The 61,248-nt window shown below is 46.7% G+C and overlaps 1 long non-coding RNA gene across 1 annotated transcript; it reads right to left on the bottom strand.

The window, feature by feature from the left end:
• Positions 1-21,259: 21,259 nt before the first annotated feature.
• Positions 21,260-60,871, bottom strand: LOC146347513 (uncharacterized). Its single transcript, XR_014790317.1, has 3 exons — positions 60,418-60,871; positions 24,171-24,235; positions 21,260-22,177 (listed from the first exon to the last, which is right to left on the bottom strand). It is a non-coding gene; the product is annotated as an uncharacterized LOC146347513 (long non-coding RNA).
• Between the last annotated feature and the right edge of the window lie 377 nt (positions 60,872-61,248).

Below are 61,248 nucleotides of genomic sequence, written 5' to 3'. Positions count from 1 at the left end.
GAGCATGGTTGTCCTCCGCACCAGTTTCCAATCTTCCTTTTTTAGGTAAAGCCTTATGGTGAGCGGTGGCAGTGCAACTTCAGACTTCCTTGGATCCATTCCAGTCTGGGCTCTGGCCTGGTTTGGGAACAGAAACAGCTTTGGTTGCCTTGGTGGATGACCCTCACCAGGAGCTGGATAGTGGACCGCATCTCTGTTGGCCCTCTCAGTGGCATTTGATGCCATTAATCATGGTATCCTTCTGGGCCACTGAACAGATACGGGACTTGGGGGCACTGTTTTGGAGTGGTTCCAGTCCTGTTTGGCTGAATGGTCTCAGAAGGTGGTGCTGGGGGGATATTGTTTGGCCTCAAGGCCATTAGCTTATGGGGCTCCTCAGGACTCAGTATTGTCCCCTATGCTTTTTAACATTACATGAACCTGCTGGGGGAGGTCATCCAGAGTTCTGGGATGAGGTCTCATCACTACACTGATGATACCCAACTCTATCTCTCTTTTTCAAGTGAAGCCAAGGAGACTCTAGACGTCCTAAACTGTTGTCTGGATGCAGTGAGGACTGGATGAGGGTGAACAAATTGAGGCTCAATCCAGACAAGACTGAGGTTCTGCTGATCAGTAGACAAGACAGCCTGGGATTGGCGGTATAACCTGTTCTGGATGGGACTGCACTCTCTCTGAACGGCCAGACTCATAACTTGGAGGTACTCTTGGACCCAGCGTTGCTCCTGGAGGTCCAGGTGGCAGCTGTGGGCCAGAAGCACCTTCATCCAAGCTCGGCTGGTGTGCCAGCTGCGCCCCTTCAGAAAGAAGGAGATCTGGCTACAGTGATCCATGCCTTAGGGTGGGGAATGCTGGGAGTTGTAGGCCTTTTCTCTGTCTAAACATGCATAGGATTGTGCCCTTAATGACCTCTCAGTTAGACGACTGTAATGCACTCTATGTGGGCCTGCCCTTGAAAGGTGTTTTGAAACAACAAAATGCAGCCAGCAGACTGTTGCCTGGTTTGTGCTTTAGAGACTGCATTTCGCTGGTCTGGAACCAAATGCTCTGGCTTCCAATTTGTTTCTGAGCTCAACTCAAGGTGCTGGTCTGGGCCTATAAATCCCTAAGGGTGCAATCCTATGCATGTTTAGACAGAAAACAGTCCTACAACTCCCAGCATGCCCCAACCAGCCATGCTAGGTGGGTCATGCTGGGAGTTGTAGGACTTTTTTCTGTCTAAACATGCATAGGCCTGCACCCTAAGCAGCTTGGGGAGAGGCTATGTGAAGGACTGCCTCCTCCCCTGTGAGCCTGCCCATAATGTGAGTTCTTCATCAGAAGTCCTGTTGTATGTCCCACCACCAAAAGAAGTATGTGAGACAGGGATTTTTCTGCAGCAGCTCCTTAAGAGTGACACTTCCTCCCAAGTGAGGCCAAGCTGCCTCCATCACTTTTAAAATTTAGACACGCAGTAAAAAATGCATTCAATATGCCAACAAATCTGGAACACTCAACAGTGGCCACAAGACTGGAAAAGGTCAGTTTACATTCCAATTCCAAAGAAGGGCAACGCCAAAGAGTGTTCAAACTACCGCACAATTGCGCTCATTTCACATGCCAGCAAGGTGATGCTCAAAATCCTACAAGCTAGGCTTCAGCAGTATGCGAACCGAGAACTACCGGAAGTACAAGCTGGGTTTCGAAGAGGCAGAGGAACTAGAGATCAAATCGCCAACATTCACTGCATCATGGAGAAAGCAAGAGAATTCCAGAAAAACGTCTATTTCTGCTTCATTGACTACGCTAAAGCCTTTGATTGTGTGGATCACAACAAACTGTGGCAAATTCTTAAAGTGATGGGAGTACCAGACCACCTTACCTGTCTCCTGAGAAACCTGTACGAGGGTCAAGAAGCAACAGTAAGAACTGGACATGGAACAACCGATTGGTTCAAAATTGGGAAAGGAGTACGACAAGGCTGCATATTGTCACCCTGCTTATTTAACTTATATGTAGAGTACATCATGAGAAATGCCGGGTTGGATGAATCAGAGGTCGGAATTAAGATTGCCGGGAGAATTATCAACAACCTCCGATATGCAGACGATACCACCCTAATGGCAGAAAGCAAAGAGGATCTCAAGAGCCTCTTGTTGAGGGTGAAAGAGGAGAGTGCAAAAGCTGTTTTGAAACTCAACATTAAAAAAACTAAGATCATGTCATCTGGCCCTATCACTTCCTGGCATATAGAAGGGGAAGAAATGGAAGCAGTGACAGATTTTACTTTCTTGGGCTCCAAGATCACCGCAGATGGTGACTGTAGCCATGAAATTAAAAGACGCTTGCTCCTTGGGAGGAAAGCTATGGCAAACCTAGACAGCATAGTAAGAAGCAGAGACATCACCTTGCCGACAAAGGTCCGTCTAATCAAAGCTATGGTTTTCCCAGTAGTAATGTATGGCTGTGAGAGCTGGACTATAAGGAAGGCTGAGCGCCGAAGAATTGATGCTTTCGAACTGTGGTGCTGGAGAAGACTCTTACGAGTCCCCTGGACTGCAAGGAGGTCAAATCAGTCCATCCTAAAGGAAATCAACCCTGAGTGCTCATTGGAAGGACTGATACTGAAGCTGAAGCTCCAATATTTTGGCCACCTAATGCGAAGAGAAAACTCCCTGGAAAAGACCCTGATGCTGGGAAAGACTGAAGGCAAAAGGAGAAGGGGACGGCAGAGGATGAGATGGCTAGATAGCATCACGGATGCAATGAATATGAACTTGAGCACGCTCCGGGAAAGAGCGCAGGACAGGAAGGCCTGGCGTGCTATGGTCCATGGGGTCACGAAGAGTCGGACACGACTGAACAACAACAACAAAAAATGTATTGTTCACCAGGCTTTTGGCTCTTAAAATTGTATTTGGCCTGTTTCTAAGGAATGTTCTGTTTTTGCTTTTGTGTTGTGGTTTTATTGTACATTGCTTTGAGAGACCTGATGGACAGAAAAGAGATATTAGAATTATTTATATAAATAAATAAGATGTCCACCACTGATAGCAGCTAGCCTGGCCAGTGTGGCTCAAAGCAAGTCCAGTCATCCTCCCAATATACAAGCATCCTGCCTGTCATAACAATGGACGTCTTGTTAATACATATAACCAATTATTAATACATTTATCCTGCTTCGTGTGGATTTTTTAAGGGAATGTGTGCAAATGGATGTGGAAAATAGCACGATCAGAAAGGTCATATATGGCCAAAGCGAAGATATGCTCACGGGAACTGCCTGTTCTTTGGAGCATCAGTTACTGCCGTGTGCCAATGCAGGATAAAGCTTCTAATTTGGTAGCGGGCATTATGTGCACTTATTTTTGTTTGCCTGGAACATTTCTATCCCATTTCCTAGCCCCCCAAAATGGTTCCCAGAGCAGCTCACAGTAATTAAAAGAAAACAACATTTTAAAAAATCACAACTATGTAAGAATCCATTAAAGAGCAGAACTGATTAAAAAAAAAACCAAAACCAAAAAACAATCAGTGCCGTACCAGGATTAAAATACCAACTAAGAACTGAATGATGTAGGCAAATAAAAAGGTGCTCCTTCCATCTTGTTCAAAAAAGAAATGAAAGTCAGTGCCAGGTCAGTCTCTCTCAGGAGGGAATTCCAGAGATGGGGTGACTCCCCTTAAAAGGTCCAATTTCAGGTCACCATCTACCTCTCCTGGGGGACCTGAAGAAGGGCCTTGGAGGAAGGTCTTTTAATATCCAGGAATGGCCTATTCCACCCTGCCCCCAGGTGTTGAGGCTGGGCAGGGATCTGGTGAGTCAGTAGCTGAAGGAACAACAGAGGAACAAGCCAAGCCAGAGTCCACAAATGATCCTATCAGACCCAAAGCAGCAAACAGCTAAGCCAGGCAGAACAGATAAAAGGGGCTATGCAAAGAGAGTAGTCAAATCCAGGCCAAGGTCCAAGCAGAAGGCAGGATAACCGGTTAGAGCTAGAGTCAAATACAGATATTGTTTCCAGCATCCCCTGTAAGCTCCTACTGGGCTTTTTGTCCTGGAGCTACCAGTGTCCCACCCAAGCCCCAGCTGCGGTCGTTCACTTTGATTGCAGGGAGTCCTTCTCATGAGGAGGGCCCCTCTGCTCCTGAGTAGACCTCTGCTGCAGCCTGGGGCTTCGTCAAGGTTCTCGGAGTTGGGCCTGCCTCCTCTGGAGCCATCACTCCCTGGGACTTGTGGGGCGCTCAGCCTCCTCCTCTGGGGCAGACTCCCCCTCTTCCGGAGGGGCTGGGACCTCAGTGGGCTCCTCCATGGGCTCAGGCCCCTCCTGCAGCACAGGCCCTGGCAAGGCCTGGGCATCCTCCTCCGTTGAGGCCTCTAAACCTTCCTCCTTGGAGGAGTCTTCCAATGACAGCATGGGAAGAGGCAGCTCTTAAGGTATGCTGATCCCAACTCATTTAGGGTTTTTAAAAGGTGAAGGCCAAAACTTTTAATTGTGCTCAGAAATGGACCAGGAGCAAGTGCAGTCGTTTTAGGTGTTTCCACATGCCCAGTCTGAGTAAATCGTTCCGCTCTGGGGTCTCTAACGTGGTGCCTGCAGACACCTTTCTTGGTGCTCGCCAGGCTCTCTGCCCCTCCGGATTTTTATTTTTTTAAGGTATTTCAATTTGTAAAACCTTTTTTTGAACTGAGATGGGCTGGCATGCTACACGCTGAAGGGCTGGCCTCCAGCACTATCTTTATTGCCAAGAATGCCCCTGGGCCCCACCTCTGGATTTTACTCAGTTTCTTGATGAAGTTACTTGTCTCTGAGTCTGAACCTCATAAGTTTGCCTTGCATGAAACGAGTGTTGGAGCAGAAAACTACGGATTCAAATTAATGGTTTGGTGTTCTGGACCTCAGAGCCCAACTCTGTGCTGTACTTAGGTTCTTGGCCAAGTCATTTTTCTTTTAATCTTACTAGACTGCCTTCTGGGAAATGGGTGTTTTGTGACTGGCCACACCCAGCATGGCAGCCATTGCTGAAGGGGCAGCCCTCCCATGGCAGCGGTTTTGTGAGAGGGCCCATGATGCTTTCTCAAAAATCTGAGCCCACCAACCCAAAAGGATTGAGGACCCCTTGTTAATTCCTGAACTGTGCACCAAGTAAAGCTTCCAGACAGTCTTCTAAAGCAGCCCCACATGCAATATATTACAGAAATGTAACCAGATGCTACCGAAGTGCAGCCAGGCTCTCTTATTTGCAAATACGTTCCTGGAGCAGGCACCTGTGACTGGCACAGCAACCCATTCTATGTGGGGTCGTGATAGTGAACGGCGAAAGCAAGGAAATGCAGAATGGTCTCATTCCTTCCTTTAGGGGTCAGCACGGCAGATGTAATAATGCAGTGCAACATCTGGTTATAAAAGAATAGAGACTCATATAGCCAGTTCCATAAATTCGTTAACAGGACACTACATTTCAAGTTTACGAATTATCCAACAAAAATATTGATTTAAAATATAGAGTCTTGTTCCTTACACAAAACAGTGATTTCACCGGTTTTAGTTCAACTGAATATGCCTACAGCATGTTCACATTTCAGTGTTTTCTGTGACTGTGAGGCATGGGCCCTCTCTTTTAATTCTGTTGGTGATTCCATTACCTGAGTTCAAGAATAGCTAATTTTCAGTTACATTGCTGATTTTGCTTTCTTAACATTATACCTTAAGGTTGCACACTGGCTTGGGACTAAGTCCAACGATACTCAGTGGGTGTTACTCCAGAGTGAGCAAGCATAGGATTTTTGCCCAAGTATCCAAACCAAATGTTTGGGAGGGGGCACACTGAATAGCGTTTTAGGGCAGAATTTCTGTAGATTTTTATCATGTTGTATTTGTGGGGGTTTACTTTTGTGAACTGCTTTGGCTATTGGGCTGTATAGAAATGTAGTAAATAAAATTTTAAAAAAATTAAATAGATTTTGTAGCACTTGAAATAATAGATTCTGATGCACAAGACAAGAATTATTAGTTGAACGAGCTGATGTCATCATACTTGGTACAATCTGGAGTGCCCAAGGCAGTGCTGGTGAGCTTGTCTTGAGGAACAGATGCCCCTGTTCCCCTACTGGCATGGGTAGATACTGCCGGAGGGAGTGCCTATAAATTCTTATAAAATACTTTTCAGGGGGGAAACGCACACCAATACATACAGTGGGCTGAATAAAAGTCAGTCCACTGGTATATAAAGGGTAGTGACAAAACATTCTCACAAGCATTTTTCATAGTATATGTCTTATTCCAAAACCCAATGAATAGAGGCTAACTCTCTGTGAAAATGTTTTTAGACAAAAGTTCTCCGTGAACATAATGCATTCATCATTGTCTTGTTTTAAGTAGGGGTGTACTGAAGATTTGCCTGTTTCATTGTTCAGGGCAAAAGTAGTGCTTTAAGGGACACCCAGCACCCCCAGAAATGTTCCCTTAAAAAATCTACTTTTTTGTGGCTCTTTGCACCCATTTCCCTCTCTCTGCTTCTGCAGAGGTAGGAAACACTTCTCTGACATAGTAGTTCCCGCTGCCCCTTAAGGAGCTAGTAACTGGGCTCCTTTTAAGGAACTCAAGCCAGGTCTGGGATAATTATCACCCATTTTCAAAGCTCCCATTCTTGAGCAAGGTTCTGGAGCAGGCGATGGTCTCTCAAATCCACATAGGCTTGGAGAATACTGATTACCTGGAACCATTCTAATCCAGTTCCAGGTCTGGTCTGGGAACAAAACAGCCTCCCTCATGCTGGTGGATGACCCGCACCAGAGAATATACAGTTGGACCCCATCAATTTTAGCCTTTAAAGGACTTTGAAGACTCACTTGATTTGTCAGTCTTGTAATTGAGATTATCTTATTGACTTATTCTATAATCATGCTGGCTTGAACTGTTAAACGGTTTTATGTTGTCTTTTTTAAAATGTTGACATCTGTAATTTAGATTTTAAGTAACTTGTATAATATTGTGGAAACTGTTTTATGATTTTATAGTGTAAGCTGTCTAAAAAGGATGCCTAAAAATAAATAAAATAAATTGAAAGTCCACCCTGACAATTGGAGCTTTTTTCATATGGGTAGCATATTTCATAGGCAGACACTACAAATAAATTATTCTTCCTGCTAGAGGACTGTACCACGTCACTATCACATGTATGAATTGGTCCTAAGAATCACTCTCAGATTACTAGGAAGAGAAGCATACTAAAAGAGTGGGGTGTTTTTCCCCACTTTCAGACTAATCGGTACGTAAGAAATTCTTGTGTTGCTAGATCAGACCATCTGATTCAGCATTTGGTTTCTAACAATAGTCAGCCTCATATCTAAAAAGATTAATAATGTTTGATATAACAGAATTGAATGTCCAAGTAAGGCCTCCGCTATTTTCTTTACACAGTCCCCTGGATGACCTCAAAACAGCCTATGGCACACAGGACCACCTATATGCTCATGACACCTATCTTTATCTTTCTGACTCTGGCCACTCACTCTCATTCCAGTCCCACATCTCTGCCTGTCTGCAAGTTCTGGCTGGAGGTGTCTTCACCACCTCAAACTCAACATGTCCAAGACTGAACTGGCCCTCTTTCCTCTCAACTCTTCCTCTCCTTTATGTCGCTCTGACTCTGTTGACAACATCACTATCCAAGTTGTTGACCAGGCATGAAGCTTTGTCTTTCTCTTTGAGCCCTCTCTCTCACTGCTTGCACTCTATATGCAAGTTCTCACCAAGCCATGTTGCTTTGTGTTGTACAGCACTGCAACTTCCGCCCATTACTCTCCATTCCCCTCGGCTAAAACACTGGCTTATGCTCTGATCCTCTCTTGTCTCCACTACAGCAGCCTTCATCTCTCAGTCCTCTCACATCTAGAACGTCAGTGACCAAACGACTCTCATCATTCAGCACATTGGCTTTCCAGCCTCAGATCCCTATGCTGGTTTCCCATCTCTTTCTGTGTCCAGCATAAATTTCCATGGGCATAAATTCCCACACTATCTTACTTAGAAATCATTTCCCCACCCATGACCCTCTCACAAGCTGAATATGAGCCAACAATGTGATGTGGCTGCAAAAAAGGCAAATGCTATTTTGGGCTGCATTCATAGAAGCATCGCTTCCAAATCCCGGGAAGTACTAGTTCCCCTCTACTCAGCACTGGTTAGGCCTCATCTGGAGTACTGTGTCCAGTTCTGGGCACCACACTTTAAGAAGGATGCAGACAAACTGGAGAGGGTTCAGAGGAGGGCAACAGAGATGATCAGGGGACTGGAAACAAAGCCCTATGAAGAGAGACTGAAAGAACTGGGCATGTTTAGCCTTGAGAAGAGAAGACTGAGGGGAGATATGATAGCACTCTTCAAGTACTTGAAAGGTTGTCACAGAGAGGAAGGCCAGGATCTCTTCTTGATCATCCCAGAGTGCAGGACACGGAATAATGGGCTCAAGTTACAGGAAGCCAGATTCTGGCTGAACATCAGGAAAAACTTCCTGAGTGTCAGAGCAATACGACAATGGAACCAATTACCTGGGGAGGTGGTGGGCTCTCCCACACTGGAGGCCTTCAAGACGAGGCTGGACAGCCATTTGTCAGGGATGCTCTGACTTGGATTCCTGCATTGAGTGGGGGGTTGGACTCGATGGCCTTGTGGGCCCCTTCCAACCCTACTATTCTATGATTCTATGATTCTTCATCTCTACCCACACCTGACCATCTCCTGCTCTCTTAAATGACTCCACCCATTTTCCCTTGCAGCCTCTAGGCCAGAAACTCCTGCCACCCTCCTGCCAAATCCTTGGTCAAATCCTTCCTCCAAGCTCCTATTTCCATGAAACGTTTCCAGATGAGAGGTAATCAGAGCATGGATAACTGTAGCTGGGCTATCTCTGTCCAGATAAGGGCATAGTTGGTATATCAGCCTAAGCTGATAAAAAGTGCTTCATACCACTGGGTTCACCTGTGCCTCAAGTGACAGTTCTGGATCCAAGAGCACCCCCAAACTACGAACGTGATCCTTTGTGGGAGTGCAACCCCCTCTGGAACAGGTTGAACATCACCTAGCGAGGCAGATGAGCCACCCACTAACAGTACCTCTGTCTTGTCTAAATTGAGTCTCAGTTTATTGGCCCTCATCCAGTCCATTACCATGCCCAGGCACTGATTCAGAACAGCCACTGCCTCACCTGGGTTTGATGAGAAAGAGAGGTAGAGCTGGGTGTCATCCGCATATTGACAACACCTCAGCCCACACCTCCAGATAACCTCCCCCAGTGGTTTCATGTTGATGTTGAACAGCAGAGGGGATAAACTAGGGCCCTGTGGAACCCCATGGCATAATTGCCAAGGCACAGAGCAATAATCCCCCAGCACCACCTTCTGGAATCGGCCATCTAAGTAGGAGCGGAACCATGCAATGCAGTGTCTCCAACTCCCAACCCAGACAACCTATCCAGAAGGAAATCATGGTCAATGGTATCGAAAGCTGCTGAGAGGTCCAGGAGAATCAACAGGGTTATGCTCCCCCTGTCCCTCTCCCGGCAAAGGGCATCCCACAGGGCAACCAAAGCAGTTTCCGTTCCAGAACCAGACCTGAAGCCGAATTGAAATGGATCTAGATAATCCATTTCAGTCAAGAGTGCCTGGAGTTGTCCTGCAACCACTTGCTCAAACACCTTGCCCAGGAAGGGGATGTTGGCCACCAGCCTATAGTTGTTAACATCCTCTGGGTCCAGGTTAGGCTTTTTCAGGAGTGGCCTGATTACTGCCTCTTTTAAAGAAGCTGGCACCACTCCCTCTCTTAAGGAGGAAATTACAACCTCCTGGACCCAGCCAGACATCCCCTCCTTGTTTGATGTAATAAGCCATGAAGGGCAAGAGTTGAGCACACAGGTGGTTGACCAGACTTGGCCAAGCAACTTGTCCGCATCCTTGGGCCTCAATAACTGAAACTCATCCAATAAAACTGGACCAGAGGGTGCTCTGAACACCTGTACCAATGGAACTGCATTAATCATGGTGTCCAATTCATGATGAATCTGAGCGACTTTATCTTCAAAGTGCTGTGCAAACTTGTCACAGCGTGCTACCAAGGGTTCCACAGTCTCTCTCCCTGGCCCAGAATGTAGCAGGCTGTGAACCACTCGGAAAAGCTCTGCTGGACGGCACTGAGAAGATGCAATGCTGATGGAAAAGAACTGTCTCTTCGCCACCCTCACTGCCAGAGTAGGCTTGATAGTGGGCTCTTACCTGTGTTCGGTCAGACTCAGCACGAGTTTTCCTCCACTTGCGTTCTAGCCGTCTCCCCTCCTGCTTCATTGCCCTCAGCTCAGGTGTACACCAAGGAACTGGCTGGGCTCTGCTCAGAGGGAGAGGGCACTTGGGCGCAATCGTATCAACCGCCCGAGTCATCTCTGCATTCCACAGAGCGACCTGGGCTTCGACAGGAGCACCAGCCATGCCAGCAGGAAAATCCCCCAGAGCCCTCTGGAATCCATCAGAATCCATTAGCCTCCGGGGGCAGACCACTTTAATAAGTCCCCCACCCTTGCAAAGGGGAGCAGCTGCCAAGACTCTAAACCTCAGTAGGAAGTGATCCAACCATGACAAGGGGACAGATGTTAATTCCCCCACATTCAGATCACCATCCTCCTGCCCAGTTGAGAAAACCAGATCAAGCATGTGTCCTTTTACATGTGTTGGGCTGATGACATGTTGGGACAGCCCCATGGTTGTCATGGTGGCCATGAAGTCCTGAGCCGCCCTGGATACAGCGGCCTCGGCATGGAAGTTGAGATCCCCCAGGACCATCATCCTGGGGGTCCTCAACACCAAGTCCGAGACCACCTCCGTCAGCTCAGGCAGGGAGTCTGATGGGCAGCGGGGTGGGCGGTACACCAACAGAATCCCTAATCTGTCCCGGGTACCCAACACAAGGTACAGACACTCAAGATCTGCACTCGAATGAGCAGGAAGCCTGGAGAGGGAGATTGAATTCCTATAGACCACGGCAACCCCCCCCCCCCGACCCTCAAGTCGGTGTTGGTGCTGCACCGAGTACCCAGGAGGGCACAGCTGGGAGAGAGTGACCCCTCCCAGTTCCCCCACCCAGGTCTCAGTAATACATGCCAGGTCAGCCCCCTCATCCACAATCAAATCATGGATGAGGGAGATTTTATTTTGGACTGACCTGGCATTTAGCAGCACCACCACCAGACCTGAGGGCAAGCTGGTAAGGCCACCAGGAACCGTCTGGTTGGGGGAAGAACCAGAAGAGGGGTCAGCTGTAAGGTATCTAGCCCCTCTTCTTCTCATCTGGCCTGTTAATCCCCCAGTGCCAGACCTCCCCCTACCCATGACCACAGTTATGGTGGCACACACACCCCGACCCCCTGAGTTACAATGTATTTCCCAGGCACATATTAAACATGTTAAAATATAAAACAATATAAAGAGAGAGCAACAGCTAAGAAGGAGCAGATAAGATCTGCATTTGCCCCTTTCTTCTTTTCTTTGAAGCTGTTGCCCTCTGCTGCTGCTATTTGCTGCTGTTTGCCAGTTGCAGGTCTCCCTGGAGAGGTGGTGGGCAGGTCTTGCATGTGCTCCCTTTTGTGTCTCCAAGTGCGATGTTAAGTGCACACTTAGCATTGCACTTTGCGCGACAGCAAGGTGCACACAGAGGCGCTGCCTCTGGAAGCCCCCGCTCTTGAATACCTGTGGGGTAGAAGAGTGGCTGGTCAGCTGATGGCAGTAGCCAGTGGGAGAGACCTCAGCATGCTGGCTTTGATAACAGGCCCTACCCCAAACACAAGCCAACTTAATATATTCTGTCAGGACAACTGGTTGTATACAATCGAGATCTAAGCTTTCCGTCCTGTTTAATGTTATGCACACTGTATACTGATAGAATTAAAACTGCCATGTGTGGCATGGAAGATATTCAGGCAGGCCTTTGACTGAGGTGCGCGCGGGGGGGGGGGGGGCATTTCTGTTAGAGAGGAAGAACATAACAACCAATTTCCTACTTCCTTTGCTTGCAGTTACCGTGCTAGCTCCCCCATGTTTTCTCTTGTTTGTCATCAGACCCAGAGTTGTTCCAAGAGCCACTCATGCTCTCTGATGAGTTGGCCATTTATGATTGTGTCTCAGTAGGATCTTGGAAGGGCAGCCTGGCCCCACACAGCTGTAAACTGCTATCCCTGGGAAGATGCCTTATGCACACAGCTCCCAGGGCCTGAAACCTCCTGTCCATCTGCTAAGCTCCCAGGCAGCATACGAAGGGGCTGATGAAATCAGCAACACAAAAACAGGTAAACTGAATTCAGACTTCTACGAGTAACCTCACCAACGGAGAGACACAAAGTGGTCTGCATCTGGCAAGCAGTTCAAAAATACATGTTGATCTTCCATTCTCTCCCTCCCTCCCTCCTGCTCCCTGGAACATTTCATGATGCTTTTCAGACCTAGTTGTTACCCACCAGTTGCTTGCAGAATTTGCCAATAAGCTCTCCCAGGATGTCTTTCCTGCTTATTAGCATCCACCAAGGGCTTGAACTAATATGTTTGCAGGCTGTCTTGATTTCTGTGCTACTGACCCTCCTGGGGCACTGTGCCTTCCAATTTTACTGTCCTTTGCAAACATACATTCCAAACAGCTACCTTCTTTCTCAGAAGTTCCATAAAGTTAAGTTGCAGTACCAAATAACAAAGCTGTACTATTAGCTGCCTTGAACTGCCTAACCCAGACTGAAAGAGGAGGCATAATTAGAGGCACAATCCTATATATGTTTAGACAGAAAAAGTCCAGTAACTCCCAGCATGGCTGGCACGGGGGGTGGGGGGAATCTTCACAACAATGAATGAGAAATGCATTGGAGTATTATCCAGATTTTCACGGAATCGGCTTTGGTCTGTCAGGGACAAACGAAGCCAGAAAATCCGAGTGTAGCGTACATGTAAAATCCAGTTTTTACAGGTCACACAGCATTTGAAAGGACCATACTTCCGAGTTGGGTGGCGGGGAGTAGAACTGAACATTATCAAGCGGGCAGGGGCTGCTCAACCAATGAGAGAGGTTTGTTTCCTGGCCCATATCCAGGCTCCCCCTTACTACTACATCATTATGAATGGAGAGTAACTAATTCACAGTTCTCTAGAACTGTGTACAATTATCCAGTACAGCATCTGAAGGCTCCCTATGAGAGCATCCTACCCCACCCCACCCCACCCAATTTCACCCCATTCCAGCAAACTGTCGCAGAGTTATAGCTTCCACCACTACCACCCTTTCTTCTTCTCTGGGAACTTTCTCCCTGCTCTCAATGACAGGCTCTCATGATCCTGGGACCTCGCCAGATCGCCACTCCGATAAAGCTCTTATGTATCAGAGAAGTGACTTTCTCTGCATCAGGGAAGCGATTTAACACAATATCAGGGAAGAGAAGTAACTCAAACATCAAAGAAGTGCATAATGATGGAGGCTAATTAATCCCACTAGTGAAATGGGAGTGCAGGGCAATTCTGAAGGCTCAAAAGAGTGCTCTAGGGCTTTGATATGCTGGAAAGGCAGGCAAGTTACTTTAGTTACCTAGGTTACTGAGGGCATAGCCTGGTGAAAGAACCATTCCTAGGAATGCCCCAATCATACCAAATTTAAAGCAGAGGGATGGGCACACAGCAGCTGAACCACAGGGGAGGCGAATTAAATCAAAACGATGGAGTAAAAGTACTCTGCAACATGCGGCTTCCCCACAGGTAAACTCTGGGGTGGCTGCAGAGTGGCCATGACATTATGTGTCCCTAACAACTTTACACCACAGCAGCATTGGAGAAAACCTCCCATGTAGATGGTCCCTGGGGAATGCTGGGAGTTGTAGGACTCTTTTCTGTCTGAATGTGCATAGGATTGCACCTTAACTGACTGATGCCAAATCCAGTATCCAAGGGATGCTCTGTCAGGCAGTCCAAAGCATTATATCTGAGACAAATGTTTTCTGTTCCCAAGTTTTACATCTGGGTAAAACCTAACATCCAATAACTGCCATAACACTGTGAATTTTATTTTATATTTATTTTATATTTATTTTATAAATGTAATATCTTGCCCTTCACTAGCAAAAAAATCTCAGACACCCTATGTCCCTACAATGCTCAACTTTTAATTTGCCAAAGAAAAACAACAACAAGCAAACTATCTGCAATTCAGAATTAACCAGCCTCTCAATGTAATTACCTTAGTTCTTTCGACTGACAGTCTTAAAGATACCCAGAACATTTCTACACGATGACCCTACACTGGCTCAGCCATGCCTTCTTCTGGACAGATGTCCAACACCCCCAGAAATTACAGTTCTCAGGGATTCTTAGGGGGAAGCAATGACAACTGAAGTAGTATAATGAAAACCAGCTCAGGTTTGCAGTACAGATGTGCTTCCAGATGTGAGCTAAACAGGAATCACAAACCTATTCTTCATAGAACATGCTCAACTTTTTCTAGGAGAAGTGGAAAAGTTGGCATTAAGAAAAGGCTGGTTTCATATTGGAACCTATTCAGGGAAATTGAAGAACTAATTTTTCAGATCAGGATATATTAAGGAGGATTCTAGTGCTGGCAAATCTTGGCTGTTAGTCAAGTACCAGCAAATGTAAGAGCTTGCAGAATCCTGAAGAATCAGAGCTTTTCTAAACAAGGCTGTTAATCCACTGCATCTACTTTTGGTTTTGTCACAGAATTGAGCTCCAAGAACTCCACGAAGAGTGTTTCCTTTCCTGCTTTTATGCTACATAACTTCTAGGTAGCACTGTGGTATAATGGAATAGTGCAAATACACAAGAGGAAATCACATTTCTTTCATCATCAGTAATAATACTCCATTTCCCCTGCTCTGAAAAATCTCGCAGAAAGTGCTGTTTACAAACAGAAGCAAAACTAGAGGGTCACCTCATCATCTGAAGAACCCAGAAATGACCATGAGTAGGGAATGACGAGCTCACAACAAATGCCTCATGTAGAAAAGCTCTCAGTTACCATGGCTGGGAAAGAAAAATAGTGTACAGACTCTCCATAAGAATTGCCTGGAAGTTGTGACATATGGATGAATGCCCTTGGTGTAGATGGCGAAGACACCCCAAAGACTTGTATTGGGCCAATATTATTATGCAGTCCTTCTTGCTGAAATATGAACTCATTGAGCCAATGAAAATACTCATGGCACGTGTGTGTGTGTGTGCGCACGCACGCGTGAGTGCGTGTGCACACGCTTACATTTGGACTTGCATATGACGCTGCCTCTTATTTGGCCAGACCATTGGCCCATTGAGCTCACTACTGCATTTGGACTGGCATTTGGCTCTGTAAGATCTCAGAAGGATAGCTATTCCATCCCTGCTGGCCAAGATAATTTTATCTGGAGATGGGTGGAACTGAACTGGGTCCCTCTGCATGCAAAGCAGTTTCTCTCCCAATGAGCTGTGGGCTTCATTGCAGCTCATTTGAGAAGTCATAAAAACTAAGGCGTCAAGCCGATGGTGTCTGTGCATTCATCCATCATAGCAACAGAGGGTAAAATGGTTAAATGTTCAGGTTCTTCTGCCTGGCCAAACCACTATAACCTCCATAGCAGTTTGGTTCACGTCTGAAGACCCTACCCAAGCAGGGATGTGTTGCCACGTTGGAGCATCTACAGCACCAACTTAGCCCCCCAGTATTCCCTGCAGTTGCCCACAATAACTGTAATGTTTCTGACGTCTGGTCCTGGTGGAAATGGCAACGTGGTTTATGCAAGTAACTGAGCAATTTTGAGACGCAAATGATGATAGGTGTGACAGAATGTGATGCAGTAATGCCTTGATGCCATTTGTGCATATCTCACACAGGTGAAGAGCCAGTCACTTCCCTACGCTACTATCTAAGAGCTGGTCTATAAACTCACCAGAGCAGGTGTCAAAGTTTGCATGGCGTTTGACCTCAGTGAACACCAAGGGTGCTTCGAGACAGAGGGCTCCTAGCACTACCAGTCAAACGACATTGTACACCTATTCCATCTTTCTCTCCTTGACCATTTTTTTTTCTGTTAAGAGAAAAGACAGCAGAAACAATGGGAAAAGGTGTGTGTGGGGGGGTATGAGCTGAAGACTAGACTCCCCCTAACATTCTGTCAATGAGACATGGAGTGATGGAAAATTTATTTGTTCCATTTATATCCTACCTTTTTTCCTCTTTAAGGAACCCAAGCCAGTGTACACAGACCTCCTCCCCCTCATTTTATCTTCACAACAACAACCCTGTGAGGTAGTTTGGACTGAGGGTCTGTGCCTGGCCCCAAGTCACCCAGCAAGGTTCCGCGCCTGAGTGGGGACTAGAACCCAGATCTCCCGGCTCCCAGTCCAACGCTCCTGCCACTGCACCACGCTGGCTCTCAAGCCTTTTCTAGAAGCACCCCACGCTCATAGACCTGCTCATCAACCTGGTGTCAGGGCCAGCTTCAGCACTGCAGTGGGCCTTGTAGGTGGGCCACTGTAGCCAGGATTTCATTAGAAGTAGCCTGGCAGGGCTTGGGCCTATTCAGCCTCTGGAATGTCAGCATCTGTGTGAGCTCATCTCTGCCAGTGTTCTCAGCGCAGAGCCAGGGGGAGTCACCCGACTCCCTGTCGACCTGCTGGTCTGGCCTTGGCAGGCAGGGAGGCTGGGAGCTGTCCGTGAGAACCTGACAGAGGTGGGGTGGGGTTTGCAGAAGGGTTGCCCAGGTTGACGTGTCACTGCTGGAGGGCTGAGCAGTGATGCCCTGTTCAGACAGGGGCCTTGCTGAAAGGCTAAAGGCCCTTGTCTGTTGAGGGATCTGACAGGGGTGTCCTACAGTCACACCTTCCCTTTTAAGCTGATGCAAAGGCAAAGAGCCTTTGCTAGGAACGTCTCATCTTCATTGCCCGAAGCCTTTTTGTTTGGTTCCACCATCGTTTGAGCTTTTGGAGGCACTCTGCACATGGACTCTCCCTTAACTGGAACTTCGGGTTGCTAAAGACTTGCCATGTGAGGCTTTTCATAGACTTGAACTCTCATTTGTTTTGGATTGTGTGTCTTTGCTTGTTGTCAGCTCAGCATACCAGCAGGCTGGGTTTGATCTACGACTTTTGGACTTTCCTCTGCCTAGACTCATGCAGTGAGGAGTTACCATTGCGAAAGTGGTGGCATGGAATTCCTCACGTGTGTGAGTTTACCCTTCCTTTGGTCTTGATAGTCCTCAACCATGTAGCCTGGAGTTATCAACAAAAGATTCAAAACTGGACTAACTCTCTGTGGGTGTGGTTTTGTTTAGGCCCTTCAAGAATTTACGCCTTGATTGCCTGAGGGATCATTCCAGGAATCATTCCCACTCCTTGTCCAGGGTTTGGAACCTCGTGTGTGGATTGCCTGGGTTAGATATGCCAGGAATCCCAAGTTGGGGTTGGACTCGATGGCCTTGTAGGCCCCTTCCAACCCTACTATTATATGATTCCCTTCCCTTGTGTTCGGAGCCGTGGAAATGGCAACGGGGAAACCACATTGATGAGGATCTCAGTCACGGTAGTAGTGTTTAGCTTTGGACTGTTCTGGAATTACATAGAGCCTATAGCTACTGACCATCAGCTCCGTGATTTCTGAAGAGTGTAACCATTAAGCTTTTGCCATAGAATTTCCTTCAATAAAGAAATCTCACTGATTTAGGTGTCTGGTGTCAGAATGCCTGTGTGTGTGTGCTGGGGGGATCAGGAAACCTGACGGCCACCAAGAAATTGACCATGATACAGAAACACAAACCTACAAAATAAGCCCTGGAACAAACTGCAATGCCAGCTGTCTCTCTCTCTCTCTCTCTCTCTCTCTCTCTCCCTCTCTCTCTCTCTCTCACACACACGCACACACACACACACACACTCACCCATGTTTACTTGGAAAATACTATTATGGATCTGAATGACATCAGTCATACTATTAAGAGCCCATTCACTTATACACTTTTCAATGCAATATGCATATTCAGACATTACATTACAAATGGTAATGTTCCATGTGTAGTAAGAGATAATTTCAGCCTCTTGTGATATTCTGTAGCTGACCAAAATGGTGAAGACAGAAAGTTGTTCTGAAGCGTGATGGATGTTATCTGAATGCACATTTCCTGTATTCTGAGATTTGTTTTCAGAGCAGAAAATGTGCATTTAAACCACTTCCACCACACTTGGAATATAAGTCTGTTGTCACCTGAAGTCTAATGAGAACTTAATTAGCAAACTTGATACTGCTAAAATCAGGACTTCTTAATGTATCACATTTTTAGGTGTGCACCTATAAAGTCTGAATGAAGTAAAGGAGATTGCAAAGACATTAGGTTTGGGTGGGAGCTGGGATTGGTTGAGACTCCCTGGCCCCATCTACATGGCACCGCTTTGACCCCCCCCCACCTTATTGCAACTGCGCAGCAATGTGGCTTCGAGTCACCATGCCCTGCGATACACTCGCGATGTACTACGTGCTTCCCTAAGAGACTCGCCGTGCCCTCTTTTTTTGCCATTATACTGAAATGCGCAGCTGTGCAGTCCCATGAGTGTGGGGGTGTGACACTTCAGTGGCTGTTTTATATTTCAGGGGCTCTGCTGTGTCTTTCTGATCCTTTTTAGGTAAAAGGTGGGTGTTTTGTGCTCCTTCATTTCCTCACCATCGGTTTGTCAGTTCCCTAGACTGAGACTCTCGCGATGGTTCGCACTCACAAGCGTGAGCAGTACGTGCCTAGCCATCACTTCGAAATGGTGCCCGGAGCGATGTTGTTCCTCCCCCAAGACTCCCCCACCCCTGGCCCTTGGACACTGAGTCCAAAAGCAACCATTGCGAAAATATGAAGCTGCAAAAATGTGCGAAAGTGTGATTAAATGGATGAAAACACCCCTCTGTGCCTCTGTAACTGTGCAGCTGTGAAGGGATGGGGGAGTAAAGGGGCATCACAGGGTGACGCAGGCACTATGCACGCCTACAACATGCCCACTGTAAGGTGCGAAGTCAGTTCAGGGAAGGAACAGGTGGCAACCGTGGGGGAACCCGCAGCAACCCCCCAAAATCACAGTAAAATGATTCTTTGGAACTCCGCTTTTTCTGGGCAAAAACCACAGATAGCTGCGAAGTTGCAACTACGTCATCTATCATGATAGACCTCGACTCGCACCCACCCTGGAGTAAAAGCCCGGTGTAGATGGGGCCCCTGTTGAATGTATACTCAGTGGCAGATGTAGGTTGAGTAATGTGTGATCCACAGAATTAATAAGGACAGGGACAGGAGTAGATTGTTAACTACAGAAAATAACTGACTTCCTTACTATGCAGATTTATGAATAATGGGCGCTAGAGGGGTGGGTATGCTCTTTCCACTGGCAGTCCTCCGTGTGCGAAAGACTTCCTTTGAGTTAACTTAGACTTGCATCTGTGCTCTGCATAGGGCTGGGGCATGCCTACAGCTCTCTCCTCCATGCATTTTCTTCTTTTTCTTTGGACTCCACTGTGTAAAACTATTTTTCCCCTCCTGTGTCCATGTATTACCATCGAACACTATTCCAGACCACTTTCTGCATCTGCAGAAGTGAGCTCTCCCGCACAAAACCTCAGTGCCAGAGTAGATGTCTTAGTCATTAAGGTGTTGCAAGATTTTGAAATTTTGTTCATTTGGGCTGTGGGGCTGTTGTTGATGTTTGCGACAACAGAAGAACATGGCTGCCCCTTTTCTCTGATCCAGTTTAATTCAGCCCTGGAAGCTGGAAGATGCTTCCCTCTTCAGGTTTTCCATGCCTCGTGCAGATGGTAGTCTTGTGCAGAGCCACTGACCCTGCTCCTGAATGACAGGCTCCTTGATGAGCAGCAGGCATTTCCAGAGAGCACTATTGATTTCTTACAGCCTCTGCTGCTAATTTTCACTGGGATGGCAGGTGGGTGCTTCTTTCTCTGTGCTAACCCTTTGATTCTCTTGGTAGCATTTTCTTCAAACAATCCTTCTGTTGCCAGGAGAGTTTGTGCATTGGCAGAGATGTTTTTAATGGAGATTTCATACACAAGAGGGACACAAGAGATGTTTTGTACTTGGTTTCACATGTACACAACGAGGAGACAAGAAACAAGGAGTTTGATATGGCCTCCACCCCGATTTTTCCCCTCCGTTGCAAGCACCAAATAAGGCTTGTGGGAAGGGGGTCTGGCAACTGCATGAGGCAGGCCATTTCAATAATTGGGAAGCCATTTGACACAAGCTAAATATCCCTGAATGGTGAGAACAGCCCTAAGGAATAGGAGGGCCAACCAAAATATCACAAAGTTGTGAGCAAGCTTTTGAGTTCTCCGGAATTCTTTTCCAGCCTGGCTGTAAAACAAAAGGGTGTGTGAGAAAATGTAGGGCCTGATGTTAAAGCTCCAAAGTCTAGTGTTCATAATCGTCATAAGATGGAGTGCAGAAGGAGCTGTATTGACTTCACAGTATTAGGATGAAACTGAAGCTCTCTTCAGGCATTCTAGCCCTCATGCAATGAGAAGAAAGTGGGTGTGTGGGGGGGGATGCTTACTGGCCCTGCCCCCTTTGGGGCACCCTCATCTCTCAGACCTGCCACCCTCCATGCGATGGAAGACAGAGATCTAAAGTAGGGGCCTGCTCTACATGCAGCTTAGAACTCTGTGCAACCACAGGCCTGTTTCACACAACACGACTGTCCACAGTGGCTTAATTTTCCCACAGGGACTGTTGCATTGTGCTAGACTTCTCATTTTGTACGAACCCAGGTGAGAGGGGTTGTTTGAGGGTTAATCAACCCTCAAATAACCCATGGCTCGTTTGGGGGTTATTTGAAGGTTGTCTAACCCTCAGACAACCCCTGCCTCCTGGATTCGCACAACACTAGAAGCCCCGGCAAGCCGGACGCTGAAAAATGGCACCCATGGGCATCCAGCATGATGTGACAGTCATGGGTAAATTAAGCCACCTTGGGCTTCGTGTCATGTGAACCAGGTCATAGTTTCCTGCATTGCGATGGGAAATGGTGGTTTATTACAAACCATGATGGGAAACTTTCCTCCCCTCATGTGCTAAGAAGGGAAGAGTGTTGTGATTCCAGGGCTTGCTAGAGTTCTCCCTGACAATGCTAAGCTATGGTTTAGCACAGCGGTCTCCAGCCCTTTGGGCCACATTTGGCAATTTGAGAAACTGTCTTGGGCATCACCACAAAATGACTGCCATGGGAGGCATGGCTAGTCCCAAAGGACAATTAATCTGTCACAAAGATAATACAAAAAAGAGGTGGAGTCTGAGCCCCAACACACAAAACAAACTCTTTTGAGTCCACCTGTTTCACAGAAGATAAACTCTTTTTCAATTTATCACCCATACTCCCTGTCTCTCTCAATGAAATCAGGGAAGCATCCAAAAGAGGAAGCATTATTATAACGGGTGATTTCAAATACATTTAATCCCAAATGATGCTGACTAGGACCTCGTGTGACACAAAAGTATTATTAAATCAAATGGAAATAGTGACCACAGTGCTATCAGATTTAACAGATAAGTGGAAAACTGCCAAGGAAGTCAATCACAGTGATATTTGACTTCAAAAGAAGAAACTTTTCTAAAATGAGGGAACTGGTAAAAAGGAAGTTGAAAGGGGGAGTCAAGTGGGTTACATCTCTTTAAAATGCTTGGAGGTTACCCAAAACCACAATAATAGCTCAGCTAGAATGTATACCACAGGTTAGGAAAGGTAGCACCAAGTCCAAGAGGTCACAGGCATGGTTAACAAGCAATGTAAAGGAAGCTATTAGAGAAAAAGAAGTCTTCCTTGAGAAAAAGGAAGTGTTGTCCAAATGAGGAGAACAAAAAGGAACACAAACTTGAACAAAGGAAATCCAAGCAGATAATAGGCAATGTAAAACATTCTGAGAAGCATATCACTAACAACATCAAGGCCAGCAATACATAAATTCTTTAAATTTATCAGAAGCAGAAAACCAGCTAGGAAGGCAGTTGGAGCGCTGGATGACAACAAAGTTAAAGGCGACTGCAGAAAAGCTGAATGAATAGTTTTCATCTGTCTTCACTGCAGAAGTTGTAGGATAGATAGCTATGACTGAACTGATGTTTTCAGGAAGGAAGTTTGAGGAACTGAGACAAATAGCTGTGAGAAAAGATTAAGTTATTGACTTGATTGACAAATTGGAAGCTAATAAATCATCAGGCCTATAAGGTATCCAACCTCAAATATGAAATTGCTGATCTTCTAACAAAATATGTAACATGTAATGCCAATTTTTAAAAGGGATCCGGGGGGAACCAGGAAATTACATGCTGATTAGTAGGGATGTCAGGGAATTTCGCCACGAATCTCGGGGAGGCCGATTGCCAGCGCATTCGGCCCCCCGAAATTGGTGGCGAAACGGTCTGCCCCCCCCCCCGGGACGGGACTTACCTTGGGCAAATCTCCCTGGTGGTGGCGGCTCCGGCAGCGGTGCAGCGGCAGTTCGGCGGCGGTGCAGCAGCCGGTCTTCCGACCGGCTGCCGCCGCCACCATTTCCAAGTTTAAAAAAAACAAAAAACAAACGTGATAGGCTACATAAAGATTTACGTATCCTATCACGGCTAGATTTTAAAAAAATACCATGATAGGCTACGTAAATGTTTACGTAGCCTATCACGGCTGAGTTAAAAAAACACAAAAAAACGTGTGTACGCAAATGGCAGCGCCCATGGGCTATTTGCGTTCCCCTTATTTTCTCCATAGTCTACATAAATGTTTATGTAGACTAGACATGCCAAAATAAGGAACGCAAATGGCGGCGCCCATGGGCACTGCCATTTGCGTACGCGCTTTTTTTTTTTTTTAAACTCAGCCATGATAGGCTACGTAAACATTTACGTAGCCTATCACGGCTGACTGCAGAGACGCAAATGGCGGCTACGGCCACCGCCATTTGCAGTCCTGGCCGGCCAGGATTCGCAGCGGGAGGGACGGGGCGCCTCCTCCCCGGCCAGAATTTTGGGGGGAGGGATGGGGAGCCTCCCCCCCCAGCCAGAATTTTGGGGGGGAGGGATGGGGCATCTCCTCCCCGGCCAGAATTTCGGGGGGAGGGATGAAGCACCTTCCCCCCACCGCAAATCAAATTTCTCAAAAGGTAAGTGACTTTCGTACATCCCTACGATTAGCTTAGAGAGCAATCCTATGGTACCCGTAGAGCATTCCGAGGACCATAGGATTTTTCAGAGTCCTGCTTCCAAAGTTGTAGATACTCCTATGACTTTGGCAGGGGGACTCCAAAATCTGATCCCGATCCCTCCCCTTCCCCCTCCTCCTCCCCTGCTCTCTCACAGCCACCATAGAAAGAACCATGGCGTCTGCTTTCTGAGCTTGTAAAAGCAGCCTTGGAGGAGCTTGTAGAGGTCTGAAAGGGGTGTCTGGTGGGCAGGGAGAGGAGAGGCCAGGTTATGAAGAATTCTATGGCCTCTGCAGCCACAGCCCTGCCCCCACCAGTGCACCTCCTCTAGACAGGCTCAGGGGGCGATCTAGAGAAAAAAGGAACCACAGGAGGATGGAGATGCAAAAATTGCCTCCGTCGCTCCTCCCGCCCTGCCAACAGCAGCCCAGCAGGGCATTAGATCCTCAGAACCATCCAAGTGCAGGGGCTTCTGTCTAATGGAGGCACAACCCTTAATGTCTGTTCTGGGTAAATTGAGGGAAAATATAATTAAATATAAAATTAGTAAGCACATAGAAGGACAAGCCCTGCTGAAAAAGAATCAACACAGCTTCTGCAAGGCTAAGTCCTGTCTCACCAACCATTTAGAGTTCTTTGGGACTGTCAGTAGACATGTAGATAGGGGTGATCCAGATTATTTATTTATTTATTTATTTATTTATTTATTTCAAGTATATCCCACATTTTTTTCTCTTGCAAGGAACCCAGGGCAGCTTACATTATCCTCCTCCTCTCCATTTTATCCTCACAACAACAACCCTGTAAGGTAGGTTGAGCTGAGAGTCTGTGACTGGCCCACAGTCACCCAGTGAGCTTCCGTGGCCGAGTGGGGACTAGAACCCGGATCTCCAGGCTCCCAGTCCAACACTCTCACCACTACATTTGGACTTCCAAAAAGCTTTTGACAAAGTCTCTCACCAAAGACTCCTGAACAAACGTAGCAGGCATGGAATAATAGGACAGGTCCTCTGCTGGATCAGTAACTAGTTGAAGAACAGAAAGCAAAGAGTACAAATAAATGGTAAATTATCCCAATGAAAGGATGTAAACAGTGGGGTCCCACAGGGACCAGTGCTTTTCAGCTTGTTCATAAATGATTGGGAATTACAAGTGAGCAGTGAGGTGACCAGGGTGGTGTCTCCACAATCGATTTGCTGCGAGCTGGCTCCATTTCAAGGTCGTTCAGGGCACATAACATTGTGGCCAACCTGCAGCCACCCTGGAGCTTTTCATGGAAAAACCAGATTTCCTGAAACTACTTTAAGTCTGATTTTTTTCCTTAAGTCAGGTTCTCCACGGTATAGTTGTTGTGTGCCCCAACCCCCACATTGACCTCGGGTATGCTCACCCTGCCCAAGGGTGTTTCTTGTCCCTGTGTTTCCAGTCCTGTGTTTTCCAGCACAAACCAATTAGTGTCTCCTCAGAAGTAACTCCCATTATGATCAATGAGGTTTGTCCCTTGAATGCACACTTCAGAATTTACAGAGATCCTCCTCAGTAGAAATAGCACATTTTAAAGCACCAATTCCCTAATGGCTACAAAGCACTATCTCGAAGCTGCGATTCTCTGTTGTTTGGTTTATTGCTGTTTGGAAGTAACTAATTTGCACCTTCAATTGTGCACAGCATCGGGTTAGAAAGGGGGCTGCTTTCCCTTATGTTTCCCATCCTTGTCTTTCCCACCACAAACATAAGTGTATCTACTAGGGATGGTGGAGAATTCTGCCACGGATTTCAGTGAGGCCGAATGCACCGGCATTTGGCCCCCTGAAACCCGTGGCGGAACAGCCTCCCCCCCGCCCCCCCTGCGGAATCCCCCCCCCGGGACGAAGCTTACCTGGGGCGGATGTTCCGCTGGCGGCGGCAGCTGGTCTCTCAGCCAGTTGCTGCGGACTCAAATGGCAGCCGCCATAGCGGCCGCCATTTGCATCCAGCCAGGCTGCCGTGATAGGCTACATAAGTATTTACATAGCCTCGCACGGCAAGCTAAAAAAACAAACAAACAGCGTACGCAAATGGCGGCGGCTTTGGCGGCCACCATTTGCATCCCTTTTTTTTCTCGCCGTTTTAGCCTACATAAATATTTATGTAAGCTACTATGGCGAAAAAAAGGGGAATGCAAATAGCGTAGTGGGCACTATTTGCATTCCCCTTTTTTTCGCCGTAATAGCTTACGTAAATATTTACGTAGGCTAAAACAGCGAAAAAAAGGGAACGTAAATGGCGGCCGCCATAGCCGCTGCCATTTGCGTATGCAGATTGTTTTTTTTCTGGAAGGCTGCCCAGCGGCTGGATGTCTGGCTGTGGACAGCCCCAGCCGGTGGCTCTGCGGAATCTCCACGGAGCGGAACCGGCTGGATTAGGATTTGGGGGGGAGGTGCAGAGCACCTCCCTCCACCGTGAATCACCCCATTGAAGTGACTTTCGTACATCCCTAGTGTCTACTCAGAAGTAACTCCCATTGTGTTCAGTGAGGCTTGTCTTTGATGTTTACCTCCTTTCTTTTTGGAAGTAATTAATTCACAGCTTCACTCAGCATCAGGAGCTTCAGGGGAAAGGCGAAAGGGGATTAGAAAAAGGCTGGTTGGAGCCAGGGTACTTCAAGTGTTCACAGAGTTAAGTCTCCTAAAGGCTCTGAAGGCTCTGCCAGCTGTAAGGGAATAGTTAATGCAGAGCCTCCCTGGAACACAGCATCTGGAGCTTTAACGGAGGGAGAAGGATCTACAGCTGTGTTTCTGTAAAGTCTTGTGATGTAAGGAAGTAATTAATGTGGGGGGAGAGAGAGAGAGAAGGAGAGTGCTTTTGTTGAGACATGGGAGGAAACCTCCCTTGATTTTATCGAAGGAGAAAGGGGGGAGAGACCTGGAGGGGGGGAGCCTCCCTTATTGGTTGATCAGCCCCTGCCAGTCAGATGATGTTCACTCCAACCCCCACCCCCACCAGGAAGTACGTTGGCGCCCCCCCCCCCCCAGTATGTTCTGCGAAGCGACTTATGCTGGTGCGGTGCGCTCACTCGTGGAGCCCTGCGTGGACCAAAACATACCAAACCCGATTCCTAGGAAAATCCGGATAATCCTCCATTCATTTCTCCTTCCATTGTCATGGAGAAATCCTCCAGGTTTCTGATGACATCAAATTATTTAGGGTGGTTAAAAGAAAAAGGGATTGCAAAAAGCTCCAAAAGGATCACCCAAACTGGGAGAACAGGCATCAAAATCACAAATGAAGTTCGATGTAAGCAAGTGTAAAGTGATACATGTTCGGGCAAAAAATCCCAGCTACACATATACACTGATGGGATCTGAGCAAGCAGTGACTGACCAAGAAAGAGACCTTGGGGTTGTGGTGGACAGCTGGATGAAAATGTTGACCCAGTATGAAAAAAGGCAAATTCCATGTTAGGCATAATTAGGAAAGGAATTGAAAATGAAGTGCCAATATCAAACTGCCCTTATACAAATGTATGGTGTGACCACACTTGGAATACTGTGTACAGTTCTGGTCACTGCACTTAAAAAAAGATATTGTAGAGCTGGAAAAAGTGCATAAAAAGGCAACTAAAATGATGAAGGGGCTGGAGCATCTCCCCTATGGGAGAAGGTTACAACAGCTGGGATTGTTTAGCTTGGAAAAAAGGAGGGTAAGGAGAGAATGATGTAGGTGTACAAAATTATGCATCGTGTGGAGAAAGTGGATAGGGAGATATTTTTCTGATACTAGAACCCGAGGTCATCCCATGAAGCTGATTGGTGGGAGATTCAAGACAGGTAAAAGGAAGTACTTCTTTGCACAGCGCAGAGTTAAACTATGGAATTCGATACCGCAAGATGAAGTGATGGTGTCCAGTTTGGGTGGCTTTAAAAGGAGATTAGACAAATTTATGGAGGAGAATGCTATCAATGGCTACTAGTCCTGATGGCTATATATATATTTATTTATTTATTTGTAATACTTATATCCGGGAGAGAGCGGAGGACAGGAAGGCCTGGCGTGCTATGGTCCATGGGGTCACGAAGAGTCGGACACGACTTAACGACTGAACAACAATAATAAAATCCCTATATGTTCCTCCAGTATCAGAGGCAGTGTGCCTATGTACATCAGTTGGTGGGTATCACAACTGGGAGGATGAAATTGCACTTATGTCCTGCTTGTGGGTTTCCCAGAGGCAACTGGTTGGCCACTGTGTGAACAGAATGCTGGTCTAGATGGACCCTTGTTCTGATCCAGCAGAGCTCTTCTTATGCACGTCCTCTCTCTCCCAAACACATCCGTCTATCCATCTGCACACAAGCATGCAAGCAAGCACCCTGTGTGCCCATTAGGTCTACATGCATGTTTACAGACACACGCACTCTGTTTCAGGATCCATCCAAACCCCTCCTGTCTGGATCACCCATAAACTCCTCCTCTGTCTTTCTCACACACAGACACACAACCCCCCCATCCCCCCAACTCCCCAGTTGCTCCCCACTGGCTTCCCATTGCTGTTCTTAGCCCCCTCCCCATAAGCTTTAATTGGATGACGGTTGGGGGTGGGCTCAAGACAGCGTACAAATCTAGTACAATATATCACCAATGGCAATAGAATACTAAATTAAAACACAAGACAACTAAAAGATTAGAAAATCCTCCAGCAACAGACATCATTTGGTCCCGCTAAACACAATCATCACAATACTATCTAAAAGCAGCAGTCTAAAACTCAGCAGCTTTCTTAATGAAACAGCTCAGGGTAGAACTCAGCGTGTCTACAAACGTGTTGTGTTCATTGGTTAACTGGGGAATGTCAGTTTAAGAAATTTGTGATTTCCTACCCATTTGGATCTTTTGATGTGGAATGCTGTTTGTTTCTTTATTTTAAATATTTATATCCTGCTCAGCTTAGCTAAGGACATTAAAACCACAATGAAACCAACTAACTAAAACAATACCCACTGGACATTAAACAAGCTCTTTATAAAGTTAACACATTTCTCAGTAATATCGTCATTACTTATTGCACAGATATTCTCTGGCCTTTTAATTGGGAAATTAATGGATTTTTAAATGTTTCTTTATTAATTTGTATGCTAAAAGCTTCCCTAGCTTGTTGTCAAGCTCAAAGGCTACAAAGATTCCCAAGCACAAGCGGGCGGGGCTTCAACTTGCACACAGGCAAGAGATTCCATCACCACCGCCACCCCTGTCTGCAAGCCCCTGCACCACATGGCTTGCCATTTGGAGGGACAGAGGCCTGTGGGGCTGCAGCAGAAAGGGAAAGCCCCACTGGGGCAGAACTGTTTGGGTCCGAACCAATGTATTTAGCACATTTAATGCACTTCAAAAGTGCTGTAAGATCTAATTTCTTCCTTGCTTTTTCAAATGTCTGCTGCCTGTAAAACTAGGCCCCAGGGGCCCGGTTCACTTAACCTCTCCCTTTAGAGAGGGTGCAACTCCTTCCAGGACATGCATAGATCCACTACCTCCCTCACCAATCGCTGGGTCACTTACTGCAAACATCTGTCTTCTCTAGACTGAGCTCCAGTTTATCCCCCCACATGCTGTCCATGACTGACTTCAGAGAGTTGTTCAATGCCTTCTCCTTAATTCAGTGAAGAGGAAAAATATAGCTGGATGTTCCCAGCATGCTGATGGCACCTCAACTCAAATCCATGGACTACCTCTCCTAGTGATTTCATGTGGAAATTTAAAAACACAGCAGAAGGAATAGATCCTTCTGGGATCCTGTGAGATCTTACACATAGGGCATCTCTACATCAGCCTAAAATCCTGCATTTAAAACGAGGCTTTCTGCTTCTGTTTTACATGCAGGATCACGACTCCCCTTTTCACATGCTTCCTTTCCCCCCTCCCATTCCCCCCTCCTTCTCCCCGTATCTGAGTCTTCCATTATCTTTCATTGATCTTCCTCCTCTTCTTGCTGTTTTTCCTCTTTTCACAGAGGGAACTGAAGCAAAACACAACGGGGTAATTTGATAAATCATTACCTGCAATCTATTTAAAAACTGAACAAAGGGCATTTAGTGCAGGAGACGCCCTGGAGGGACACGGCGCCATGTAAAGAGACTGCAAAATTCCGTGAAGGAGCAATCTCAATCACAGGAAAAAAGCTCCGTGTGAAGGAGCCCATGGAGAAGAGCAGTGAATTTAGGGCTGACTCTAAAGTTCCCCAAAGATAGTTTTCAGGGTGACATTTTGCAGGTTGTGGGGCAAAGCTAAAACTGCATCCCCACAGCTAACCCTTTTTTCCACTAATGCTACCTGTTTTACATCAGTGGTAATACCCCTCCCAGAGTACACTAGCTTGAAGCTGCTATCACCCCCCCCCCCCGTACACCACTCCCCACTGAATGCCCCTCAGGACAGCAGTATATAATGATGTAGCATTGTTCTGAGGGGCATTCTGGGAGGGAAAAATTCCAGCTGCCAGATGCAAGCCGCTGGGAAGGGTGCCTTCCGCAAGCCCCCCCGCCTCCACTGCCCCAATTTCTCCTCTGCTCAAAATGGTTCCCCCAAATTGGGGGAACCATTTCACAGCTTTAGCAGTGATCTCCAGCACTACCTTCGGGGACCGTCCTGTGAGATAGGAACTGAAAAACCACAGTGCCCTTGACATGCCACCCTTGCAGCAGAATAGAGTATTTTCCCCCATGAGCTGAAAAGTAGCGGGTAGGGATGTCATTTTGGTGAAGAAAATGGCCTGAGGGGAAAGGGTTAAGCAACATCTCTTCTACCATTTGTTTACTGAAAATGGCAACCTTCTATGGCTGGTTTTGATGTTTTTTAAAAAAAATATTGGAGACATGCATCTTCCATGTAACATCTGGTTTGGCCCACTATCCTTGTATGTACTTTTAGCTTTCCTGTGCCTGGGTGAGCGTGTGTGTGTATGTATTCATCTGCTTAGATACTACATGAACTAAAACCTGGCCATCCTCAGTATCATGGGGTTGGCGATAAATGCATCTAATTTTTCAAATTATATTAATGCATAGAGTAATTTGGAATGATTTCGCTGTCAATTCCTCACGCTCCCTTTGTGCAAATAATCTCCTGCTCTTGTGGTTTGCACCATATAAAGCTTGAAAATATTGATTGTTGCAAAGTAAGAGAGCGGACTAATCTGAGACCTTTTCCTGACTTTTTTTTAAAGTCTATAAGCTTTAATTGATTAATGGGGTGACTGAGGTGGCAACCCTCCAGATGCAGGCTGCTTAACTCCCACGGAAGTCAGTGGGAGTTAAGCAGACTAATTGTGTGTAGGATTGTAGCCTAGATTTATTTTTAGACCTTAAACATTGAATTCTGTAATTTGTTTTTGTTGTAAACTGCCTGGTATGGCTGAAAGGCGGCCTATAAATATAGCAAATAAACATGTTTTTCAATGCAACTAAAAGTTTGCCCCCTGATTAACTGGGGCAGGTCCCCTCACTTCCCTCACCAGCTGCAGAAACAACAGGGTCTGTTGAAGTGTTAACCATTCTGAAGTTTCAGAGGCAGCAGGTCAGCACTTCCAGATTAAAATGTGTCAAATATCATAAAATCATAGAATAGTAGGGTTGGACGGGGCCTATAAGACCATCGAGTCCAAGAAGAAATAATTCTTCTTTATTCCGGCACATCATAGAACAGCCATGCAGTTGCTTTCCACCTTCCCACAATAACCCCACAGTGTCGGCCAGTCTTCCTCATACTGCAGATGGAGGAGTTGCAGCATAGACAGGCTGACTTGTCTAATGCTGAGGTGAGAGTTGAACTGCCAATCCAGAGCGAAATCATCTCTCTCAAGGCCAAACTAGATTTCATGTTAAAAGCATCTTCACATTTGGGTTGAAACAGCAGCTGCAGGGCCCCCCAATCCAGATCAGGACCAAGACAAGGGTGGAGCTGATTCTGGCCCACTTGCATTGGTTGCCTGTACATTTCTAAGCCCAATGCCAGGTGCTGGTTTAGACCTATAAAGCCTTACACAGCTTGGGACCACAATACCTGACGGAGTGCCTCTCCTGGCATGAACCGACCTGTGCACAGTGTTCAGCCTCTAAGGCTCGGAGGGCAGCAACAAGGGAGAGGGCCTTCTCAGTTGTGCCCCCCCCAATTTTATCTCCCCAACGAGGCCTGCCTGGCACCAACATTGTGATTTTGGTGCTAGCTTTAAACTGCCCTCTTCTCTTAGGCATTTGGCAGCATATAATGTGTTTTAATAAGGTCCTGGATTGTCTTTGGTTGATTTTGTAAAAATTGTTTTTAGATATATGTGTGTGCTATCTGTTTATATGTTTTTATGTAAATGGCTTTGCACTTTGTATAATGTATTTTTAATGGTTTTAATTTTTGTGAACTGGTCAGAGAGCTCCAGCTATGGGACGATATAGAAATATAGAGCATTTCTACCCCAGCCTAAAATCCCACATTTAAAACAGGGTTTTCTACTTCTGTTTTAAACGCAGGATCATGATGGACTGCCTTTACATGCGCTTCCTTCCTCCCCCTCCTTTTCCCCCCTTCTGAGTCTTCCATATGTTTCATTATACAGCCGCTAGATGGTGCTGTGGTGTAGCTCCTTTTACTGCGGGTTTTCCTCTTTTCACAAGGGAACTCAAGCAGAACTCAAGTGCTGTAATTTAATAGCTCATTATCTCCAATCTTTTCAAAAATGGAATAAAAGTCATGTAGTGTGGGAGACGCCCTGGGGGTTAACGACGTCATCTAAAGGACCTGCAAACTTCCATGAGTGAGCAATCGCAATAGCAGGATAAAAGCTCCGTGTGAAGAAGCCCATAATAAATGAATGAATGAGAGGGGTTTTAACCCCCTTTTCCCACACCCTTATCCCAACAATCTCTCTTCCTGAAGCTGCTGTTTGTCCCAGGATAGAAAATGCAGTTTCCCTCTCAAGGCAAATAGCAATTGGGGTGGGGGTGGGGATTTTCATTGGGAATGCTTTGTGAGGGAGAATTAAGCCCCAAGCTCGGGGGGCCTTAATGCAAAGATGCATTTGATGTAACAGGTAGTTTCGTCCTTGGTGTCTCCCTGCTCCTCTGATCTCCTCCTGCCTCTGCCCAGGGACTGGAAGAGGTTGAAAGAACAGAGGTGGTTACTAGGAGAGGCTGACTATTGTTCTCCAAAGTGCTTTCCCAAGCACAAGAATTATTCCTCCCCTTTTCCCCTTTATTCCAAAAGGGAAGAGGCATGTGGGGATGTAGTGCCTGGAAAAGAACAGAAGAATCTTCAAAGCCGATTTTCTTTCTCTCCTTCTGTTCTTTCATCTGAACAGCTTCCACAAATCACAAACTGGTCTTGCTTCTTCCATTCCCCTACCCTCCCTCCTTCCTAGTAAGTTGTTTTAGTTGGTGTTATTTACCCCAGAAGCAGACACCCTGCGTGCGCGTGCGCACACACACACACAGGCCCCCGTGCACAGCACAGATGGCTGCAGAAATGTCACGCTATGCACAGCCTTCCGCAGAAGGGCAGAATTTCCTGGTAAGTGATTATGCACCAATCACAGAAGCTCTCATAGGAAATTTTAGCAAGGAGAGCACTGGGGAAAGGTGAAATCGGTGAAGCTGAGGGTGGCAATGATAAACTTCTCAGAACGCCTGGCAATTAATCTTGTGCTGTGAGCCAGAGGAACCCAGACCCACAGCCCAGTCACTGGCAGTGAGACACACTCCCGGATCCAGCTCCAAGGAGTTAATCTCAGCTTTGGGAGCTTTCAAATGCCATCAGGCTTAGAAAGATATTAATTCTGAGGAGGAACAAATGAAGGAGGCACGTTTGAGGGGCACCCTCGGCAATGAGATGTGCACACACGCTGACAGCAGCTTGTTCGCCTCTTGGAAAAGCTGCCTGGGTCTATCCACAAAATATATGGAAGGTGGTTTGTTCAGTGTTTTCCTTGGGAATGTGAAAAAAGAGATTTCGAAATGAAAGCGCTTCAGATCACAAAAGTGACACTCGAGGGCATATTAGCAGTGAGCAAAGAGGTGGCACACATGAATTATCTTCTCAACTTAAGGGGTGACTGTTTTCATATAATTCCTCTCCTCTTCACGAAAAGATTTCCCTTAATACCTGCAATAGTTCCTTAAGCATGACTGCTTTTGCTCAGTTATCTTTCACATGCAGCAACTACAGGCGTAAATGCAGTTTGCACATTTTAACAGCAGATGTCTCTCCTATTATGATTTATCCACATGTTTAAAATAAATAATGCAAACATATTTAGAGAAGTAAAATCCCCTTCCTGGACAGACCTGCCCCTCAGAGACTCCTGAGTGGGGCTGTGTCAATGTCATTTGCGTTTTGGGTTTATTTCCCAAGAAGTATGAACTCGAAAAATTCCAGCCAGAGACTTAAGTAAAAGAGCCATCCCAAATAGTGGATCATAAAATGTGTTGAATGTTTAAATGGTGAGGAACTGACTAAGGAAGTCTAACATATCCTGACGATTTCATGGCCTTGAATTTTCAAGCATACAGTGACACATTTTTTAAACCCTGTTTCTTATAAAGGGGTGGGAAGGGGGAGCTGTGCAGTCCCTTGAACACTGTTTTCTAACGGGATATAGCCAGCCCTTCTGGGCCTCTTCCTTCTCTCATCAAACAAGCTATGCCCAATGCTTTAAAGGGTGACATTCACTCTAAGTGAACTCAGGTGGAACCACACGCGTGCACGTGCAGGCGCACCAGAAAGAGAAGCATTGGGGTTTTGAATGTTGTCAGCATAACTCACATTGGTTGGAGTAACTAGTTCTCTAAGGATGCAATCCTAGGCATATTTAGACAGAAAAAAGTCCTACAATTCCCCGCATGCCCCAGCCAGCCACACTGGGAATTGCAGGACTTTTTTCTGTCTAAGCACACATAGGTTGTGCCCTAAGCCTCTCTGTACAGGCAATTATTTCCCCAGGGAATTGGGAGCAACTGCCACCTCACCCCTTTACTATAGCGCTATCCTACTTCAGAGCTGGTAGCTTGATAACTACACAAATGACATTTTGGGGCGGGGGGACGATTGTGGAGAAAAACTGTTTCTCTAATTCTTAATTGCAGCAACTTCTCCCAGGCCCACACAAGTTAATGGAAAGGAGAAATTCACTAGGCACACTTACAAGCAGCTTCTGGTCAGTTTCACCTCTAAGGAAATGCTGTGCTCCCCCATTTTTTTTAAAGATCACATGAGCACAAACAAGGACAAGTCTTGGGTTTCACCCAGATTTGCAAGGGGTGGCATTTTGGACAAAATCCTGAAACAAAACGTGAGTAGCAGAGCGAAATGATTCTGGGGGAAGACACTAGGAGGTACTCTGGGAAGGAAGAGTGGCAGCAGCAGCCAGAGCTCTGGTGCTTTGAGGGCAACTTTTCAAAGTATTTTTTTTTAAAGAAATGGAACTGAAATGTCCGTTCCCAATTCAGCACCTGTGGCAAAATGGGGGCAGCTGTTTAAACCCACCCTAGCACAAATGTAGGTATGAAAATAAGCACTCCATCCTTTTCATGTAGTAGTAAAAGTAAAGGATAACGTACTTTTTAAAAGCTTGTAAAACAGTTGCCAAAATTATCTGACCATTGAGAGGGGGGAGAGGTGTGTCCCATGCCATGAGCACTGTCCAGTAGCTGCCCACACCAGCATCACCCAGCTGTGTTCACATCTATTACAGTACCACTGGCCACACTTTCCAGGGCTAGTGTTGACATTTCCAGGACAAGTGCTGTAGCACTATGAAAACTTGCCAAACCTATTTAATTAGAGACCATGGTAGGGCACAAAAGAGGAGGTCTATACTGCAGAAAATGACCAGAGCTCCATGGGACAGCAGCTGCTTTGCATGCAGAAGTCCCCAGTTCAGTCTCTAGCATTTCCAATCAAAAGGACCAGGGAGCAGGAGGTGTGAAAGATCTGAGATCTCAGCAAGACCTGCAGATGAGCAAATATCATCTGCAGGTCTTGCAGAAGCACTGTGGGTGACGATGCCAGGCTCCAAAACTAATTTAGTGCTAGGAACACGCTGTCGTCCCCCAGACCAGAATGCTCAGTGACCTTGAGATGGAAAACAAAATCAGGGAGGCCTCCAAACAAGAAGTGTTGTAATAATGGATGACTTCAATTACCCCACATTGATTGGATAAGTGCATGTTCCAGCCACGAGAAAGAGGTTAAATTTCTTGATGCCTCAAACATTTATGCCCTAGAACAGTTGGTCATGGAACCAACCAAAGGGGAGGCAACCTTGGATTTAATCTTAAGTAGTATCGCCCACGACCTAGTATGAGATGTAAATGTTGTTGAACCAATTGGAGACAGAGATCACAGTGCTATCAGATTTAATATATATTTAAGTGGAAAATTGCCCAGGAAGTCCAGCACAGTCACATTTAACTTCAAAAGAGGAAACTTCTCTGAAATGAGGGAACTGATGAAAAGGATGTTAAAAGGGGGAGTCAAGAGGATTATTAAATCCCTTCAAAATGCTTGGAGATTACTCAAAACCACAATAATAGAAGCCCAGCTAAAATGTATACCACAGGTTAGGAAAGGTAGCACCAAGTCCAAGAGGTCGCCAACATGGTTAACAAGCAGTGTCAAGGGAGCAATTAGAGAAGAGAGAGCTTTCTTCAGAAAATGGAAGCCTTGCCCAAGTGAGGAAAACAAAAGGGAGCACATGCTTGCACAAAGGCAATGCAAGCAGACAATAAGAGATGCAAAAAAAAAAAAAAAAGCATTTTGAAGAGCATAACGACATCAAGGCCAACAATAAATAATTCTTTAAATATATCAGAAGCAGAAAACCAGCTAGGGAGGCAGTTGGACCATTGGATGACAATGGAGTTAAAGGAGAAGGACAGGGAGATTGCAGAGAAGCTGAATGAATTCTTTTCAGCTGTCTTAACTGCAGAAGATATAGGACAGATACCTCTGCCTGAACTGAAGTTTTCAGGAAGGGTGAGGAACTAAGGCAAATAGTGGTGACAAAAGATGAAGTTCTCAACCTTATTGATAAAATGAAAGCAAATAAAGCACCGGGCTCAGATGGTATCCATCCTAGAGTTCTCAAAGAACTCAAATATGACATTGTTGATCTTCTGACCAAAATATGCAACATGTCCCTAAGTTCAGCCTCTGTACCAGAGGACTGGAAGATGGCCGATGTAACACCAATTCTCAAAAATGGATCCAGAGGGGACCCGGGAAATTACCAGACAGTTTAACATCTGTTCTAGGTAAGCTGGTTGAAAGCATTATTAAAGATAAAATTAGTAAGTGCATAGAAGGACAAGCCCTGCTGAAAAAGAATCAACACAGCTTCTGCAAAGGAAAGTCCTGTCTCACTAACCTTTTAGAGTTCTTTGAGGGTGTCAATAAACATGGAGACAGGGGTGATCCAATATACATTGTTTACTTGGACTTCTAAAATGCTTTTGACAAAGTCCCTCACCAAAGACTCCTGAGAAAACTTAGCTGTCATGGAATAAGAGGACAGGTCCTCTTATGGATCAGTAACTAGTTAAAGAACAGAAAGCAGAGAGTAGGAATAAATGGTAAATTGTCCCAATGGAAGGAAGTAAATAGTGGGGTCCCACAGGGATCTGTATTAGGACCAATGCTTTTCAACCTGTTCATAAATGATCTGGAATTATGAGTAAGCAGTGAAGTGGCCAAGTTTGCTGATGACACTAAATTATTTAGGATGGTTAAAACAAAAAGGGATTGTGAAGAGCTCCAAAAGGATCTCTCCAAACTGGGAGAATGGGCATCTAAATGGCAAATACGGTTCAATGTAAGCAAGTGTAAAGTGATGCACATTGGGGCAAAGAATCCTAACTTCAAGGATAGCCTGATGGGATCTGAGCTACCAGTGACCGACCAGGAAAGAGACCTTGGGGTTGTGGTGGACAGGTCAGTGAAAATGTCAGCTAAGTGTGTGGCTGCTGTAAAAAGGGCAAACTCCATGCTAAGCATAATTAGAAAAGGAATTGAGAATAAAACCGCCGATATCATACTGCCCTTATACAAATCTATGGTGCGACTACACCTGAAATACTGTGTACAGTTCTGGTCACCGCACCTAAAAAAAAATATAGTAGAGCTGAAAAAAGTGCAGAAAAGGGCAACTAAAATTATCAAGATGCTGGAGCAACTCCCCTATGAAAGAAGGTTACAACAGCTGGGCTTGTTTAGCTTGGAAAAAAGAAAGGTAAGGGGAGACATGATCAAGGTGTACAAAATTATGCCTGGTGTGGAGAATATGGATAGGGAGCCATTTTTCTCCCTCTCTCAAAAGACTAGAACCTGGGGTCATCCCATGAAGCTGATTGGTGGGAGAGTCAGGACAGATAAAAGGAAGGACTTCTTCACACAGCACATAGTCAAACTATGGAATTCTCTACCACAGGATGCAGTGATGGCCACCAATTTGGATGGCTTTAAAAGGGGGTTGGACAAATTCCTGGAGGAGAAGGCTTTCAATGGCTACTAGTCTTGATGGCTATGTGCTACCTCCAGTACCAGAGGTAGTGAGCCTATGACACCAGTTGTTGGGGAATATCGGCAGGAGGGTGCTGTTGCACTCATGCCCTGCTTGTGAGTTTCCTCTGGGCAGCTGGCTGGCCACTGTGTGAACAGAATGCTGGACTGGATGGACCCTTGGTCTGATCCAGCAGGGCTCTTCTTATGTTCTTAAATAAAAAGGCAGCTTCCTCTGTGACCTCTACAAACTGCCTCTAAAGGTGCAGTCCTATGCATGTTTAGGCAGAAAAAAGTCCTACAACTCCCAGCATTCTCCAGCCAGCCATGCTGGGCGTTATAGGGCCATTTTCTGCCTAAGCATGCATAGGATTGCACCCTATGAATCTGGAATGCTGTTGTCTGCACACAGCCTAACAGTTCGTGCAGGCTGGCCACCAGCGCTCTCTCTAGCCTCCTATGCTAGAGCCACACCACGCAAAAGAGGCCTCCCTTCCTCAGCAGCTGCGACGTGTGAAGAAGAAGTGGCCCAGTTACTGTTTAGTACCAGCTTTGCCGTTTCCATGGCTTCACAGTATAGCACTTCCATCTCTGGAGGCCATAAGTGCAGGAGCCAGCATCTTATCACTGATGATCTTGACTGCATCCTCCTCCTCATCTGTGCCTTCTGCAGCCTCACAGCCACAAAGGATAACCTCTTTTTCCCCCATGGGAAAGGCACTTGTTCCAGCTTTACATTGTGCTGCAGTCATCTTAAGTGTTTTTGTATGTGGGGAGAAAGGGGCTGATGATGAGGGCAGGAAGGGTGGTGCAGGATCACTGCCCAGCAGGGAAACTCCTGTGCCCTCTCTGGCACTTCGTTCTTCCACATCCGTGTGGCTGTCAGGGGACCGTCCTTGGTGATGCCAATTCCTTGCTGATGGGGTTGATCAGATGACATCTCATCAATGTGAACTAATGACTATGGAAGTTTCCTTTGATGTTTTGGGATCTCTAACTAGAGGGGAATGGGGTGATACTGCTCAGCTGGAAGGAGGAGCAGACAAATAAGCTGGAGCAGTTTTGAATTTGTGACAGAAAGAGACAGCAAAAGCTGAGCATTTTTGGCTTGAGTTATCTGGACTGGAAGCGGCCGGGGGACGCTGGGTGGAGGGCTGTGCTGCTGCCATCCTGACTCTGTGTACACAAAGTAGCCTGGTTTGGAAAACGTTGGCTCTGGTAGGGGCTGGGGGCTCTGATGTCAGTGGAGCGGTGAACCCGCTCTGGGTTTCAGTCAGAACTCTAAAGGCGCTCTCCAGGGAGTTTCACACCTTGGATAGGACCTTTAGAGTTCTGACTGGTTCTGACTGAACCCCGGAGCAAATTCACCGCCCCACTGACATTGGAGCCACCAGCTTCCACTGGTTGACTCCATTTTGAGCTTGGAGAGTTCTACCTCACATTAGCATCACAGTGTCCTAACCAAGACCTGCATTCGATGGTATCAAAGACTGAATTTACATGTTGTGTGACTGTCTCGCAAATTCCCCCATATGTAACTGTATGAGCGTAGCCCATCAGCCCTCTCAGGCCTGGGCAGGAGCAGGCTGTGAAACTGCTCCTGCGCCTGGCTGTTACAAGGCATGTGTGGCTGGGAATTCAAGCCTCATCCCATGGGGAAGAGTCAAGGGGAGGCCACCAAGTATACTGGTGTGGGAAAGGGCCGCATCTGCCCTTCTGATGGGGACCTCTGCCTTGTCCAAGGTGCAGAGCAAAGCCCCTGCATTTAATGGGGTGGGGGGAGGATCACAAACACTTCCTGGGAGGCAACTGTCAATAATGGATGTTGGCAAAACTCTCTCTCTCTCTCTCCCCCCCCCACTTTATCTGCTTGGCACAGCTGTCCCCTCCCAGTTGTCAAAGGATGAAGGATGCCCCAGTGGGCTATGGCCCCACTTTTTCTCCTGACCCCTCCGACAGTTCGTAAGGGAAGGACATTCCATCCCTTTCTGCCTCTTTGGCCCAGTGGTCAGTTCCGCCCAGCTGGCTGTCTGCCATGGGACAGTGAGGGTTGAGGCTCCTCCACTTCCCACCCTGGACTCTGAGGAGAAGGTGGCAAGTCCTGTGAGTGCCATGGGCATTCCTCAGGGGGAGGGACACGGGCTCATCACCCTTGGCCAGTCACCTCACCCCTTAAAATAAAAGTGTGGCAGGTTGGATATCTGGGACCTCCTCCTGGAGTGGCTGTGTCCTTGTTCCCCTGGCAACCAGACCGCTGCACTCCTCTTGGCCACGGCCCTGATCATGTTGCTGCCTGGGGCTGGTTGCCTTAGCAACTGGTGCAGCAGCACTGCATGTTCTGTTCCCCTGCTGGAGTCACATCTCCTTGGCTTGCCAGGCTGTGGTGAACCATCCCGGCCCCTGTTGGCCTTGGGGTCAGAGTGTCTTGGACAGATGGTTAGTGGCAGATTTCTTTTAAAACATGAGAATCACTGCTTTCATCTTTGTATATGGGCTGTAACCATCATGACTGGTGAGATGCATGCATGGCAGCCTTAAAAGCTCAGAACCAACACGAATAAATGATAAACCAGAATAAGAAGAAAAAAAACCCAAAAGGTATTGTTTTGAAAAATCAGATTTCATGATTTTTAAGATAAATTCACAATTTATCTTAAGAAGCTGAAATATGACTGAGTAATGCACCAAACATCATGTGTATCCCAGCCTGCTGTAAGTCTCTGCTGATCAGAAAATATTTATCTCAATATTCTAGATATTGAATCCTGAAAATAAAAACATTAGAAGAGCCATGCTGGACCAGCCAGACACCTATCTAGTCCAGCATTCTGTTCACACAGTGGCCAACAAGCTGCCTATGAGAAGCCCACAAGCAGGACATGAGCGCAACAGCAGCCTCCCGCCCATGTTCCCCAGCAACTTGTATTCAGAGGCACACCAATGCTGATACTGGGTGTACTACATAGCCATCATTATTAGTAGCCACTGATAGCCTTATCCTCCATTAATTTCATAGAATCATAGAATAGTGGGGTTGGAAGGGGCCTACAAGGCCATCGAGTCCAACCCCCTGCCCAATGCAGGAATCCAAGTCAGAGCATCCCCAACAGATGGCTGTCCAGCCTCGCCTTGAACACCTCCATGTTGGAGAGCCCACCACCTCCCTAGGGAATTGGTTCCATTGTCGTATTGCTCTAACAGTCAGGAAGTTTTTCCTGATGTTCAGTCGGAATCTGGCTTCCTGTCACTTGAGCCCATTATTCCGTGTCCTGCACTCTGGGATGATCGAGAAGAGATCCTGGCCTTCCTCTCTGTGTCAACCTTTCAAGTACTTGAAGAGCGCTATCATATCTCCCCTCAGTCTTCTCAAGGCTCAACATGCCCAGTTCTTTCAGTCTCTCTTCATAGGGCATTTCCAGTCCCCTGATCATCTTTGTTGCCCTCCTCTGGACCCTCTCCAGTTTGTCTGCATCCTTCTTAAAGTGTGGTACCCAGAACTGGACACAGTATTCCAGATGAGGCCTAACCAGTGCTGAGTAGAGAGGAACTAGAACTTCCCGGGATTTGGAATATCCAAATATATTCCAAAAATGCCCAAAATAGCATTTGACTTTTTTGCAGCGACATCACACTGTTGGCTCATATTCAGCTTGTGATCGACAACAATTCCAAGATCCTTCTTGCTTGTTGAGCCATGTATGTAACTGTGCATTTGGTTTCTTTTTCCTAGGTGCAGAACTTGGCATTTATCCCTATTAAAGGTCATTCTGTTATTTTCTGCCCAGCGCTCCAGTCTATCCAGATCACTTTGAGTTTTGTTTCTCTCTTCCAAAGTATTAGCTATCCCACCCAATTTTGTGTCATCTGCAAATCTGATCAGCATTCCCTGCACCTCCTCCTCCAAGTCATTAATAAAAATGTTGAAGAGCATTGGGCCCAGGACTGGGCCCTGCGGTACCACACTCGTTACCTCTCCCCAGTTTGAGGAGATCCCATTGATAAGCACTCTTTGAGTCCAATTCTGTAGCCAACTGTGGATACACCGGATCGTTGTTTCATCTAGCCCACTTTGAGCTAGTTTGCTCATCAGGATATCATGGGGCACTTTGTCAAAAGCTTTGCTGAAGTCGAGGTATATGATGTCTACAGCATTCCCACGGTCCACAAGGGAGGTTACTTGATCAAAAAATGAGATGAGATTCGTCTGGCAGGACTTGTTTTTGACAAATCCATGTTGGCTTCGAGTAATCACGGCATTGTTTTCAAGGTGCTTCCAGATGGATTGCTTTATTATCTGCTCCAGAATTTTCCCAGTGACTGATGTCAGACTGACTGGTCTGTAGTTCCCAGGTTCCTCCTTTTTACCATTTTTGAAGATAGGGACAACATTAACCCTCCTCCAGTCATCTGGCACTTCCCCTGTCCTCCATGATTTGTCTAATCATTAGACAATAATTTGTCTAATCGCCTTTTAAAGCCATCCATGTTTGTGGCCATCACTACAGATATGGAAGCAAATTCCATAGTTTAATTATGCACTGTGTGAAGAAGTAACTTGGCCACTTCACTGGTCACCCCAACTGCAGGTCAGTTATGAACAAGTTAACTCATGCACCCATGAGCCTGTTTTGGGGCCTGATTTTGGCACAGAAACTGTCTTGGTCATCCTGATAGATGACCTTTGCTGGGAGAATGATGGAGGAAATGTAACCCTGTTAATTCTCCTGTGCCTCTTAGCAGCTTTTGATGCCAATGGATAGGCTCTTTGGGTTGGGAATCTGGGACATGGTATATCAGTAGTTCTGTTCCTATGCAGAGTGCCGATTCCAGAAGTGGTGCTGGGGGAATGCTCAGCACCATGGCACTTATGTTGCTGTGTTGTCCCACACCGTTACATCTGGCCCCCCCCCCCATGCTCCCTTTCATGTACATGAAACTGCTGAGTGAGGTCATCTGGGAATTTAAAGTGAAGTGTCATCAATATGCTGATGAGCCCCAACTCTGTCTTTTACATCTGATTCAACTGAGGTGGTAGAAGTGCTGAACTGGGGTCTGGGATCAATAATGGACTGGATAAGAGCCAATAACTTGAAGTTCAATCCCGCCGAGATGGGCTACCTTTGGTAACTGGTTCATCTGCCTGCATAGTGATGGTCAACCCATTCTGGATGGAGTTGCAGTCCCGCTAAAAGACCAGGCTTGTAATCTTGAGGTTCTAATGGATACAGCTTTTTTCACTGGGGATTCAAGTGGCATCTGTGGCATGGAACACTTTTCACCAGCTAAAGCTGATGTACCTGTCGTGACCAATCCTGGCCACAGTTCTCCATGCTCTAGTAACCTCCAGAGTACACTACCATGATGCATTATTTGTGGGACTGCCTTTGAAAATTGCCTGGAAGCTGCAGTTGGTCCAAAATACAGCTGTTAGGTTACTAACTTGGACTGGCCTTTGGGAATGTACCTTGCCTGTGAGTGAAGATCTCCATGTTTATGAGCAAAATTCAAAGTGCTGGTGCTTACCTTTAAAACTGTGCATGGTGGTGTGAAACCTGAAAGAACATCTACTCCTGTATCAACCTGCCTGTGTACTGAGATAATATTTTGAGACCCTTTTCCAGGTACTCCCACTGTTTGAGGTGGGACAGGAGACAAGGGGAGAGAGGGTCTTCACAATTACGCTGGCCCACATGGAATTCTCTCCTTGGGGAGTCTTGCCTGATGCCTATACTAATATCTGTTCGGCATCAAATGAGTGCCCTTTTATCGTCTCAAGCTTTTAACATCTGATGAAATGTAATATCTGATTATTTAACACTGCTTTTATTATGCTTTTTCCATTGATTGTTGCCTTTATAATTATGTTGTTTTATCATTCAGACCAGTGGAGGCCAGCGGCTTCAATTCTGGAGGTGCAGCAATTCCATCTTGGGTTTCAGTTAGAACCAGCCAAAACTCTAAAGGCTGAACATATTTTGGGGATAGGGTGAAGCACCTTGGGTAGCACCTTGAGAGTCTTGGCTGGTTCTAACTAAAACCAAGAATGGAATGGCTGCCGCTCCGAAACATGAGCCACCAGCCTACACTGATTCTAACCATGCTGGTGATAGTAACTGAAAGACAATATATGAAGGCAGAAAACAAATAAAATATGTTTGATGGTATATATGATTGTGAGTGCAAGCAGTAGCATTAATTGACTTTACAGTTTGTCAACCAACATTTCAATTCACTCAAAATCAGGTGGTTCCAACCTCAAGTGAACAAAGGAAAAGATTACCCCATGCTTGCTCTCAATCTCTCTCTCTCTCTTTTCTGAGGCATAGGACTACACATTTCCTACTCAGAAGCAGAAGTCTAAGTAGGGAAAATCCTGGCAACTCCATGCAGTGTCATACACTCCACATCTAGTTCATGATGTCTGAGCATGCATGTCTTTTGCACTGTGTGCACTGTGTGTGATGCACATGTATACTTCTTTTCTACATGGAAATGTTTCACAAAACAACCCTGATATAGGCTGTGATCAGATACAGCACATGGAACACCTATATGGAGGAGGCAACAGCTTGCCTTTGAAACAGGATAATGTGCAAGAAAGGAGTGTAAATGAATGCATCAGCATGCATCTCAGTACTACTTCGTATATATTGTACCCAGACAGGAGCCCTATTCAAGTGTTTTAAAAGTGTCTTATGACAACACATGAAGAGGGAGGGCACAAGCATGCTAGCTCTGATTTTCCAAGGTCTCCATGAAGAGCCTCCCTGGATAGAAGAGGCTTTTCACTTCAGAAGTTGGCCAGCCCTCAACACAAGGTGGTTGACAACAACAGGGGTGGCAGGAGGGGCAGAGCTGCCTGTGCTCTCCCACCCTCCTCACGTTATTATAAGGCACTTTTTGAATGCCTGAATAGGACTGGGATTACAATGCAATATCTTGGAGCATATTGGACTGATTTATTGAACCTTCAAGGTAGAGCTTGATGCTATGAAAGACACGGGGCTGCCCCCTGAAAACAAAATACCTATGTTGAATTTTCCCAGTCTGCTTCATAAGGTGAAGTAGCACTTTCCCCATGTTTTGATGTCATCACCTTGTGTTTTTCCATACATCCTCCAGCGGCAGCCAATGTTGAGGAACTGTGTGGTAAAATATGCACTGTAACATGCAAGGCTGACAAGAATTTATTGTATTTTACAGGCAGGATTAGTTCCATATGCTATGAGCTAGCTTTAAGTGCAAAAATGTGTTCTTGAGCTGGGGCAAGGGTGCTTGCTGCAGGTGGGTTGGCTAGATCTTGGAAGTGAAAAGCTCTTGATCTCATGAGGGGATGGACCTCCGTAAGGGTGCTTCTGAAGCTAGCTGTAAGCCTGGCTGCATTAGGGAATTATGGTTATGGGCAGGAGCTATGTCTGAGTTGGGGCTCCTGGTTTAGTCAAGTTGCACAGCTGTATGTTTAAGATAAGGAACTAAAACTAATGTTGGGTAGAATGTTATAAACAGTAAGATTTTGACCTTCAGTAAATATGATATTAACTGTTACTTTGAGAGGGACTTGAATTTTGCTTTTATTAAGAATATGCTTGCCATTGTTCTTTTAGACTTTTATTTATTTATTACATTTATATCCCGCCTTTTTCCTCATGAAGGAAGCGGCGCACTTCCTTAAGGCGGTGTACATAATCCTCCTCCTCTCCATTTTATCCTCACAACAACAACCCTGTGAGGTAGGTTGGGGTGTGAGTCTGTGACTGGCCCAAAGTCTCCCAGTGAGCTTCCATGGCCAAGTGGAGACTAGAACCTGGATCTCCTGACTCCCAGTCCAACACTCTCACCACTACACCACACTGGCTATTTGAGTGACTATAACCTTCATATATTTAGGGACGTTTCTGATCTGCTTAATTATGATAAAGTATGTTATTCTCTTAGATTGTTTGAGCAATAAATATATATTCTTCGGTACCAATTTTGTGTTGTCAGGCTTGTGCAATGCTTCAGGAACCACCACCCAAGAACTGTTATATTTCTTAACTCTCAGAACAATTAGATAAGATTTATAAATCTGCACCCAATTGGGGATCATCCACAGCCAGGTGAACCACAGGTACACCTGCCTCAGGTGCGAGCAATTAGTTATCCAGATGGAGCAGGTGTGATAAGCCTGTCTCAGAAGAAGCAGGAAAATGCACCAAATGAACAATGATGTCAGGACTGTGTAAGTGTTACTAGTGTGTGCTGCATAAGGAAGGGAGGGCACTTGACATGGGATGCTATTTTTAGTGGCAGCCCCATGTCTTTTGTAATGGACAGATGACAAGGGACAGATTTCCAAACAGCACTGCCAGCTGCCTTGTTTTCTTCAGGGCAACCCAGATGTTCAGGGGATGGGGAAATGCCGTGTATGCTCATGTGAGAGAGAAAGAAAGACAGAGAGAGAGAGAGAAAGCAAGAGAGAGAGAGAATATATATATATGTAATGTATATGTATATCGTGCATACTGACAAGGTACGTGGTTCTTAAATTATTCCTTACTGCCTCATCCTACATGTGTTTTCAGGAGTGCCACCAGTTTCTACCGTGGCTTGTTGAGCATTGCCCACACCCACACCTCACATCCACCAGGGTCAGACGCAATGTGCTTTGCACTGAAATAGCCAGGTGCTTTGAGACAGCCCGTGCACATTTGTCAGGGGGAACTCTGGACAAGGTGCAGCTCTGCCTCAGATGCTTTGGCTGCTGCCTGGCTTCAATGAGCTACTTGAAACATAAGATGAAACTCTGTTGCTGAGAGGCCCCTTTTCTCTTTCCAGTCTGTAGCCCTGATCTTTCCCCATCATCATCCACATTTCCACAGCTTTGAGAGCTTTCCTCTGAATGTTGGCATTTACCATGAATTATATTTGCAAGCCAGATGCTCTGAATATATCTCACATGCCAACTACTTTTTCAGCCTGCAGTCCCATCTGTATTGAACGGAATGGTTTGTAGATCTCTTGATGGGCACGTCAGCTTATTCTGCAGACACTGAAATAAGGGTCCGGCCAGGCCATTACCTCTTCAAGACAATGGGAGGGCCTCTTGAATGAATGCCTAGACCAGAGATCTCCCATCACCAGTTCTTTGCACATCCAAAATGCATCACTTGCCAACCAGGACTCCGTGTGTTTGTTCCCATGTTCTTTCGATTTGCCTTCGTTGCTCCTGCACTATCCTTCATACAGGAACAGAGGGACGGGGCGCACGGGGGGGGAGGGGGAGCCAAAGTGATTTTGCCTCTTAAAATGGCCTATCAGCACACCTACTTATGTGTAAATGTACTCATGAATAGACACAACAGTCAGCTCGAAGGACAGGGGAACAATTTCTCTTGCAGGAAAGTTGCCATCTCTTGAATGACTGTGGCTGTGTTTCCACCAGCGATTTACTCCAACCTGGCTGTGTGGTGAGGTCTCTGTGTCTCCATGATGTCGTGGCCATTCAGCACCAGCCCCGCATTTCATTGCTGAAAAACTGCTTCTTCTGAGACTGCTTATAGTCCGACTTTTCCTGGTTATGGTGGCTCCATTACGGACCTGTTTCCACAACTGCACTGGGTTCGGGATCATAATTCTGCCCATGGGGCGTGTAGCCCGGCCTTTGTGGGTGTGTCGCTCACCTGCCCATGACCTCATGATACTGGAGGGAGCAGTCAGGCAGAGATGAAGAGATGCACACAGAAGCACCCCTGGCATACCAGTGCAGTGTCCGCCCACCCTGGGTATCCCTATGAAGTTCCCAGTCAAGGTGGTGGCAGGGAAATCAGGAGAGCTGCAAAGATGGCTTCATGGAGAGATGGAGAGTCGTTAAGTCTCATCCCCACTTTAGGGGAAGAAAGAGCTTAAAAGGGGAGGAGATGCTGCATGCAGCTTTTTCAGTCCTTCAAAAGTGCACTTTAAAACTCACTTTAAAGGGGGGGGGGAACAAAAGGGCTTGGAAGGCAGGGAGGAGACTGGCCAGAGTGGGAAAATGGAGCGGAGCAGAAGGGGACAAGGGAGGCAGAGATGAAGAGATGCACAACTAGTATATCATCCACTGGCTCCCTTTCCAATTCCTCCCTGTGTATTTAGTGCCCCTTTAGCGCTTTGTCCGGCTTTGTGTGGGCATGTGCTAGGGGGTGTTACTTCTGAGTAAACTCACTGGCTGTAAGGCTTTCCTTTCCTGGGAGTAAGTGCCAGTGAAATCTGTGTGGCTTGCTTCTGAGTAGGCATGCACAGGAGCGCATTGTAAGTCTACTTAGAGTAGCAGTCTTAAGGTCTCCCATCCCCTTCAATGCATGTACTTGGAACCTCCCCCTCCCATTGACTTCACTACGGCTTCTTCTCCCTTTTGCTCACCAGAGTGATGGGCTTTTTTCCTCCCAGGGTGGATGGGAGAGACTCCCTTCTCAGCCACGCAGGAGAAAGGCTTGACAGTTAGGATTTCAATGGGTATTAAAAGTGCCTTCAATTCGGAAGCCAGCCAGCCACTACCTTTTCTCCTATCCCACCTTGCAGGGTCGTTGGGAAGCCAGAATAAGGGGGAAGAGCAACAACAGCACTGGGGGAGGGGAGCAAGCCGAGTCTAATGAAGATAGTGTCTCCGTGAAGCGGTCGCTGGGGGGGGGCAGTAGGGATGGGGATGCTGCACACACAACTTTGCTTTTTGCTCCATTAAAGTGAAATTGCGCTTTACGTCCTGTTATGGTGGGGTTAAAAAGGGGAGATGCTGCACACACAGCTTTGCTTAAAGGAAAAAACAAATGGGCTCGGAAGGTAGGGAAGAGACTGGCCAGAGCGGGAAACTGGAGCAGAGCAGAAGGGGGCAAGGGAGGGGGGAATCAGCAAGAGGAGGAGGCGGGGACACTGATTAGGTCATCAGACCCAGCCCAGTCTACGCTCAGACTCCCCCCAGCCATCAAGAAAGTATTTTGATCAGAGCTCTGTGGAAACTGCACAGAGCCCCAGGCCACAGCGATGATAAGCCAGGACTTTAAGCGCTGTGGAAACTGGAAAAGGAGAAGATGCGATTGGGGAAACATCGCAATAAAGTTGCAAGCCAGGTGAAGCCGATAGCGTGGAAACACACCCTGTGATGCGGTGCAGATGACACCAGGCAGCCATGCATGTTGCATTATGTTCTGATCCTTCACAGAAAAATAGCCAGTGAACGCCACAAACTTAGTCTGCTTGCAGAGACATAGATGAGGTCCCCTTGAAATGCATCTCTGCTTCAGGTTTTGGCAAAGATGATGTTTCCCTCAGAACGTTCCAGATGTGCCATGGGACTGCCTCCCAGCACCTTTCTCACCCTTCTCTTTCTGTAACTTGGCCATCATGATGCTTTCTGAAGTGACAGGCTATTGGAATCATTCCTTTGAAGAGCTTTGTAACATTTAGAAGAAAAGCCAAATTTGACAGCCGCTTTGTAAGGACAGTAAAATTCATCCACCCCTTCTCAAGATTTACATTTAGAGAGTACCGATTCTGCCAGGACCAAACTACACACTACACAGGAGAGTCGTGTAACAGCCTGTCAACAACAGGTGTGTGTTAATAAAAAGCCACTGTGGGAAGCTACCATCAGGGGTAGAGGAATGGTACAGAATAGGCTGAATATTCTTTCCTCCATCTTACCATTTTTCCTTACAAAATATCCCCCAACAAGCTGCTTTACTGTACAGAGGGGGAAAGATGTGAGCTTTCTCCTGATGATCAAAACACAGTTTGGTGTGGGTGATTTTGATCGGTCAAAAAGTTTGCCAGGTAAGGGCTAAACTCTCTCACCTCCCTCATTTCTCTGATCAAAATGTCTGCCTCCTGCAGCTGCTTTTCATTTTTAGAAGTAGCCTTTTCTGCATAATATTAGTTCTGGCCTTTACACAAGACAGGGGGCAAATGGAGGAACACTACAGAGCAGGGAAATGAGCAGCTGCCCTCATAATTTACCCTATAACTTCAGTGGTGCAGTTGGGGCTGGGGCTGGACCTTGGGGTGGAAGTCTAGGGTGCACCCACATGGCTACCCAGAGAGACTGAGTGGCAGGTGGACTGGAAATGGAAAACAGGCCCAGTGTAGGCACTGGCGCCCACAGCATTCTTTTTTCTTAACTTTAAAAAAAAAACATTTTAGAATTAGGGGGGCAGCTGAGCATCTACATGGCGACAGACACTCATTTTATTATTTTTACTTTAAAAAATACATTACCCTTATCTACAACAAAATGGTGCTTATTCCCAAGTAAATTGTTTAGCAGCAGAGCAGCAGATGCAAACTCCATTTTATTCCTGTTGTCATGATGGTGCTTTGATTTAAGTGAGTTTAAAATGCTCAGATTATTATTATTATTATTATTATTATTATTATTATTAATCAGGGTTGGCAAACTTTTTGTTTGCTTGCTTGCTTGCTTGCTTGTGCTAATGTATCAGGAATATAAAAACAGCTGTAAAGCATGGAATGGCAGTTGGGAGAGGGTGAGATGAGAAATGTTAATTGTGTGTTTCACCACTGAAGTAACATGAATAGCTCCCTAAAGCTCCCCTGCCCCATAAGTCCTTTAGGTTGAGAGTCTTAGGGCACAATCCTATGCATGTTTAGACAGAAAAAGGTCCTACAACTCCCAGCATCTAGCTAGAGGGATGCTGGGAGTTGTAGGACTGCTTTCCATCTCAACATAGGATTGTGCCTTCATATTGCCTGGCTGCACCACTGTGTATCCTGCCCCAACTTACTGTCTAGGGCACTTCCAGATGGAGGGCTCTTAGCACTACCAATTAAAAAAACATTGTGCAGTTATTCCATCTTTCTCTCTTTAACAGATTGTCTGCAGTAAGAAAAAGCATGGACAAAGTGGTAGGGAAATGTGGAATGGCCACAAATAGAAGAGGATATCATTTGGACCCCTCCATAAAATTATGCGAATGGCACATGAAGTGGAAAAATACCACTTGCATTGTTAGCATGGGAATGTGTTGCTGGGGTGCTGAGAGTCACATAGGCAAAAGGACGTAGTGATTGAATGAGTGCTAGGGGATGGTGGCTGATTAACTTACTGCACATGAGTCAAAATGCCTGGCAGGGCCCTTGTCTCTGGAAACCAGAAAAACTTCCTTTGAAGGAAGGTTGTGGCCCCTTGACTCAGCACTGCACCAAATACTGACCAAAGCTTATATCATGTGCCTTGTTTACTTGCTTGTATAAATGCCAAAGTCGCCTATTGTTCTGAGTCTAGTCCCGAGGGGCCACATTGGCAACTCTGGATTGCACCACACCTTGGTGTTCTGGTAATAAACATCCGCTCAAACAAAAGTTGATCTCTGTTCTCTGGAAGAGCCCGGCAGAAGGGCAACATTCCGCAACACACAGGGCAATTTCATGGTAAAAGCCTTGTCTGGAAGCAGCCCTATTTTTGATGTTCAAGCCTTCCTGCTGCATCCACCCATACAATGATCAGCATATTATGAAATCAAAATCACAAATCTTTCTGCCAGTAGCAGTAAGTCAAATACAGTGCCAAAAAGTGAGTTCCATGGGCTTTCCGCTGCCCAGCCTAGCTGCTTTTTTATTGTCAGAAAGACCAGCAGGGGACTTGTGTGAGGGAGCAACAAAGAGAAGAAACCAGGGGACCAGAGCCTGGCAGAATGTGGACAGCAGAACCACTGTCTTGAGGGCTGTAAGGAAAATCTTCAGGGCAGCCGTGAGTGCTGTAAGCCAAGCAAATTAAAGGAAAGCTTCCATCTGGATTTGCACAAAGCTAATCCACGAAAGTCACCCGATAAAGGTTGCTCAGTGAATAGCCAGTTCAGCTCCAATCCCAGTAGCACAGACGCACCACTTCTCACAGTTTCTTGTGTAATTTACATCCTAGCCCTGGAAAGTCCAGCGGCTGCAGCTGTGATGGTTTGTGTGAACAAAATGCTGCACTGAGTCCCACGTAATGAGGACTCTGTTCTCATTTTAGCTGTTGATCTGCCATGAGACCTCAGACAATTCATCTCCTGTTTTACTGATTCTGCTTCCTTGTGTGTCTCTTCAGTCAGAAACGTCTGAGTAGGGCATGAACATCTCCTGCCTCCCACACCTGGACTGGAGCAAGACAGAAACCAAACCAGCCCCTCTGAATCCTCTAGCCTCCATTCTCCTTCCAGAAACATGACTGTGCCATAGCTACCATTGCCACCATCGTTTAATATTTCTTTCTTCATCAGTGCTGTACAGAACCCGGAAGTGTGGTACCCACCCAGAGCATGAGAGGAGGATGGTTAAGGGAAGGGAGCAAGCAATAGTGAGGAGGGGCCCAGCGCAGAATTCTCCCTTTACCAGGAGTGGGGATGGGTGAGAAATTAGTTTCAGTTCATTATTTTCTCAGGATTTACCCAGTTGGAGCTGGGGGTGGCAACAGCCGACAGGAAGCTCTGGCGTGGGCTGGTCCATGAAGTCACGAAGAGTCGGAAGCGACTGACCGAATAAACAACAACAACACCTTCCAGACTGAATACGGATTTGGACACAATCTGCAGTTGATGTCTGTACATTTCCAAGATTGCCATGTGATTCACAGACCGCAAAACTTGCGTTCAGCAGCATGCACACAGTTAAGAAATGTGCACAAATGTGCATTCAATGGGAGAAGAATGTGTACATTACAAAGATGTGCACAATTGATGCATACGTTCTGGAAAATAGGTACACAAATATGCACAGATTTTATGCAAATAAATATGCACAAATATAAATATGCACAAATATACATGTGCACAAATATACATGTACACAAATATGCACAGATTTTCATGCAAGAAGAAAAGAACAAGAACGATGCTCGTAATTTGATATGAACCTGATTTGGAACGAGCCTCAAGATGGAATTTGGAGAACTTTGGAGAGCTGGAGTCTTGCTGATCAGGCCCTCCCCAGCCAGGAGCCTCTGTCATGGCAGGACCCTTCTTTTGCTTCATGTATAATGGTGGCAAGGGCCCACAGACCCAGGGGCCAAGCCCAGCCCTCCTGGGGCCCCAGTCCAGCCCTCTGGTGTTCCCCAGATGGCTACGTCTCCTCCCCAGCCCTGCCCCCCAACCACTGATCGTGTGGGGGTTTCCCAGCTTTGTGCAATTTCCCCCCACTCCAAAAGGTTGAAGTGGCTCCTGGGGCCGAGGGACTGGCAGGAAAAACCAAAAGAGGTGCTAGATGGGCGGATCTTTTGTGCTTTTTGGCCCCACCCCTTTGCCTTTGGCCTCGCCCCTTGCTTTTGGCCCCACCCACCATTCAATGTGCCCCCCCCAGGGCTTCTCTGGAATTAAATTCAGCCCTCAAGCTGGAAGAGGTCCCCCCCAGCCCCGGTGAGCAGATGTATCCATTTGTCATTATATGCAAAGTCCAGACCTCCATTCCAATCAGCTGGAGCCATCAGACTAGCTGTGTTGTGCCTCCGAGGCCCTTGCTTGCACACGTCTCCTTGGCGCCCGCAGAAGGCAGACTGAGCCTCTGAGAGGCTCCATGGTGGCTTCGAATAACTTCTCCCAGAATAGCCAAGCTCCAGCTCATATAGCCAGTCACGTAGCCATATTTTGAATTCTGGTCTCTCAGGAAAACACGGTCATTTGGTCTGAACCCATACGAATACATTTCGAATTTAGGTATCCGCATTTTAGGTATCCTGCTTTGATACTAATGCCATAAACTAGGGATAATAAATGTTTTAAAATACACTGAAGTAATATCATATGTATTGCAATACATAGAGTTGGATCCAGAGCTAGTCGTGCAGAGAACAGATCTGCTGAAATCAGTGGGACTTAAGTTATTCATGTCTACATTGTCTCATTTATTTCAGTATGTCTACTCTAAGCATGACTGGATCCAGCCCACTGTATTTTTGTATAATTTAAAATAACCTACCTGATTACGTCCGCTTGAAACAGAAGGAAGGCTAGGTCAGAACCATGTTGTGTTCCATTCATTCATTCATTCATTCATTCATTTTATATGCCACCTTTCTGCCAAATAAAAATTAAAAAGGCAGCTAACAATAGTTGCATTCTGCTAGGGTGGCCCTAAGCTGATTTAAACCATCCAGAATGTGGACTGTGGGAATGCTGTTGACATCATATCCCTCGACTTCAGCAAAGCTTTCGACAAAGTGCCCCATGATATCCCAATGAGCAAACGAGCTCAAAGTGGGCTAGAGGAAACAACAATCTGGTGGATCCACAGTTGGCTACAGGATCGGACTCAAAGAGTGCTTATCAATGGGACCTTCTCAAACTGGGGAGAGGTGATGAGTGGGGTACCGCAGGGCTCAATCCTGGGCCCAGTGCTCTTCAACATTTTTATTAATGACTTGGAGGAGGAGGTGCAGGGAATGCCGATCAAATCTGCAGATGACACAAAATTGGGTGGAATAGCTAATACCTTGGAAGACAGAAACAAAATTCAAAGTGATCTTGATAGACTGGAGCGCTCGGCAGAAAACATCAGAATGAAATTTAATAGTGATCAATAGGGATGTCAGAGAATTCCGCCACGGATCTCGGTGAGGCCGAATGCCAGTGCATTCGGCCCCCCCAAAACTCTGTGGAGGAACGGCCTGCCACCCCCCCGCCACCCCCGCGGGTCCCCCCTGGGATGAGACTTACCCGTGGCGGATCTTCCGGGCGGTGGCGGCTCCGGCGGCAGCTTCGGCACCGCCGCCGCCATTTCCAGGCTTGTGTAAAAAAAAAAAAACAAAGACTTGATAGGCTACGTAAATCTTTACGTAGCCTATCATGGTCAGTTGGGTTTAAACAAAAAACAAAAAAACCGCGTACGCAAATGGCGGCGGCTACAGACGCCGCCATTTGCGTTCCTTATTTTTGCCCTCTTAATCTACGTAAATATTTACGTAGACTATGACGGCGAAAATAAAGGGGAATGCAAATAGCGTAGCGGGCGCTATTTGCGTCCCTTTTTGATTCCCCATTTTAGCCTACGTAAATATTTATGTAGGCTAAAACGGGGAATCAAAAAGGGACACAAATAGCGCCCGCTACGCTATTTGCGTTCCCCTTTATTTTCGCCGTCATAGTCTACGTAAATATTTACGTAGATTAAGAGGGCAAAAATAAGGAACGCAAATTATTTTTGCGTACGCAGTTTTTTTGTTTTCTGTTTACCCAGAGCCCTCCGCGGCCAGAAATCTGGTTGAGGACGGCTCTGGCCTGGCTGGGCCTGGCCAGCTGCTCCGCAGAGCTGCCGCGGAGCACAGCCAGCCGTGGAGTATTCTGGGGGGGAGGAACGGAGCGCCTCCCCCCCCCGGCGAGGGTTTCGGGGGGAGGGACGGAACGCCTCCCCCCCCACCATCAACATAATCCGCGAAAGGTAAGTGACTTTCGTACATCCCTAGTGATCAATGCCAAGTTCTGCACCTAGGAAAAAGAAACCAAATGCACAGTTACAAGATGGGCGATACGTGGCTCAACAACACTACAAGTGAGAAGGATCTTGGAATTGTTGTCGATCACAAGCTGAATATGAGCCAACAGTGTGATGTGGCTGCAAAAAAAGGCAAATGCTCTTTTGGGCTGCATCTACTCAGCACTGGGTAGGCCTCATCTGGAGTACTGTGTCCAGTTCTGGGCACCACATTTTAAGAAGGATGCAGACAAACTGGAGAGGGTTCAGAGGAGGGCAACAAAGATGATCAGGGGACTGGAAACAAAGCCCTATGAAGAGAGACTGAAAGAACTGGGCATGTTGAGCCTTGAGAAGAGAAGACTGAGGGGTGATAGGACAGCGCTCTTCAAGTACTTGAAAGGTTGTCACAGAGAGGAAGGCCAGGATCTCTTCTTGATCATCCCGGAGTGCAGGACACAGAATAATGGGCTCAAGTGACAGGAAGCCAGATTCTGGCTGAACATCAGGAAAAACGTCTTGACTGTTAGAGCAATACGACAATGGAACCAATTCGCTAGGGAGGTGGTGGGCTCTCCCATGCTGGAGGCATTCAAGATGAGGCTGGACAGCCATCTCTCAGGGATGCTCTGACTTGGATTCCTGCACTGAGCAGGGGGTTGGACTCGATGGCCTTATCGGCCCCTTCCAACCCTACTATTCTATGATTCTATGAATGGCATATTAAAAACAAACAAATATGGATTTTCGAAAATGTCTCCTTAAATTCTTGTCAATGGGCAGCTGTAATCATGTATATATTTAAATAAATTAATATTTTCAAATGAGCTGCATTTGTCCGTATATTTGTTGACAATAGGCTTATTTCGCTTTAAAAAAGCATTTATCTTGAAATTATACTAGATTGCATAGTTATTAAGCTGCCCCTTGTCCCCTAAGGATAGTTCACAATATTCTGTAAGATTTGGCATCCTCTGGGCTTTGGGGGAGTAAATCTAAAGCTTCTTACTGTTTAATATTTGTAGCACTGGATCCTTGTCAGAAGGGTTTGGGACACACACACACCCGTCCCCAATCCCAACCCAGGGTGTGTCAAGTGAGGTTTAGCTTGACTGGTGGCAGCCCTGTTGTGATTTGGCGGGGGGGGGGGGCGGGGGCCTTACACAAAAGAGGAGTCCACCAGGAGGGAAAGTCTCCCCACTGCAGTTTAATCGTAAAGACTCTCGGGCAACTCCCCGCCTGCCCACCCCTGTTTTTTAATGGGCCTACCAGGATGCCATTCTCTTCAATCAGATCATGCCTCATTGTGGACAGAGTTCAGTTCCTTATTATGTAAAGCGATAGCTCCACCTTGTTGGCATTTAAATGACCACCCAGTGGCTTTTGACTGACACCAGGGAAGCTGCCACTGTGATTTCTTACTGAGAGGTAGGTAGCTACAAAAGAGGTCTTAACGGCTGGAGAGCGGAGGACAACTTAGATGGCCTTCTTTATATCGCTTTACTGCAAAGCTATTCTTATTCCATAGCATCCTTACCAACCTCAACCTGACTCTTGCCTGACTCTTAACTTTGCTAACGCTCCTCTTCTGAAGCCATGAAGACCTACAGCCAGCTAGTAAGCCTACTTGCCTGGTAAGATTTCAGCTGCTATATACTGCCCCAAGAGGAAGCAGAGTGGCAGAAACATAACCACAAAGTTCATGTGCTGCTGGAATGACTGCTACCTTAAAAAAATGTTTAAACCTCACACTGTAGTTAACCTGCCTCAGGATTAAACCCCCATCCCCCCTCTTATTTTTAATTATGTGTTTCCAATTTGCATGAACAAACACATATGCAAATCAGATATGCCACAGCTGGCAAAACTGCCTGGGTCATTATTAATTTTTATTATTATTATTATTATTATTATTATTATTATTATTATTACATTTATATCCCGCCTTAAAAGGACCCCATAGCACAGTTTTGACCAGAAAAATCTCTAGGCTGGTAGCAGACAGGAGCAGTGCAGGAAATGACTGAAGAAATTCAGGGAGGACAGGTTTACCATCAGCTACTAACTAGCATGGTTAAATGGAAACTTCATGTTCAGAGGCAGTATACCTCTGGGCTCTGTGTTACAGATCGTGGGGACAAAAAAATGGGAGAAAGCCACCATCTGCTTGTGAACTTCTCAGGCTGCTCTTGAAAACAGCAGAACGTTGGTTTGGCCTAGCAGAGCTCTCGTGATGAACAAAACATATACAGGTCTCATACTGTCTCATGCCATTGGTCTGCCTACCCTGACTAGCAGCAGCTCTCCAGGCTCTCAGGCAGGCAGGCAGGCAGGCAGAAGTCTTTCCCAGCCCTGTTAGCTAGGGTCCTTTTCCTGGGAGGTGCCAGGGACTGAACCTAGGAAGTCCTGCTCACAAACCAGATGGGCTACAGTTCCTTCCTGAAAAGATTACTCTCTTCTCACCACATTGAACACATGAAGCTGCCTCCTACTGGGCCAGACTGTAGGTCCACCTAGCCCAGAATGTGCTGGTGGCCCTCCAAGATCCCAGGCAGATGGCCCTTCCCCACTGGAGATCGCTGGGGGATTTAATCTTCTGCATGCAAAGAAAAGGGCTGGTTTGCATGACACCAGCACGCACTGATGTCATGCTTCATTCACCTGCGGGGCCCATCGCGTCATTCCCTAAAAAAAGCCATGGATTATTTGAGGGTTGCCTAACCTTCAAGCAACCCCATCATCTGCCTGGATTTGCATGACACAACGAGCCGTGGCAAGACGGGCGCCCGTGGGTGTCATACAAACATGGCACCCGTGGGCAACTGGCGTGATGCAGCAGCCCCCGTGGGTAAACCAAGCCCTAGGGGGCTCTCATGCCATGCAAACCAGGTCGGTGTGTCAGCACATGTGAATTCACCTCTTGCAGTACTCCCCTTTTCACACACACAGATTACACGTGACTCAGTTTGCCATGGTGCTCTGGTAGTAAGTCTTCTTTGACAATATACAAACAGGCACTTGAACACTTGACTCTCAAAGCAGCTCCTTTTTAAGTCAAGCCACAAAGTGCATTTTAGGCCCAGTGACAGAGAAGGGACAACTAGTATCCACCATAAATTTATCCTACAGCATAGGTTAGCAGTTTAGTGGCAATGCTAGGTAGAAAAAGGAATCATTTTTCAAGAACCCAAATTCTGAAACAGGATCCCACGCATATTCCATGTATACAAAGTAGAAGGAGAAAATAGTCCTGGTTGGAGGGAACTATTCAGTTCAGCACAGACCAGGAATCGTGTAGTAAATAAAGAGGACTTCAAGGAATAGTCCAAACCAGGAGGTGGGGCAAAGGGACTTTAATGGAAGCCACTCAGGCTGAGGTATTAAATCGTTACTTTAATTGTTGCCCCTTTCCAAAAATAGCCATTTTAATTGGCTGCACAGAAAGCATCTGTGTCTTCTTTTGATGAGTTTGGGGCTTGAGATGGCAATTTATGTATATGGTACACTCTTCCTCTGAGACTTGAATAACTGCAGGGCACAAGTGGAAGAATCAAGACTTGTCTGTATCCCACAGAATCAGAATATTAATGAGGAGCAGGAAAAGGGCTCCTTCCTAGGAGCCATTGTGTTTATCAGGAATTTGTGCTGCTCACATCCCCCCACTTCCCCCGCCGACTATATTATCATAAAGGAAGAGTCTATGGGCAGTGAAGGTGGCCTGAGGATACTGAGCATCTTCTGTGGTCCTCATGAGTGAAGCTGGAAGAAAGGGGTGGGAGACATTCCCATCTTCATACTGCATGACAATTATAGTATGGAAAACTAGGTTTCCTGAGAAATGTGTGACTGGGGAGTGGGGAGCGTCGCAACACCCCTTCACCCTGGAAAGGTGAGCAATCTTGAGGAGTTACTTCTCTTTTCCCTTCAGATTCAGACCCTAACGCAGATGGGCTACCCCATCCCGCCAAAATAAAACGTGGAAATACTGCCTGAGTACTCTCGAAACAATAAAGAGACATTACCTAGAACTTTGGGACATGAATAGAGCTGCCACCAGCTTCTTTTTACAACAGGAGGGAAACCCGGCCGGACTTAAAGCATAGAGAGTAGTCTGATTCTGACCACGCTCAAATTATTCTAGAATGACCTGATAGTCTGTGGTACATTGTATTTTAAAGCTTAAAAGATTCAGGGCATGGTTAGAAAGTCCAGGGGAAATGGGCATATGTACTTTTAAGTAAATTATTTAAATTGGTGAAGAAAACAGAAATGAAGGCACAGCAAGAGAAATTTTTAAATGCATGTGCAAACTTTCCAGAAATCCTGGTGAGAAAAGCAGCTGCTTCTAACTTGTCGGATGGGCGGATCACTTACCCCATTCCAGTTGGGGGGGTCCATGGGGGGGGCGAGGGGGTCCGTCCCTCCCCCCGGAATCCTCCCCTGCCGGCTCCGCTCCACAGCAAGTCCACGGAGCTGCTGGCCAGGTCCATTTCCGTCCGCTGCCGTTTGCATCCCTGCTCTTTGCTGTGATAGGCTATGTAAAGATTTACGTAGCCTATCACAGCAAAGAGAAGGGGCATAAATGGCGTCCGCTATGCTGGATGCCATTTTCTTCTGCAGACTGGCAGCGGAAGGCAGCTGATGGTTTGGACCCGGCCGGTGGCAGGTAGGATCCGTTCTGGGGCAACTTCGCGGGGTAGAGGAGGTGGGTGGTCCATTCCGCCACGGACTCCGGGGGGCTGGATTCTTAACATCCCTATGCTGTAGGACACATCATAGATGGACACTGATCTGTAGCTATCCCAGCCAGAGACTTAGATGAGCTCTAATTGTATGATAGCGCTCAAGCATGGTGGGGAAGCAGGATTACACCCACTCACCCCACCCTCCATGTGTACCTGTCCCAGGCTGCTGGATGTCCATGTGATGAACGTAATGTTTGCAAAGGGCCTCTGCATGTAAAGGCCAATGGAACAAAGAAATCTACACATAGGAGGGGGGCAATTAGTTCCACTTAATTAGATTTGAATCCTCTTGTTGCTTGTTGAACTGGGTTGCTTAAACATTGGTGGGGCTCTCTCACTCTCTCTCTCTCTCTCCCCCCACAGATGGACAAAACATTATACGATTATACTTAAGGTTCTTTGACATATAGAAAGAGATCAGATATCTTAATGCCACCTTATCATGAGACAGTGTGTCTAGTGTGTCGTAGATTTGCCCTTTCCGAGCAAACCAGTGATGGATCACAGCTCTGTGGGAGCATTTCCTTGCCACTTACCAGTTTTTAATTCTGTGCTCAGTGTTGTCTCACCCTTCCCCTTCACTGGTGAACAAGTACAGGGTCTACACGGTCAGTTTCCTTCGGAGAAGATGGCAGCGGCGGTGTAGTGCTCTGGGGTCGCACTGGGGCTTTGCTCCTGCACCTTTACTGGAGCCGGCCCCCAGCTGGGTCAGTCTGCTGCTGCTGCTGCTGCGGGGCATGACGAGGGAGCAGAGGAAGGGAGTGCGGGCGGCTGGCGGCTGCCCCCGCCTACCACGCAGAGCCGGCCAGACAAACGCGGCGCGCGAGCGACAGCCTGAGGAGCTCTGCGGCTCCTCTGCCTTCCACCCGAGCAGCCCCCACGCCCTGCAACTCCGCCGTCCCCAGCCAGCCCCTCGGCAGCCTGACCCCTTCCCCACCTGCTGCCCATGCCCGCTTCGTGCCTGCGCGCCTGGCGCTGCCTTCGTCATCCTGCTGCGCCGGCCACCCGTCCAGGGCTGCTGCTGCTGGCCACAGCGGGAGAAAGCGAGGGGGGGGGGGCTCTGTGGCTCGTGCTTACGCGTGGGGTTTGCTGTGTGTGGGAGAGGGATTCTAGTGGGCTTGATGTGCAGCTGTTAGCCGGGGATCGTGCTTTAGCACCATGCAGTGAAAAGCTTTCGCCTGCTGTTTGTTTGCACATCAAGTTTGTCCTTCAGGGCGCAGAAGGGGTCCTGGGGTTGGATCTAACCCCACTGGTTGACAGTAGGATCCTGGGTTTGTTTACTCCGAAGTAAGTCCCAATGCGTTCAGTGGAGTTTATGTTGGAGGGACTAGGGCCATGAGTCACTTAACCTGAACTTGAAGGGTTAA

This window comes from Heloderma suspectum, chromosome 4, assembly GCF_057233095.1.
Source record: "Heloderma suspectum isolate Gila_16-S chromosome 4, 16-S_ref, whole genome shotgun sequence".
NCBI classification, from domain to species: domain Eukaryota; kingdom Metazoa; phylum Chordata; class Lepidosauria; order Squamata; family Helodermatidae; genus Heloderma; species Heloderma suspectum.
Note: the sequence above shows the minus strand (reverse complement) of the source record. Positions and strands in the feature narration are given on the sequence as shown.